We start from the raw sequence: 72,089 nt of genomic DNA on the forward strand, positions 1-72,089 counted from the left end.
TCCCTTGCCATTCACCTCGGAAGTGTTTAAGAGGCTAGCTACCTCGGGCAAATCGGGAGACACGAATTGTGGGTAAAGTGTACAACCTCTGCAGAGTGAAAACTGATATATCAGCCGTGCTCATGGTTATGAGCGGCTTGGACCCTCACATGATAATTGAACTTGAAGATGAATTAAATCATGGACCATGGCTATGGTTATGGTCATCGTGGACCATGGTTATGGTTGTGGTTATGGTTATGCTGTATCTCTTCTCTCTCTTTTAATGTGGGTTTTGGTATGAACTTATACCTTAGTAAACAGGTGCTAATAAAACTTGACCAACTAAAATTGCTTATCGCAGTAAGCCAGTCAGCCTTTCCTTGATTTTGGCCTTCATGTCATATATTCCCCAACACTTGCTGAGTACCAACCATAAGTGTACTCACGCTTGTTATAATTGCTGCTCAGAGGAGAAAGTGATGTGAAGTCTTTTGAAGATGATGCTGAGTTCTAGCCCTACGCAACCCCCGGTCGATTGCCTGTAAAGTTTGGACTCTTCGTTTCCAGGATAAGCTGTATAACTCTGATAATCTTTATAGTCCTTTAAATCTCTTTTCGTGATACTGTTGCTGATTATTCACCGATGAAGTCACTATATGTATGGAACTTGATCCTGGCATACATATAGTTATGCATTCGGTTTTGTCCTTAAAAACCGGGTGTGACAACCATCACACGGAAGAAGAAGCAACATGGGAAACTGAGTCTTATCTTCAGCATAATTTCCCAGACTTCTTCCAAGCCAATCTCCAACATTGATCATCCAACTTCTTCTATCCTAGAATCTCGGGACGAGATTCTTTTTAGGGGGGAAGGCTATGACATCCAGGTACTTAGAGAACAGGGACACTAGGTTTTGGTACTGTATACGTATGCTTATTTGTATGCTTGCTAAGGAGTATGTGGGTAGTACAAAAGGCTAGGGGTATATCTGTAATTTCTATAAAATATAGGCTCTTAAGTGTTACTTGAGTTAAATAGAAGGTAGCACTAGAACCTAGGAGAAAAATCATGCTAAGTGTTTAAGTTTTATCTTTGTAGTGGGAAAAGTGAAAAAGGGAGGTTAAATCCTAAGAACAATGGGTTTATGGTAGAAAGGTAGGGATCTATGTGTAATTAGAATAAAAACTATAGGGTTTTTATGTAAGGTAAATGCTGTATAAAAGTAACTTGTGTGTTTACTTGAGGACTAATGTGTAAGAATGCAAGTCATCATGACCTTCCATAAACTTTTGCAAATGTATTCAAAATTTGATCAAATTCACCTTGGTAAGGACCAAGGTAATTCAAATTTTACCTTTATGAAAAACCTATCTTATAAAGCTATAAACTTTGAGCTTTTGAACTTGAGCCCTAAAGCATTTTTGTAGAGTTTGAAAAACTCTACAACTTTGATTTTGGGCACTTTTTCACTTGAGCTTTAAATCAATGGGAATTTTTGCTTTATAGTGAGGCCCCTATATCTTTTTAGTTTTACATATGAACCCTTAGACGTTTCTTCCCTCTCTTCTCCTTCCCTGAGCCTCTCTACTCCTCTGCGCCGTTCTGCCACCGCTGCAGCTCCTCCCCCCCCCCCCGGCTACCGCCGTGCAGTGCGCCGCCTCCACCTCCTGCTCGTCCTCTCCACGCGTCGCCCGGTCCTCCTCCCGGTGCCTGCACTACCCTTGCTGGCCGTCCCGTGCCCCGCCACATCGGCAGACATCTCCCGCATGGCTGCCACGCACCTCCGACGAGCTCCCGTCACCGCCCTTTAGCCCCTCTTCAATTGCTTATGCCCAGAGCTGTGTGACACCATCTTCTATCCATCCCGTCACCTCCCAGGCCATCCTCGCTTCTACCCTCACCGGAATTTGGCGTTCTATTCCGGTTCCAAGCGTCGCCACCGACCGGCTCCAGTGGGCAGCCTCCTCTTGACCCTTTGGGTCTGTTCTGGGTGGGTTGGGGGGACAAGGGCGGGTGATAGATCATGGCAAGGGTAGAATTGCGCCTGCTCCAAGGCCTGGACGGCCGGAACGCGCCCTCCCACCATGGCCGAGCTGCGGCCATGGGGCGCCGCCGTCGAGCCGTGAACTCCAGCCATCTCGAGGCATGGCTAGGGTTGTGGCTTGCTCAGGGAGCGTTGGTGATGCTCCCTGGCCGCCCAATAGGATCCCCGTGGTCCTGGTGTCCCCGGCCACTGTGGCCGAGCCGGGTCTTGCCGCCGGCCATGGTGTTCCGTGTCTACAGGGGGATTAGGGAAGAAGGGGTGGAGCAGGGATGCTCTGTGGCAGAACCGCCTGAATTATTCCGGTTCAAGTGCACTAATCATTGCTACAAAGGCAAGATGATCTCAAATGCGCTTCAAATGGAACAACCCATGGGTCTGTCGGGTCATCACCCGATGCAACCACGGTTACACAGGATCAAAGTAGGTTATACTTTATACAAGATGAGCTCCAGGTACATAACAGCGCAAGCCTTTATCACAGAGTAAGCAGTATTATTACAAACCAGTTTTCTCCAGCCCTGTCTGGAGCAAAATAAACACAGGGTTGTTTAAAAGCAACGGGTAAACACCCGTTGACCAAAGTCACAGCGAAAGGACAACGCGACTAACAACGTCGCCATCAGCAGCACCATGCGTAGCCCCGTCGATGGTGTCACTCCAAGGGGTTAATGCTGGCTGGGGACGATTCCTATTCCACGGACCAACCAGGCGGAACAGCAAAGGGGCAGGACGCACTATCGACCTGGTTCTCAACCGGCATACCTGAAAGCAGTTCTAGCAAGGCTGAGTATAATGATACTCAGCAAGACTTACCCGGGTTTGGGTATACTTTAGCCCATAACTAGACTCATGAAGGTATGGTAAGGTTCTGGGTTTATTTTCAGCTGAAAAGCAACAGAGAGTATAATCTACTTCAAGTTTTAGCTTTCCGATTCTAGCTTGATTAACCATTCTATGTAAGCACCTATACTAAACAAACAAGATAGAGATTATCAATTATCAAGATTCCTCCATTATCAATTACACTTTTTACTCGATGTGGCAAAAGGGATAAGCAGTCTCAATCCTCGTGAGAGGCGGACGATCCGGACCGAATTTCAACCTTGCAAGGTAAACCTAACACACACGCTTGGAACATCCAACGATGATTCCGAAGCAACCGTTTGCCTTTCATTCCGGGTCGTGGATCAGGGCCACCACAAGCGACTACAGGACCATACGCACACCCAATGTGTGCAGGACGTACGGCTGTAGCGCGACTACAAACCCGTACTCCTGGTTGCCCTTGCAACATGTATTCCCACACGTCGAATCGAGTAACAAGAAAAACAAAAATACGATTGGTGGGAGGTATGTCCACTTGCCGGGCCGATCGGTTACTAGGCTTATCGCTTACCATATTTCATGGTATGTGGCAGGTACTTTCAAACGCTTAGCTACCACTACCACACATTTCGACCTTAAAGCTTTTATCAAAACAGACAGGGTAAACTTCCAGGTCATGATACAACACATGACCCTGTCCGTCATCCTTATAGTGATTGCAGAATTGTAAACAAGCAACTCCTATATCGCGCAAGTGACAGGAAATCACTCAACTTTTACCGGTCCTATTTAGCAGAGCATCTAAGCGATAAGGACTCGGGTACAACACATTGGTTTCCTATGATATCATGCAACTAGGGTTTCATCTCAACTCCTAGACGTAATGCAAAATATATAATATAATACTGAATTTGTAATAGCTTGAAAATATTGGGATGTGCACCGGGGCTTGCCTTCGGAAGCGAAGCTAGGGTCAGACGAGTTAGAAACTTTTGGGGCTTCAGTCACTTCCTCAGTAACTAGGACGGAGTCTTCAGATAGCCCAGGTTCGGGTTCCAAAATCAACTCGTAGTCTCCGTCTTCAAGCGTCGACGAGTCTACATGATATGCAAGGATTGATTTTTAGTAATAAACATGTTAAATCTTTCCTTCATGATAAAGTTGTAATTTAACAGATCAATACACACTCAGCATCAACAATAAAATTACAAAATCAACAAACAACTAATATCACAAAACTAAAGCAATTTATTCCTAATCATAGGTTCAAACACATTTGGTAGTAATTATACTTAAATCTTAGTTGTTTGAACTCATGTTAACAAATTTTGAAATTATTCAAATTACAAAATTGCACTGATCTTGAATATTTCACACAAAGCTAAACACTACTTAAGCTAACTAAAAGCCAAGAGTTGCAGAAAATAAACTTAAATCACACAAGTTATACACAAAAGATCCCTTTTTGAAAACATTTAAATAACTTCAAAACTAGTTGATTTCAAACTACACCTTAGTAACAAAAGTTGTAGATCTCATTTTTATGAACACAACAGAACTGGTTTTACCATTTTTGGATTTTTCTACGATTTCTTATGAATTTTCAAATTTGGCTGAAAAGGAAAAGAAAAAGGGTACTGATTCTTTACAAACAGGCCCCTGGAAGGGATAGATCGACGGCGAGCAATTCCGGCGAGATAGCTCGCCGGCGGCAAGGGGAAAAGGGAGGGGAAATGCTCAGGGGCTTACAACGGACTTAGGGATGATCGGGGTTGGGCCGGGGAGGAGCTGTAGCGGCGGCGCGACGGTGGACAGAGGCGGCGGCGGCGGCTGGAAGCTTGGCGGCAGCGTTCCAGTGGCTGGAGGGTCGGGGGGTGGACGACAAGTGCCTGGAGAGCTTCGTGAGGTTGACGTGGTGCTGTTGCTCTACTTGGCAGGGGCTAGGGGGCGGCGGAGCAGTGGGACGGCGATGAGGCCGAGCTGCGGCGGCGGAGGAGCGGCGGGGTGCTCGTGGGCAGGGCGCTGTGGTGGGGGAAATGGAAAACGGCCGGTGCTATGAGCTTCAGGAGGGTGATGTGGTGCTAATGGAGGTCGGGGTCGAGCGTGGGAGGCTCTGGAGGAGGCTGCCGACGGCGAGGCCGAACGGCGGCGTAATGGCGGACGGCGGCGATGCGCGGGAGGAGGAAGCCGGGGTGGAATTGAGCGCGGAGAAGTGGTAAAGGAGTTTGAGCAGGAGGCCACGGAGCTAATTATGCACTTGGGGAAACTTTGGAGGGCGGCGAGCAGGAGCTGGACGCCGGCGACGTCGTGGCGGCCGCGGTGCGCTCGGGGATGGCGTGGCGGCTCGGGAAAACGGCCACCAGGGCCTGGCAAGCGGCGGGGGTGATGCGCTGGAGGTGGAGGTGGCACTGGCGAGCGGTGCGGGGGCAGGTGGCGGCCGAGGCAGCTCGCCGGAGCTAAGCGGCGGTGACAGGAGCTCACGGGAGAAACAGAGAAGCTGGAGGTGGACAACGAGGACCTGGTTGCAATTGTTCAAAAATTCAGGGGCTCACTGTAAAGCTTGAGTAACTTTTAAACTAGAGCTCAAATGAAAATTCTCCAAAAACCAAAAGTGTAGAGAATAAAAAGTTCTACACTTTTGCTTTAGGGTTCACCTTCAGAAGAGTTGAGGTTTCAAAGTTAATTTAAAAACCATACAACTAGTCAAATTTCTTTTAAAACCTATTTAAATTTTACATTTCACACAACTCCTTGATTTGTTTTCACTCTTTACAGTGGGTTAAAAGTAAAAGCATCTTTTGTAGAACAGCCCTTCCTCTATTTCAAAATTATCCACTCCCACACACATTTTGCACATTAAACCCTATATTTTTCTAAAATTATAGAAAACACCCTAAAATCTTGTCCTTAAATAGCACACAAGAGCACATCCTACACTCAAAGCACTAAGTCTGGCTCCCATATACCTGAGGTGTCACATGCTCGGTGCCGATCTGCGCGTGAGGGACACCGTGCAACTGGGGTCGGTCGGGCACAGAATCGCCGGTGGGAGCAGGCCACCGCGGCTGTCTCAGCGTTCGGCCGGTAGCTATGAGCAGAAGAGGGGGGGGAAAGGGGAAGAAGCCGAAGGCCCCACCTGTAAGAGAAAGCAGAGAAGGAAGGATAGATGTGCAAGGAAAAGAGGGTTCCGAGGGGGTTTTCTGCAACAGGCTTTTATTAGATTGCTTTTCTTTAGCTGAAACATGTTTAATTCCGTATAAATTGTAGAAAAACGCAAAAATTGCAAAACTAGTTTCATTAGAAACTAGATTTTCAACCCTACAACTTTTGTTAGTAAAGTTTAGTGTAAAACTAAATGCTTTTATGTCTTTTTCAAGTCTAAAGTCAAAGGGTATTCTTGTGTGTAACTAATACACCTTAACTTTGTTACTTATGATTTTCGGGATGTAATTGCTTGAAGTCTTATGTGATCTTATGTTAAGGTTTTACACTTAAATTTGTTTAATAATATAAAGTTCTTTTAAGTTTGAACATTTCAAATTTTTAAAATGTTTTAAGGTTAGTTAAGTAAGCTCTTTAAACCTAATTGGTTAAGATCTTTTTACCATACTCTTGTGCGTTGACTTGTTTAGCTTGCAACTTTGTTGTAACATAAGATCTTAAGTATAAATTTTGTCTCATTTATTTTATTGCATATCATATAGAATCAACAACGCTTGACGATGGAGATTACGAATTGGTCTTAGGACAAGACCAAGGGTTTTCTGAAGATCCAACCCAAGCCGTCGAGGAACTAATTGAAGCCCCGAACCAAAGTTCGGAAGCCTCTGACACTCCTGCCCCTAATCCCGCTCAAGAAGGCAAGCCCCGATGCATATCCTAGTATTTCAAATTATTACCATTTCACTTATGTATTATATATCTTGCATTATGTCTAGGAGTTGCAATGACACCCTAGTTGCATAATACCTTAGGGAACCAATGTATTGTACCCGAGTCCTCATCGCTTAGATGCTCTGCTAAATAGGACCGGTAAAAGTCGAGTGATTTCCTATCACTCGAGCGATATAGGAGTTGCTTGTTTACAATTCTGCAACCACTATAAGGATAATGGACAGGGTCATGTGCTGTATCATGACCTGGAGATTTACCCTGTCTATTTTATCAAAAGTGGTTAAGGTCGAAATGTGTGGTAGTGGTGGCTAAGCGTTTGAAAGTACTAGCCACATGCCGTGAAATATGGTAAGCGGTAAGCCTAGTACCCGAATGGCCCGGCAAATGGACTTGTCTCCACCACTCGACTTTTATTTTATGTTTACACGCACCGACGTGTGGGAGTACGTTCTGCGTGGCAGACAGGAATACGGGTTTTGTAGTCGCGCTACAGACGTATGCCCTGCATAATTGGTGTGCGTACGGTCCTGCAGTCGCTTGTGGTGGCCCTAATCCATAACCCGGAATATGAGGGAAACGGTTGCTTCGGAACACCCTGTTGGTATTCCAAGCGTGTGTGTTAGGTTTACCTTGCAAGGTTGAATCTCGATTCAGGAATCGTCCGCCTCTCACGATGAATGAGACTGCTTATCCCTTTTACCACATAGAGTAAAAAGTGTAATTGTTAATGGAATAATCTTGATGGATGTTAATGTATATCTTGCTTGCTTAGTATAGGTGCTTACCTAGAATGGCTAATCAAGCTAGAACCTGAAAGCTAAAATTTGAAAGTAGATTATATTTCTAGTTGCTTTTCCACTAAAAATAACTCTGAACCTCTATAATACCTTCATGAGTCTAGTTACAGGCTAAAGTATACCCAAACTTAGGTAAGTCTTGCTGAGTATTAGAATACTCAGCCTTGCTAGTATCTGTTTCAGGTATGACCTTCGAGAATCCCACGGACAACCCTGTGTGGCCAACGTTCGTTCCTTTTGGCTGGTCCGTGGAGTGGGACCCATCCCCGGCTGGCACTGACCCTCCGGAGTGACACCAGGCCTTGGGCTAAGCACGGTGTCCACCTTTACGACGTGTGTAGTCGCGTAAACTTTTATTTCCGCTGTAAGTTTGGACAAGCTGTCCGCTTGTCAGTTTGAACACTGTTGGTATAAGTTTACTTTGTTTGAACCTGGTTTGTAATAATGTTTGAATGACTGTAAATTAAAAGTTTATGAGCTATTCTGTGATTGTAAACTCGCCTTCGTGCGAGGTAAACCTGCTTCGATCTTGTTGAACCGTGGTTGTATCGGGCGGAGACCCGACAGAGCAATGAATTGTTCCGTTTGAAGTGCGTTAAGATAATAGCAGTTGTAAGGTGATCATTAGTGCACTTGAGCCGGAATAATTCAGGCGGTTCTGCCACAAGGGTTTACGCTCCGGCGGCCCGAACCACTCTAAATCTTTGCGCCCTTCCTGTGTTCATCTGTCCACCGATCAAGCGCTCCTAAGTCTCCTCCAAACCCATCCTTAACTAGGATCAGGCGGCTGCTTTCCGCCACCTGGCTGGAGATATCCTCCGACAACTGTTATCGCCATAATTTGACTGGGCCAAGGGATGGGCCGAGAGCAACATGGGCTGAAGGAAATCATTGTAATGATCTGCGAATCGGCTTCTGTGCGAACATGTCAAGGGCCGGGATGGCCATGTATCTAGTAAGGATAGTTTAAATATAGTAAGTTAGAGATTGCATCGTAATCAGCTAGGGTTAGTTAGAAAAGATCAAGTCTCCGGACTATAAATATGTATCGTGAGATTCAATAAAACAATCAATCAAACATTCACAACAAACTCTCGGCGCATCGCCTCCCCTTTCCCAAGGGTTTCTCCAGGTAACTGACATGCTGCTCCGATCATGCTTCGCATGGTCGGGGCAGCATTGCATTTATCTGTTTATCTTTGTATTTCTCGTGCCGAAGCGTTGTTGATGACGAGTAACACTAGTTATCTTAAACGATTATGATGCTGCATTAGTTTTGAATAGTATATCCATGCTTTGCTTGCTGTTCGTAATCATTTAGCTGCCCTTGTATGCGATTCCAGGTACGAGGGCAGCACCTTGCTCTGTTCTTGCTTAGTAGATCTAATCTGTTATGGTAGTCCTTTGTTGTACAAGAAATCAGTTTAATATCTGTATGATTAGGCCCTTCAAACGGGTTAAATGTTCCGGCTGCATGATCGGCGCTTTATGGTAACCTAACGAGGGATTGTTCCAGAAATCAACTTGTTAGTTGGTTTTTAGGCCTCTTTTTGGGTTAGCGTATTGTTATCTTTCATGTTCGTTAGGCTTAACCACGCGTAGGATGCTCCGGTTGTACGGTGAAAACCTTTACTGTCGTAGATTGGATTAGCTTGGCGATTACAGAGCATGCTTTTATCTTTTCTATCGGATTCGTATAAGACGCTTGAATATTAATAGATTCGATCTGTTAAACGGGGCAATTGGCTTCTGAGAGGTAACCAAAGGTCCAACCTGATATAAAGACAGACCCGACCCAGTGCAGAGGCTCCATCGGCTCTTTTAGCTAATCTTGGGAGTTATGTTAAGAGTCGCTCACGGCTCGGACTAATGTTTGACATGGCTGTGCATGCAGGAAAATAACTAACAATGACTTCTACACCTTCCTGATCAGGTATAGGTCAGGTGGCACGCCTAGCACTTCACCAAACCAGGGCGTGGGCCGAACTTTTGGGCCGTTGACCGAGGGACCGGGACCCACCAGCAGTTCCGGAAGCCTCCCGGCTCCTCGTGTTGCCTGTCGCTGCTCGCCGGTGGGTTTTGACCGACGACACATTCTAGCACGCCCAGTGGGACCTCATCGACATCATCGACTACTTCTTCGACTACGTCGACTACTTCTTTCGACTACATTGACTACAATCGGCTGCATCATTTTCTTCGGCTACATTGACTTCCGTTGTCAAGATGCCGAACGAGAACCCAATTACTTACAAAGAGTTGTCTGAAGAGCACAAACAGAAGTATGACAAAATAAAGGCTGCTTTTGAAGCCAATCTCATCGGCTCGTTTGAAAGGACCCGTCACCATGGCATCAGGTGGAAGGGATTTTCATCTGAAGGTGCACTTGACGAAGTGGATCTGTCTACTCCTACGGAAGAACGCACGCGAGCTCTCCGCCAGGAAGTCAACTACATGGTGGCTCATTCGTTACATCGACATTCTGAGAGTTTGGTGAACACCTTTGAGCGCATCACGGTACATGTGGTGCAGGAGATTATGAAACACCAGTACTCTCCAAAGGACCTGCTTTAGAAAGTCACAAGGGCGAGTTGCCTTCTCAAGCCAGGCCACCAATGCCTTACATGTTTGCAGCTCCAGAGCAACATGGTCCTCCAGCATACGTCATGTACAAGATGGGAGGTGACCCTGCTGATCACTAATTCTTCAGTGAACCCCCAAAGGAGGTACCACATGGGTATGTTTGTGCATATATACTAGATGGCGGTAGCCCGGCGCAACCTACACAGAAGACAACTGGAGTAACATCTATAGTCGATGCCGACAAACAGGCATGGCTGGCTACTTATGCGACAGGGCCGAGTCACGAAGGTACACACTCGGCCCCAGGAGTTCATACAGTGGATCAGATTAGTGCCATTTTGAGAGATCAATTTGGCATTCTCCCAAGAAGGCGAGCGATCGGTTACACCAAGCCGTATCCAAGCGAGTACGACTTGATTCCTCTGCCGCCCAAGTATTGGCTGCCCGAGTTTACCAAGTTCAGCGGAGCGGATGGATCCAGCTCCATAGAGCATGTAAGCCGATATCTGGCACACCTAGGGATGATTTCAGTGTCGGATCCATTGCGGGTGAGGTTTTTCTCGCAGTCTCTCACAGGGCTGGCTTTTGGATGGTACACATCGTTGGGTCCTGATTCTATCCGCACCTGGAAACAGCTAGAGGAACAATTTCATATACAATATCATTCAGAAGCTGCAGAAGCTGGGATTGCTAATTTGGCACAGGTCCGCCAGAAGCGAGGAGAAACAGTGGCGGAGTACATCCAGCGTTTCAGAGAAGTTAAGAATCAGTGCTACTCAATTCGGATTTCAGAGAAAGAGGCAGTTGAATTGGCATCTTTGGGACTGGTAAAACCAGTCTGAGATCTGGTTTTCCAACTAGAGTTCAATTCTTTGGCTCGTCTGGTACAGAAAATGACAATATACGAGTAACGCCACCCAGAATTGTACCAAGACAAGTTCAAACATCAAGTAGTAATGGTTGACACTGAAGACTCCTAAGATTCTGGGGATGACCAAGAGATAGCAGTTGCAGAGTGGGCACGGGGGGCAAAACCCATGTCCTGCAAGTGGGTGAAACAACAAGGGCCTTTGAAAGGATTTGATTTTGACATGAGCAAAGTCGAACAAATATTTGATTTGCTCTTGAAGGAGAAGCAGTTGAAGTTCCCAGAAGGTTGCAAGATCCCAACGGCTCAGGAGCTCCAGGGGAGATCATACTGCAAGTGGCATAACTCTTTCACTCACGGTACCGGTGACTGCAAGGAATTCTGGTGACAGATACAATCGGCTATTGAGCAAGGCCGATTGATCTTGGGGCAGTACGCCATGAAGGTTGATACTCAATCGTTCCCGAACGTAAATATGGTGGAAGGGTACGACCGATCAACGCGTCGTCAGCTGGATTTTACGCTCGGTATTAACATGGCAGGACATACATCACATCAGCAGGCAAGGAAGCAAGAGGCCGATTCCCGCGATCGGCCCCAAAAAGAAGAAAGGGACTATATCACCGAAGAACAGGTCAGGCACATTAGGAATCAACGACCAGTTTTCTCTCATCTTCTGAGAAAATATCAGTATCAGTATCAACAGCGTCTCCAACACGAGACCGAAGAAGAAGAATATGAGCGGTGCACTGGGAAATGCCTCAGGAAGCGGGAGGATACGCGAGATCATTGGCATTGCCCATTCTTCAGATACTATTGGGATTCTAGTATGAAACGACTACCCACCCTTGAGGATTGCCTAGAGTGCAAGTCCCAGAAGTGAGATGCAAGAAATGCCTCAGTTTTTCAGCATTTGGGACCAGAGCAGCCCCGCCATGGACAAGTCGATTCATCGCGCACAGGAAGGGACTCAGAAGATGAGGATGATAAATATCACCGACCACGCTGGTGCCCTGATGGGCTTAACCGGTCCCAGAAGCGGAGGGTGCAACGGTTGCGTAGCCTGAAAGAAGCCAAGGCCCAATATTTGGAAACACTAAGGAAGGCGCGACCAGATTTGGCTGAGAAAGTTCACCGTCCCCAAAAAATAAAAATTGAATTGTTTTTGTTATCCATGTGACATTATAAAGAGGCCCGCTCGAGCAGCCGGCCATGTGTTGAATGTGAAATGGTACAAATTAATGAAAAGAACAAGTCAGGCGGTCCCTGCGATAGGCCGAATCCTTTTACTTCATATTCATTGTTTATTTGCAGTATCGACCTGATGGATGAAGGGAAGCTAGGATACGGGTTTACATCTGTTGATGAGCTGGAAGAAGTCGACATTGGTCCTGGGGATAAGCCACGACCAACATTTATCAGCAAGAAGTTGAGTCCGGAGTTGCGAGAGCCGATGATAGTGTTGCTGAAAGAATATGCGGATTGTTTTGCCTGGGATTACACAGAGATGCCCGAGTTGGACAGAAGTATTGTTGAGCATCGGCTCCCTCTCAAGCCAGGATTTCGGCCGTTCCAGCAACGTGCGTGGCAAATGAAGGCTGAAATCCTAGAAGAAGTCAAGAAAGAAGTCGAAAAGATGATAGAAGCAGGCTTCATTAGGATGTGCAGGTATGCTGAATGGATCTCCAGTGTTGTGCCTGTACAGAAGAAGGATGGCCGGTGGAGAGTCTGTGTAGACTTCAGAGATCTTAACAGAGCTACACCAAAAGATGAGTACCCGATACTGGTGGCGGAGACGTTGATTAATGCAGCTGCTGGTGTATCGGCCGGTCAGTTCCTGGGTTTCCTGGTTCATGAGTGAGGAATTGAGATCGGCCTAAAAAGTCAAGAAGTTGTAAGAACAATGGTGCCACCTACTACAAAGAAGGAACTACAACAACTCATTGGCAAGATCAATTTTGTCAGGAGATTCATTTCCAACCTGTCAGGAAGAATTGAGCCATTCATGGAGTTGGTGAAAATTAAAGCCAATGACGAGTTCCACTGGGGGGCAGAACAACAACAGGCGTTTGAAGATATCAAAGAATATTTATCCAAACCGCCTGTGTTAGTCCCACCCCAGCAGGGTAAGCCATTCTATGTTTATTTGTCAGTAGGTAACACTTCTATTGCTTCGGTCATCATACAAGTGCAGGACGGCAAGGAGAGAGTTGTTTTTTATCTCAGCAGAAGGATGCTAGATGTAGAGACAAGGTACCCCAAAATTGAGAAATTATGCCTTTGTCTATTCTTTACCTGTACAAAGCTCCGCCACATCCTGCTTTCTGCCGAGACGATTGTCATCTGCAAATCAGATGTTATCAAACACATGTTGTCGGCCCCGGTGTTGAAAGGCCGACTCGGTAAGTGGATGTTTGCTTTGTCAGAATTTGATATCCGGTACCAGCCTGCAAAGGCAGTCAAAGGGCAGGCGCTGGCCGACCTCATTGCAGAAAGGACTAGTTCAGACATAGCAGCACTTTCCATCCGCGCATGGGCTATGTATTTTGATGGGTCGGTCTGTGGAGATGGTTCTAGCATAGGCATTCTGCTGGTTTCACCTCGGGGGGCAACATATTCCTTTTCAATTAGATTGCCAACGCCTTGCACCAATAATCTAGCTGAGTATGAAGCGGTGCACAAAGGTATGGAATTACTTCTTGAGGCCGGAGCAGAAGCAGTAGAAGTTTTTGGGGATTCAAAACTGGTCATCTCTCAGCTCACGGAGATGTACCGATGTGAGAGTGCGCTGTTGTTTCCTTTGTGGAGACAATGCCAGGAGCTAATGGTCAGGTTCAAATATATAAATTTCTACTTGATACTAAGAGTACAAAATTCTGAGGCCAATGATCTTGCCCAGATGGCTTCAGGTTACAAGGATATGGCGGATGGAGCTGATTTTCCAATAAACCTGTTGGATCAGGGGGATTGGAGAGCCGATATCTTCAATTACTTGAAGGATCCGGCTCGGGGGGCACCTAAGAAGATACGTTACAAAGCTATGAAGTACGCCTTCATAGGGGATGACTTGTTCTACAGGACTCTAGAGTGGCTATTGCTCAAATGCTTGGGGCCGATTGAATCCAATCGGCTTCTACATGAAGTCCACGAAGGTACGTGTGGTACTCATCAATCAGCCCACAAGATGAAGTGGTTGATCAGACGATCGGGATATTATTGGCCTGATATGCTGGAAGATTGCTTCAAGTATTATAAAGGATTGCAGGCCTGTCAGAGGTTTGGGAAAATACAAATAGTTCCAGCATCAGCAATGAATCCTATCATCAAACCTTGGCCATTCAGAGGATGGGGCATGGACATGATCGATAAGATTAATCCTCCATCGAGTAAAGGCCATCAGTTTATTTTGGCTGTCACAGATTATTTCACCAAGTGGGTAGAGGCTGTTCCTATGAAGTCAGTAACGTCGAGGGATGTCATCAATTTCATCAAAGAACACGTTATTCATAGGTTTGGGATTCCTCAGACTATTACAACGGATGGAGGGTCGGTGTTTATATCTGATGAATTCAAAAAGTTCGCTGCCGACATAGGGATTAAATTGATCAGGTCATCTCCATACTACGCTCAAGCAAATGGACAAGCCGAAGCGTCTAACCAGAGCTTGATCAAGCTGATCAAAAGCAAGGTTGATGAACACCCACGGTGGTGGCATGAAGTATTATCAGAAGCATTATGGGCTTATCGTGTGTCATGCCACGGGGCAACAAGAACTTCACCATATCATTTGGTATATGGGCAGGAGGCCGTATTACCATGGGAGATTACGGCCGGTTCAAGACAGATAGAGTTTCAGAATGATTTGACTGCTGAAGAATATGCCGCACTAATGAGCGACAATGTGGAAGACATTACAGAACTCAAGCTTTGGTCGCTGGAAAAGATCAAGGAAAATAAGGCCAAGGTAGCCTGCGTGTACAATAAGAAGGTTAAACCGAAGGAATTCCAAGTTGGAGATTTAGTATGGGAAGCGGTGCTACCATTGGGGACTAAGGATGCGGAATATGGTAAATGGTCTCCGAATTGGCATGGGCCTTATAGAGTTGATCAAGCTCTACCTGGGAATGCATACATGCTTGAAGAATTGGATGGAGTTAAATTTCCGGTAGCCACCAATGGCCAACACCTCAACAAATATTTCCCGAGCATGTGGGAAGACGAGTGATGAAGCCGATGTAATGCATCAGGCTATGCCAACACAATCAGGGTATCTGTGAGGGAAGCCGATGTGATACATCGGGCTGCAGGTCGACATGATCAGGTACTTTGTGGTGCATTAGCTACAGGTCAGTGTCCATCGGGTACTTTAAAAGCCGGTGCAGTGCATCAGGCTGTAAAGTAGAATGAGATAAACAAGTCAGATATCTAAAGAAAGAGCAGTGCAGGTCCATGCACGGAGCTAAAGATGGAATAGCCGATGTTAAGCCATCAACTTTAGAAGCAATAATTAGAACCTGCAAGTCCCGGGGTTCGATAAAAAATAGAGAAGTCGATTGCGGGTGTCTCTTGATCTTAAAAGAACAGGTTCGACTTCTTTGCGGGTTTTTCTTGATGATCATATTCTTCCACTTGATTGGAGATCAGGGGAAAGCAGTAACAACAAAAGCAAGTTCGACTTGCTTTGGTACATGGCCAGATGGCAAAAGAAAAAGAGGGGTAGATCTTGACAGAGTACTCTTGTTATTAGCGAGATCATTTGAAGGGTACTCGAGTTCTTGGAGGTCTCTGAGATTTTCGATCTAGAATAAAGGAAAAGCAGGGGATTGGATCGGACAATTCAAGAAGGGCCGATGCGATGCCATCGGACTTTAAGATTAGATTTTCAGACATTAGCTTGCTGAAATAAAAGGGTTTATTTACAAGAGATTATTACAAAAGAAGCCGATCTACCGGCTCTGTGCACAACAGCAGACGACCCTACGAACTACCACCAGTAGGTCCCTAAGGACTTACGGCGCTTGCATGGGGGGGGGGACACACTGGTGTCATCATCGCCGCTATCGCCGCCGCCGTTGCTGCTGCTGTTGCCACCATCACTGCTGCTAGGATCGGCGTCGTCGCTGGCATCCCCGTCATCTTCTGAAGTCGACGATCCACCGCGCAGGAACCCTCCTGCTGCCGAGTCATCATTGGTGGAAGTTTCCTTGGCATCTTCTTCTGAGGAAGAGAAGAAGTCATCATCCTAGGAATCTTCGTCGCCTTCGTCCAGATCCCCATGAAGGAGAATCTGGAGGTCCTCATCATCGGTCAGGGACTCATCGTCCTCTGGCCAAGTGCTGAAGTCCCACTCCTTTGCGTCCCAATGCAGAGGAGCGAGAGCCTCGTCCGAAGCTACTGGATCGAACTCCGGCATGGTCTCCCTAGAGGTTTCGGAGCCAGGAGAAGTGATGGAGATTATGGAAGAAGAAGAGGAGGAATTGGAGGAGGCAGAGGAAGAGGAAGCCATCATCGGGGGATGCAGAATATGCTGGTGCGGTTAATGCGCGGAGGAAGAAGATGAATAGAAGTAAATCCGCTGATACCAGTTTATAAAGGCAGAGATGGAAGGCGAAGCGGCGCTATCGCAGTTCCCGAGGGAGAAGTCGAAGGGTCGGATCCGATAGCGTTGGGAGCGGCATGTGCATGTACAAATCTTAGAAGTCGAAGAGGTGATGGTTTCGGAATTATCATTGCCAAAACCAGGGGGGCATGTGTTATCGCCATAATTTGACTGGGCCAAGGGATGGGCCGAGAGCAACATGGGCTGAAGGAAATCATCATAATGATCTGCGAATCGGCTTTTGTGCGAACATGTCAAGGGCGGGGATGGCCATGTATCTAGTAAGGATAGTTTAAATATAGTAAGTTAGAGATTGCATCGTAATCAGCTAGGGTTAGTTAGAAAAGATCAAGTCTCCGAACTATAAATATGTATCGTGAGATTCAATAAAACAATCAATCAAACATTCACAACAAACTCTCGGCGCATCGCCTCCCCTTTCCCAATGGTTTCTCCAGGTAACTGACATGCTGCTCCAATCATTCTCCGCATGGTCAGGGCATCATTGCGTTTATCTGTTTATCTTTGTATTTCTCGTGCCGAAGCGTTGTTGATGACGAGTAACACTAGTTATATTAAACGATTATGATGCTGCATTAGTTTTGAATAGTATATCCATGCTTTGCTTGCTGTTCGTAATCGTTTAGCTGCCCTTGTACGCGATTCCAGGTGCGAGGGCAGCACCTTGCTCTGTTCTTACTTAGTAGATCTAATCTGTTATGGTAGTCCTTTGTTCTACAAGGAATCATTTTAATATCCGTATGATTAGGTCCTTCAAACGGGTTAAATGTTCCGGCTGCATGATTGGTGCTTTATGGTAACCTAATGAGGGATTGTTTCGGGAATTGACTTGTTAGTTGGTTTTTATGCCTCTTTTCGGGTTAGCGTATTGTTATCTTTCATGTTCGTTAGGCTTAACCACGCGTAGGATGCTCCGGTTGTACGGTGAAAACCTTTACTGTCGTAGATTGGATTAGCTTGGCGATTACAGAGCATACTTTTATCTTTTCTATCGGATTCGTACAAGACACTTGAATATTAATAGATCTGGTCTATTAAACGGGGCAATCGGCTTCTTTTAGCCGATTCTGAGAGGTACCCGAAGGTCCAACCTGATACAAAGACAGACCCAACCCAGTGCAGAGGCTCCATCGGCTCTTTTAGCCAATCTTGGGAGTCATGTTAACAGCCGCTCGCGGCTCGGACTAATGTTTGACATGGCTGTGAATGCAGGAAAATAACTGACAACGACTTCTACACCTTCCTGATCAGGTATAGGTCAGGTGGCATGCCTAGCACTTCACCAAGCCAGGGCGTGTGCCGGACTTCTGGGCCGTTGACCGAGGGACCGGGACCCACCAGCAGTTCCGGAAGCCTCCCGGCTCCTCGTGTTGCCTGTCGCTGCTCGCCGGTGGGTTTTGACTGACAACAAAGATCTAAGGCAATACAAACCACCATATAGAACATAGGGTATTACGCTCTCGGCGGTCCAAACCTGTCTAAAGTTTCATGGTCCTTGCATCTTCGAGTTCCTGATCTCGGTGACACCCCACCTACAATCTACCACCTCGGGGGGTATCCCTTGGTGGGCTTGGAGGTTAAACACCGACAAGGTGAACTTCATCAAGAATTTGTTTCCGGAGCTCCAAATCCTTTGGCACCACCAACCGTTTTCTAGACCAGAGGACACCAACATCATCTATATGAAAACACTCCACCCTCATGTCATTTTCAGCAAGCCTCTGGCGAATGTTTTCCATCCCAACATAGTGCTCTTGGGTGGAAGGACCAGATTAGCAAGAGTTCCATGTGTGATGATCCCCAAATTTATCGTTTCCAATTCTTAGTAGAGAGTTTTGTTGAGAGGCATAGCAGACATGCAATTGGAATGAGCCTTGCAGCTTAAAGCATCTGTGACAACATTGGCCTTTCCTGAATGATAATGAATCTCGAGATTATAGTCCTTGATCAACTCCAACCATCATCTCTGGCGCATGTTCAATTCAGTTTGTGAAAAGATGTACTTGAGGCTTTTGTGATCCGTGTAGATATGAATAATATTACCCAACAGATAATGACGCCAGATTTTTAGACCATGGATCACCGCTGCTAACTCCAAATCATGAGTAGCATAGTTTTCTTCGTGACGCTTAAGTGATCGAGAAGCATAAGCAATCACATGCCAGTCTTGCATTAAGACACAACCAAGGCCAGTGCTAGACGCATCACAATATACGTCAAAAGGGCAGGTAAAGTCGGGCTGACCCAAAACAGGTGCTGAAGTCAACAATTTCTACAGAGTTCGAAAGGATTGTTCACACTTATCACTTCAATTAAATTTGACACCCTTTTTGAGTAGCTTAGTCATGGGTTTAGCAATCTTTAAAAATTCTGGCACGAAACGCCAATAATATCCACCTAGCCCAAGAAAGCTTCTAACGTCAGAGACTGACTTGGGTGCCTTCCAATCCAATACAACCTGGACCTTGCTGGGTCAACGGAGATGCCCTCCACGGATACAATATGACCCAAGAATGGGACTTCCTTAAGCCAAAATTCATACTTGCTGAATTCCGCATACAGCTTATGCTCACGGAGGTGTTGGAGAACAATATGAAGGTGTTTGGCATGTTCTTCTTTATTTTTGGAATAAATAAGAATATAATCAATGAATACCACAACAAATTTTTCCAATTCAGGCATGAATACTGAATTCATGACATACATGAAGTGAGTTGGAGCATTGTTCAATCCGAAGGACATGACCAAGTATTCGTACAGGCCATAACGAGTAGAGAAAGCTGTTTTTGGAATATCCTCAGGTCTGATTTTTATTTGATGATAGCTTGAGCGAAGGTCTATCTTAGAAAATACTTTGGCCCCAGCTAGCTAATCAAATAAGATGTCAATACGGGGAAGTGGATACTTGTTCTTGATAGTGACAACATTTAACAGCTGATAGTCCACACACAACCTGAGGCTTTGATCTTTCTTTTTAACAAAGATAGCAGGATAGCCCCAAGGTGAAGCGCTCGGATAAATGAAACCCTTATCCAGCAACTCTGTAATTGCTTTTTCAATTCAGCTAGCTCATTGGGTGGCATACGGTATGGTCTTCTAGAGATTGGTGCAGTACCAGGTAAATTATATGTCATGATCCAGTGGCATGCCCGGTAAATCATTCGGAAAAACATCAGGATATTCGCACACCATGGGTATCTCGTGTACACTTTTTCCATCTGTGTGGTTTACAGTTTGGTCCAATGCTTGCTGACTAGCAAGATTCAGTGTCATAGAATCATAAATGGGAGAATTTATGCGAACTGAATAAGTAGGAGCATCCAACGAAACTCCATGTGACCTCATCCAATTCATACCAAGTATAATATCAATTCGCTGGGATGGAAGAATGATGAGCTGAGTTGGAAAAGAATTTCCTGCTAAGCTGAGAGGTACCCCTTTGCAATTTGATTTGTGATTATTTGCCCACCAGGTGAATGAATATTATATGAGCCTTTCATATGCAATCAATTTCCAATTTGTTTTTAATAGCACACGTCTTGCTGATAAATTTGTGCGATGCATCAGAATAAAATAGTATGACAACGGGATGACTGTCAAGTGAGAACTTACCCGCCATCACTTGTGCTCCATCTAGCACATCCTCCAATAGCTATAATTCACCCGGCCCGGCTTGAAATGAACCATCCTTTTTTCCTGATTTTGATTACTAGAACCTTGTCCTTGCTTTGGCGGCATGCGGCAGTCACGTATAAAGTGGCCAGTCTGACTACTGTTTCAACATAAAGGGGGCTTTGAATTATAGCCCTGCTGCTGCACTTGTGCGTTTTGTACGTTATGTTGAGGAACAGGAGGCCTAGTGAATCCAGACTGCTGATGCTGGTTCTGGTGCTGAGGTGCCCTGTACACGTACACATACTGTCCCTTTGGGGGCGACTGATAGGACACACGCTGTGGGCCAGTCTGAACCAATCTGAACCTCTAGGGAGTGCTACTAGAGGATCCTGCAGCCGGCGCCTTTCTCTTCTTGTCAGCCTTATTGAGCCATGTAAGCGTCTTCCCCGCTAACAAGCTCGCTGTAGCTATCAAACTTAAACATGGCCAGGCGATCCTTGAGCTTAGAATTGAGCCCCTGCCTGAAACATGCTTGCTTCTTTGCATCAGTATCCATATGATAATCAGCATACTCAGATAAGTTGTTAAAGGTCTGAGCATAGTGAATCACATTGTGATTCCCTTGTTTGAGAGCTAGAAATTCCTCTAATTTTCTTCTCATCACCCCAGCAGGAATGTGATGAGCACGGAATCTCTTCTATTAAAACTCCCTGCTGTTTCCTCGCACCAGCAGCGGCCACGTCGGCAGCGGCCGCGTCCCGTGCCGACGCGTGCCTGCCCGTGCCGACGTGTGCCTGCGCGCTGGCTTCCTGGCTCCCGTGGATGGCCGCCCCGGAGCCGGCGATTTTGCAAAAAAGCCCTAGCATTTAGTGGGAATTGGGCTTTCCTCCCGGACGCGCAAACCCTATCCGCATCTCTCTCTCCCGTGTTGCCCCTCGATCCCGCATGGCCGCCGGCGCCGCTGCCGCTTCGCGCGCCGCTCGCACGCCGGCGCCGTCGTCCCATCCGCGTCCCCGCCACGCCGCCGGTGTCCGCCTCCGCGCCCTCTCTCACGCAGGTGTTTTTCTGCTCCACCCCGCCTGCCGCTCCCCATTGCCCCTCGATTCCGCACGGCCGCCGGCGGCGCTGCCGCTCCGCGCGCCGCTCGCACGCCGGCGCCGTCTTCCCGTCCGCGCCCCCGCCACGTCGCCAGTGCCCGCCTCCGCGCCCTCTCTCCCGCGGATGTTTCTGCTCCACCCCCGCTTGCGGCTCCCCTTCGGTCGTATCTCCCAGATCTTGGTCCCGGCACAGCGGCTGCCGCTGCCGCTGCACGCGCTGCTCCCGCGCCGCCGCAGCCGTCCCATCCGCGCGTTCCCGTCCCGCCGCCGATGCCCACCTCCGCTGCCCCTCACGCCGATGTTGGTGGCCTCCGAGCCGTGTCGATCTCCGGCGGCGGGTAACACTGTGCAGCCTGCGCGCGGTCCCATCTGCAGCGGCCGTACGCAGTTGGTAGCCTAATCACTTCGGCTACTTCCTGTTGCGGGTTCTATTGGCGTAGTTGGTAGCCCGCCGCCCATTCCTCCCGTACGCGCGCCCTTGCTGTGCCCGCCGCCCATACCTCCCGTACGCGCGCCCTTGCTGTGCAGTGGCTTCAGTACGCGCCCTTGCTGTGCAGTGGCTTCAGTGATGCCTGCACAGTTCCCCTTTGGAGCTGTTCCCAACCCTCCTCCCTTTATCTACCTGTTCTGAGGGCTGTTTTCCTCCTCTCCCTCCCTCCATTGCTTGCCTCCTTAACCGTCCCGTGGCCTGTTTCTGTAGTTTCGAGGAAACTCCTTTTCGCCGTTGCCATTTTCTTGCTGTATCCAGGTTCGATGCCTCGGAACGTTGCAACCCCTTCTGTTTTGCAGTGTTCGTTCTGGTTCTTCTCGTGGTTTGCTGATATGTTGTTGCAATTTGTAGCCCTGGTGCCACTGAATCATGGCGTAGGTGACGTAGCCTGCCTGGACACTCTGGAGTCTTTGTCTCCTTGCTTTTATACCAGGTAGGTTCCTGCTCGCCCTTATCATGCTAGATAGGCGATTGTGGTCTGGGTTGTCTCTTATTCTTAGATGTGGTCCTCTTTTTCGGTATTTTTCCATGTGCGTAGAGAGCAGCAGCAGCATTAGCTTCTCGAAAGGCAATAATATACTTGGACCATTATGGATGTTTATTATGCAGGCAATAATATAGTTGGACTGTGCTGATTGTTTGCATGTAAAACAGTCATTATTTGATACTATGAATATACAATAGACAAATGATTATTGGTATGCTATCAGAAGTGTAGGATATATGATGTTGCTTATTTGCGGTATGCTATGTTTTTTCTGTGATGAGATAACAACAGCTTCCTAGGTTGAGGTCGCTTATATTTTGTAGCCAGTGTATGCTTATAATCTGCGTAACACTGGTGTTGGTCAGTGTGTGTTTGTAAGGGTTTCCTACTCTTTTATTCTTTAATATAATTATATGCAGCTCTTCCGCGTGTTTGCAAAAAAAAATTACAGCATAAAGCATCTTTCTGGAAAATTTGGCAGTCCAGGCACTGTCTTTGGTTCCCGACATACCATCCAACTGTTCTTGAGGTTTGAAGAACAATTGGATTCTGGGACTAAAAGATCTTAAGTTCAGATTGTATTTAAAATTGTAATGTCTTTCAGTGCTTCCCTTTTGGGGTGTATCTTGGGACTTGGTGGAACTAATGACATGCATTCAGCAGCACGTGTTTGCTTACATCTCTTACTGTAAGGGTCCTCAGGAAGATGTCAGAGAACTCCATCTATTATAAGATAACCATTTGATGCAAATTAATTGCTTACATAAGATAACCTTTTGATGCAAATTAATTGCTTACATTTTGTTTTACTTGCATTATCATCCTCTTGGCACATGTTGTATGCTCTTTAGTTGCCATCTAAAACTGTGTAATGACATCTAGCAATTAGCCTCATAGTTTACAGTATTCTTAATGGAACAAAGGTGACCTTTTTTTATATGTGCAGGTTAAATTTATGGTCGATGGTGATTTCATGCCCGTTCCTGAGAGTAACCTAAGAAGTGCTGTAAAGGAGAACTATTTCAAAGGAAAGTTTAGCCCGGAGCTTACCGCTACACAAGTAAGTTTGAATAAACAAAAAATTTGAATTTGCATGCTGTTGTTAATTGTTATGTTCACAAGGAGAAATGAATTGTGCCAAACATCATTTTAATGTTAACTAATGGAATGAGTTCTGAAGGACTCTGCTTCAGCTACCCCATTAGGGGTACTAATAATCATGTCAGTACTTGTAAACCTGCATGTGCTTGCAGTTTTCTACTTGAATTTGTGGCCCTGCTAATTCTATTTTTTCCTCTATTTGTGCATCTTTTTTAAATCATGTCTTCTGAAAGTTGAAATAGAAAATATGACTCTGGTTATGAAAAGCATGAAAAGAAAAAAAAGGAATAACAACTGATGACTTGATTTTAGAAATGTATTCAAGCAACATATGTAAGTATCTGAAGTGGCTATACAGTTATTTAGAATATAAAAATTACTATATATTAAACTTTTTTTGTTATATTGGGGGGCCTAAAGTATGAGGGGTCAAAATCAATTAGACAAACAGAAGAATTTAGGGGCTAAAAGTGGGCTTATTCCTTAAAATTTTAAACCTGAGAAATTCTGAGACGCATTCATGCGTCTCACTTCTGGAATCTTCAAGGGTGCCCTGAAAAGGCAAGGAGAAACAATTCAGTAATATTGGAATACAGCACTATTCTAATCCAGCTATTAACTTGCCAGTACAGACCTTCAAAAACTTTTTCCTGGGCAACGCTTGAAAAGTAGCAGGGTAATGATAATTCTGATAATTTCCCACAGACATTTGATGGAAGTATGCAGCCCAATGACTCAAGGAAAGAGATTCTTGAGAATACAAAGGCAAGTGGATGGAGGAACCTGTCGTCGATAGCAAAAATGTGCATGCAAGTAACTTGCAAATCTGCAACCAATTTGCATTTCAATACACAAGCCATAACCAGTAAAGCAGGCAATATAATTAATGATCAAAAGAAAATGATAGCCTCACTACACCAGCTGTTCAAAAAAAAGATACAATATCCACTAAGCATTATAAGTCATTACAAGAACACAAGAATGACACCACAAACCTCCTGACAAAGTGAGGGACTCTCACATCAGGCATTTGTACACTAGAGAGGCAGCAACAGACATCCCTGCAGAAAGTGATAAAACCAAGACAATTTAGCAAGCATCTTGAACTGCTACAACCAGATTGAGATATATGGCATAATAGGCACAAGAAACAAATACGAACTTAAGATTTACAGATTAGGTTTGTTATATAGGCAGACATTAAAAGGGAATATGCAAACACAAACCTTGTTTTGCTTTACAAAAAAGCTTATTACACAAATTAATAATAATCATTTAGACATTACCGCTTGGCCAAAACTAAATTAGAAAAACCTCAGACATCCCACTAATATAAGTTCACCAATTATGATCTGAACTAGCCCTAATGCCATAGGAGAACTAAACCAAAGTCTCAATGAAGAAAAAAGAACTCAAAATGGACTAAAAATTCGAACTGAGATACTCCTGATCATCTATTTCAGCCATGAATGACCAACAATTGGATGGCCTACAAGGCTACAACCCTGCATAGCTGTCATGGCTGTTAAATTACATAAAGGGGGGGGTGTGTGGATTTTCTATCCACATGTAACAATTGAAAATGGAGAGATTTCCTTTATTCAATGGAATAAAATCAGTTATTGTACCCAGACTAGAATTCTGTTACACTATATCCGTACCTTAACAAGAACATACTAAGATCCACTTTCATTAATCATAATTGTTAAGAGGTTAACTATATGTGGAATCAGTGATACATGCCACTTGCTGAATAATTGCCACAAAAATATCATCAGATGTTTTTTTTAGCAAATAGTGGTGAAGAGGAAACTTTTCATGTTGACAAATAAAGTGCAAATGGCAGCTTCGGGGTTAATGTAGTCATATTGCAGCAATAATGAAAAGTTACCTAGCTAACAAATTTTGGTATTGAGGCTACAAAATCTGGGCAGGTGTAACACTATACCAGGTGCACTACCTTCTCGACTCTCAACACCTAGAACAATATTTTCAGATAAGGAAGTGCTGCAAAGCCAGAGAAAAAACGGATGGCCCAGAACAAGAGGAAAACTACAAATTCTCATCCGAGATAAAAGTATAATACCATCATCTCGAAATCCTATAATTGATTATCTTACTTAGCTGTTCCATGAAGGTTTCTAGATAGTTTCAAAGTATTATTTCCATGTATAGAAAAACAATCAGGAGGTGAATCCAGCCATGTACTGCATATAGTATCTAATGATGAAAGAACTATGCTAAAATTAACATAAAGACTGAAAGAAAGTAACACGTACAGTTTCACATGGTAGTACGTTACAGGTGCCATGACTAGAAAGGGGAACCAATGTAGCGTCAAGAGGAAAGAAGCGCACAGGGCTGCTTGAAGTGAGTATTCTATAAGGACCACCGCGTTGATGCGAGATGATGAATCATACGGGTTGATATAGTCATACTCCAAATCAGACAAACAGATAAGCTGGTATAAAAGCAGAGAGCAAAATTAGTGGAATAAATCAACAAGATTGGACAAGCTACTAAGAAGGCAGGCTGATTGGTGCATAAATTACTACACTTAAGAGTCTAATTTGCGTATTAAAACAATCATAGAATAAGGAAATATTAAAACAATCATAGAATAAGGAAATTCGAAGAGTGTTGGATGCATCAACATATAAAGCCTAAAAGTCATACTGCATAATATTTCTGCATGCTCTAAAGGAAAAAAATCACCAGTACTTCCGTCTGTGATTAGTCCAACCAAATGAGGCTCGTAGGTTTTATAGCAACCTTGTGGAAAGGATCTGAAGTACAACATTGACATGCACTGCCAATAAACACTATGGACTCATGATTCCCATAATTTCCCCTGTGAGATCCCAGTGCTCTAGCTGAAAAAGAAAGACAAGGCAGTAGCTGAACCACCATATGGATGAATAAGGTAACTTTACTAATAGCCAACAAGTAGCTCAATTGCAGATATTTGGTCAAATTTCTTAAGCAGCATCACATACAGCACTATCATAATCACATGAACCATCGCATTTTGCACTATCACAAAGTCCTCACTTGATATTCATAGTAAGATTGAGGACTTTTTACAACATGTGTAGATTAAATTATATTTCCATTAGCTTTGAAAGTACAACATGATGGCCCGTTGATGCTTGTAAAGTAATATACTTAAGACTCCAACAAATTAAGTCAGGAAATCCTTAGAGAATATCTTAACAATCATGTATAGAATACCAGCAGCTTATCATATTAGGTATCTGAACTTCCTAACCAAGATTCTCCCGACAAATATTTTGCAATCTGTTACAGTTCTATAATTGTTAAATCAGCCAATACCCTACCAAATTGGTGTTAAACCAAGCCATAGTGGCACACAAAAAATTTGACACCTGTTGCAGCTGATTTTAACAGCTTCCAGGAAAAAAAATAGTTACAACTCAGGGGACAGTTTGTAAAGTCGTGTTGAAATTATTTTACTAAACTAAGATTTCGGTATAGAGAAGGTCAATATGAACCATAACCGGCTAATAAGCAGTATGTTTTATATATATTACATAGTGGAATTTAGGGGACACGCCGAGTCAAAATTGATTTATTTTGACTCTGTTGAACCATAACCTGCTATCAATTTTGACGCATTTTGATTCAAGGAACAACTGTTGCTCGACGAGAACAACGTGATCTGCACGTGAAAATTGATTTACATAGCCCATATTTTTTGCAGGACAGCTCTGTTATTAGCCGGTATGTGTAAAGAAGTATAAGACAAAGCAGGCTTTATGGCCATGCACCTACCACATCATCACTATTTTAGTCTAATGGTCACAGACCTTATCCTCGTTTTGTTTTCTTATTTGTCAGAAACTTAGCATATATGTAACTCCCGGTTGCTGATGAATTTTAACATGAAATTTTATCATTGAATAGAGAAGTTATAGAAGTACATTAACGAATATTCTTATCAGTATTTTTTATACTGGTTAATATACAAACTAAAAGTTTGTACGTATGAGCACCAAATGGGGTGTATTAGTTGTATTGGTTATCTTGAGTCTCTCAAGTGTTGCCTTCTTGATGGATTGTAACGCAGATGATACTCTATTTGTGTTCAAACATGTTATGTTGTATCTGCTTGCTGATCTATGTATATTAAAGGGACTCTTGAATGATTAGTAAAATATATTTGTGATGACTGAATGCATTGGTTCTATTTACAGGTTGTCTTTTGATCTGTGACTGCTTACAGTATACTAGGTGGGCTGTTATCCAAATGTGTGAGGTTAGTTATATTTCTTGATGAACTCACATGTGTAATTTGTTGTCTTCGAAAGATGCAATGAAATCTAATTTAAGTACAAATCTTTTCTTTTGAGCTTGTGACTTCTCTGTTGCGCGTTCTTATTTTTTTTGGTAGGCCTGGTACAATGGCAGTGGCATCAGTCACGTGAAGCTGTAGAGAACAACGTGATCTGCACGTACAAGTAGGTTAGACGAATCAGCTGTGTTGCTAAGATAACCAAATGCTTCCTCTTTGCAAATGCTTCCCCGTTTAATCCTTTCTTTAGAATTGTATGCCTAGCATTTGGATATGCAGAGTATTTACCTTGTGACATGTAATGTATGACTCGTTGTTTTTTTTATGTTCTTTCTAAAGGACTGGTCATTGTGTGATACACCTTGAAAAATAAAGTCCTGAGTCTCTAGAATGTGGTCAAGAGAGGGAGGGTCTATCTGGATCCATTTGTATCCATGAATATAATGTTTGAAACACCCTGTACATAAGCATGTAAGAGGATGTCTTGCGGAATAATAAACAGAATTCTGACCCTGTACTCCTGTTGCTAGCAAGCATTGGATTAGGTCTTGCTTGGATTTTTTTTTTTGGTGTGCTATTTGTTTGCTTGCATTATAGTGGATTCGTGTGGTGACAAGCTTAATCCATTGCTGTGAACACTTAATCTAGCTTGTCCTGTTAGTACTTAGTAGGTTGATTGCATTCTTGTTTTCTGTTTACATTAGTCGTAGGGCAGCACTTGGGGTCAACTAATTTTCCTTGCTTTGGTCCGGTGCATATGTGCTGAGCTCAATGGTGGTCAGCTCCAGCCTTTTATTGTTAGTGCCATTTTTTTGTTTGCTTAGATGTTAACATCTGATTTGTGAAGAATTTGACAGATTTAAGCAACAAAAATCTGTTGACAATTCTTAATCTGATTATTGCATTGTGCCTATTTATGCTTTGGAATTTAGGCTGTTCTTCTATATCTGGATCTTGGATAATCTGTCCTATGCCTAAGTAATGTGATGACCTCTTTTCCTATATTACTTGAAAGTTTTGTTGAAACTACTATGGAAAAGAATAAAAGGAGTACATTGAATAAATGGAAATGTTTTGTGATGTGCATAACCTTTTAGTGGTCCTATATTTTCTGAGAGATTCTCTTTGGGTTTAGCTAAGTCCTAGATGAAAGTTTCCATTTAATAATCTTCAAGTGACATGCATAACCTTTTAGCTGTTGCTTTATTGTCTCAGAGATTCTCACTGAGTTTAGCTAAGTCCTTGCTCTAATATTTTTTTTTTGATATCCCTATTTGTTAAGTGCTGATATGGAGATTGTTGTAAGACATGCTGCAAGTTTACATTTTCTGTCAAGGAAAGTCTTTTTTTTCCTCAAATAGTAGTATCAGGAGCTGTTGCTATATCTGTACTGCTAATATGGAGTGCTAATATTTTCTGTTAAGTGCTAATATGGAGTGAATGAAGTCCTACTGCAGCTTTTTAAAGAGTAATGTTAGCCATGGTTAGTCCTTATGAAATTCACGAATCATTTGACAACCTTATTCACTAAGAGGAAATAGTAGAAGCACATCTACCATAGCATTGTGCGCACATACACAGATCAGATTATAAACAATACAGGTGCTTCATTTGAGTCAGGAACCACAGTTGTTCAGTTGAGTAGGAAAAAAATATGTGTGTTTATTTATTGTGGCTTGTGCTTCTCTTTGGAATAATAACAAACATTTTAGCTAAGCATTGTTTAAATGCATGGGCTAGCTGAACATTTTGAAAATTGTCTACCGAATATTATTAAATTGCTAGCTCAGTACTACTTAAATAACATTTGAATATTGTTGAACTACTTTGTTACTACACACGAATGTGAGAATATGACCTCTAAAATATCCTTGAAAGGGCTGATATCAATGTGCAATATTAGCTGCAGTTTCTACTGGGCATCGTACGCTAGCTGTATGGTGGATATAGAAAAAGAAACTAAAGGTCCTGCTGCACCTCCACAGAGAGAAAAAAAAGGAGGAATGCTGCTATTTGTCTATAAAAATAGACCAGATCATTCTAAAAAGTAGTGCAGGGCCCAGCATGTGCCTAACGGCATTTCCTTTATACAATTAGAGATGATGAATCTGCCACTTGTGTTTCCCTATATACCGGTTTTTATATTTTCTTACATCCACTCGGTTGATCCCGTATGGATAAATGCTGTACCCAGTTAAAATTAGAATATAGATGCTTCAGAGATGCCGTTCTCTTCAAAGATGGCACATTATTATGCATAGACAAAACTAGTAAATTATGTGGATTCCTGAATGGCTGACGAATTGTATTTGCGATGTCTAAATACATGAGTTTTATTTACAGGGTTTGTGTCATCGTCTTCTGAACTGTCCCTGCTTACAAGCTACTAGGTGGTTAGTTATTAAAAAGGTGTGAGGTTAGTTACATTTCTTGATGAACTTATATATGTAGGTTGTTGTTTCCGAAATATACATTGGAATCTAATTTAAAAACAGCTCTTCTCTTCAGCCCTTGCGGTTTCTGTTTCGTTTGACGCTGCTCATGCAAGCAAGCTAGACAAGTTGCAACTGAAAAGGTATGTACTTAGTTTCGTAGCTTGCTTCTGCTATCAAACGCATTTGTCCCTTATCTTGCCAATGTTTATCTTGTTGCATAATGTGTTCTTTTCCCTTGCTATGTGCTTGTGATGATGCGATTGTCACCTTTGTTTTGCCTTCGTTTCTTTCTGGTATATGTGTTGCTTACTTGTGGTTGCGCTACGGTCTTCCTTAGCTTTATACGATCTGATTCTTGATGGCTGGAACTCCATCCGAGAGGGTTGCGCGTTGCCGTGAAAAGGCGAAGAAGAGAAAACTCTTGGGGCACGGTCGGTTTTATTCTTAGGAATTCCCTTTTTCTTGAAAAAAAACCTTTGAGGGATAATCAAATGTTCTATTTTTTCCTGCCATCAGCCTGTGGTAAGCCTTCTTATGAGGCTGGTCAGCCCAGCACATCTGCTCAAGTAGCAGTGCCTGATCAGCAGACGACGCTCAATTGGCCGTTTTTTAGTCCAAAGAAAGCAGGTTAGTTTGGGTTAGACCCTATGTCTCCTTCGTTTAGCCTTTGAGTATAAAAAAAGTACTGGAATACCGTACACCATAATTACACCTATTTGCTACTCCCTCGTGCTACACAGGACATAGGTCTCTGATGGACTTCCCTAGGGATGTTGCTAGCTCAAATAGACGTCATCGACTTCACATACGTAGGGTGCATCGTAGGATATGCATCAACCGTTCTTTGACCTCTCTCGGAGGTGGTTTCCTCTGTCCTGCTTTGGAATTTAAGCTTCTATCCTTTCCTACTTTGCGGCATAACATTGTCTATTCTTAACTATTTGGATCCGTGGCAGCCTCCAGTGCTACACCAGCTGCCCTGCTCCCTCTTAGTACAAAATATATTGAGACTCTTAAAGGTGCCTAAACACTTTCTCTATGTCATACGAGATTTAACATTTCTTTTGTGAGTTGCACACAAACATTTTCCAATTCTATGTTGTAGAGAACTACCCCGACCGGTCATATTATGGTGGCCCTACGCATGAGTGCGCGTACTGTGGAGCTGTTTTTTGGTTCCAAGAGCGTGTTAAGCGTACCTCCGCTGTGACACAGCGGAAAATTATTTACAACCTTTGCTGTAAAGGAGGGAAGATCAGGTTGGAAACTTACAAAAAACCGCCAGAACCTTTGTGTACCCTTTTGCAATTCGATGGTGATGCACAATCAAAGAGGTTCTTGCGCCAGATTCGATCATACAACTCCCTTTTTGCATTCACTTCACTAGGTGCGGCTGTCGATAGGACGATAAACAGTGGTAATGCACCTTATGTGTTCAAAATTAATGGAGTAGTTCATCATCGTATCGGTACACTATTGCCCCACCAAGGAACACGACCTAGATTTGCGCAGCTCTATATTTATGATACTGAAAACGAGATACAAAACAGACTTAATTTATTTGAAAGTGATGACAACACTCGTGTTCAGCCAGATCCTGATACAGCCCTTTTTTTGATGAATATGCTAAATGAAAATAACCAACTTGTCAAGGCGTTTCGATACGCTAGAGAACATATAGAAGAAGAACCTGGTAAAGAGGTTACACTTCGTTTGTTAGGGTGCAACACACGAGATGATGTTCGATACAATTTGCCGTCGAGTGGCGAGATTGCAGCTGTAATTATAGGCGATTATTCTGCTGCTGAATACACCTACGATGTTCTTGTGCATGATAAAAAATCTGGACTCAAACGTGTTTCATACCTACATCCATGTTATATGGCCTTGCAGTACCCATTATTATTTCCTTACGGTGAACATGGCTTTCATTTGGGCATTAAATATAATGAAGATGAGGGTGACGGGAAAAAACGTAGATATGTCACAATGCTTGAATTTGTTAGATACTATGTGCATTATAGGTTGAACGTCCCCAATCCATACACTTGCTATGGATGGCTAAGTGATCAGATAGATGTTGATGCGTACTCGACAATAGAAGGATCGAGATTGCAATTCATTGCAAACCACCAAAAGGAGCTACGGTGTGAGTCAGTGCAAGGAATAGCCGATGCTATTGATAAGGGTATGACTAGCGCTGATTCTGTTGGTAGTAGGATGATTGTGCCCCCTTCTTTTACTGGCGGTAGGAGGTACTATGTCATGAACTACCAAGATGCAATGGCCATCTGTAGAATATATGGTCCTCCCGACCTCTTTGTTACTTTCACTTGCAACCCCAAGTGGAAAGAAATATCAGATGCATTGCATTTTGAACCTGGACAACAACCATGTGACCGTTCTGAACTGGTTGTTCGGGTTTTCCATATGAAAGTTGAAGAATTCATAGTAGACATTCGAGAGGGGAAGACATTTGGTCCGGTCCGTGCTGGTATGATATTCTAATGTCATGCCTCATCCCTTTAGTCTACCTCCTATTCTATTTTGACTGATCCTTACTTTTGCCTACTTTATGTAGTTCTATATACCATTGAATTTCAAAAGCGTGGCCTCCCACATATACACTGCCTTGTGTGGCTAGCGACCAGCAATTCCGAGTTTAATGCCTCTGCTATTGACAATATAATTTGTGCTGAAATCCCCGATGTGAACGCAGATCCATTGGGATATGCTTTGGTCGATGAATTCATGATACATGGTCCCTGTGGTACTTACAATAAAAAATGCCCATGTATGAAAAATGACAAGTGCTCCAAAAATTTTCCTAAAACATTTCAAGACGAGACCATCATAGATAACTTTGGGTTTACGATATATAGAAGACGCGATGATGGGTCTGTTTTAAAAAACAGCATTAGATTGGATAACAGAAGCGTCGTTCCACACAACATGTCGCTACTGAAGAAATATAATGCGCATATTAATGTTGAATGGTGCAACAAAACGAACATGATTAAATACCTCTTCAAATATATTAACAAGGGGAGCGACCGAGCGAAGGTGTATTTTGAGATTACCGCGAAAACACCCAATGCATCTCCAGGGCCCCACCTGGCTCCTCCTAATGAAATCCAGGAATACATTGATGCGAGATACCTATCCACATGTGAGGCCGTATGGCGTATTCTTGAATTTGACATTCATTATAGGACCCCCTCCGTAGAGTGATTGACTGTGCATCTTCCTGGTATGAACTATGTACGATATGAGCCCAACGCTACCTTGACAGAAATACTCGAGAGCCCTGCAGCAAAAAGCACTATGTTAACGGCATGGTTTGATGCTAATTCAAAGCACAGCAGGGCAAGGCACCTGACCTATTGTGACTTTCCAAAAGAGTGGTCTTGGGACGCTTCACATAGGTGTTGGCGTCAGAAAACACCCGACACTAAAATTGGGCGGATATACTATGTGCATCCAACTGCTGGAGAGTTATATTACCTACGCATGTTGCTAATGATAGTGAAGGGAGCTACGAATTATGCTGATATAAGGACGTTTAACAACAAGGTGTACAATACATTTCGACAAGCATGTGAGGCACGTGGACTCCTTGAAGACGATAATGAATGGAACCTTTTATTTGACGAGTCAATAGTATATGCATCGTCACATCAGTTGAGACAATTGTTTGTCATGGTTGTGCTGCACTGCTCGGTTGGTAATGTGCGTGCCTTGTTTGACAAATATTGGCTCTATTTTTGTGATGATATACACCGTTCAGTTTGCCATGCCCTCGGAAACCCACATTACATTGTGCCTCATGAACAGCTTATGTCACTGCTCATAAACAAACTGACTGATATCTTTGCTTGTAGTGGCGGCAACATAAATGACTATGACTTGCCAAGGATAGTAACAACATGTACTGATGTGTATGATAATAGATTGATCAATGATGAACTAGATACAGGGCCTCTAATGTTATCTATGCAGGCTGTGTCGTTAGTATCCCAACTAAATCCTGATCAAAAACATGTGTTTGATACAATCATTGCACGAGTTTCGTGAAACTGTCCTGGGTTTTTCTTTGTTTGTGGTCATGGCGGTACTGGAAAACCTTTTTATGGAATGCTATCATCACACACCTTAGATCTGAAAAGAAAATTGTTCTTGCTGTTGCTTCATCAGGAGTTGCTTCTCTATTACTACCTAAAGGCCGCACCGCACATTCTAGATTCAAGATACCTTTTGACTTGAACGAGGCTGGAACATGTAGTATAAAACGAGGCACCATGTTAGCTGAGCTCATAAAAGTATCTGCACTAATAATATGGGATGAAGCACCCATGACACATCGACATTGCTTTGAGGCACTAGATAGAACCTTGCGAGATATACTTTCTGAAGAGAAACCCGCCAATGCTATTGTTCCATTTGGTGGCAAACCTGTTGTTCTTGGTGGTGATTTCCGCCAAATTTTACCTGTTGTTCGCAAAGGATCACGTTCTGCGATTGTTAATGCATCCATTACAAGCTCTAAGTTATGGCAGCACGTGTCTGTTCTAAAACTACATACAAACATGAGACTTCATAACCCCTCTCTAGATGCAACCCAACGTGCTGAAATTGGATCGTTTGGCAAGTGGATCTTATCTGTTGGTGATGGGACTATTGCTGCCGAGCAAAGGGGAGAGGAACGTGAGGCTTCATGGATTACAATTCCTGATGATCTGTTAGTGCACACCGACGGTGATAAGACTGCTGCCCTTGTGGCAGAGGTGTTTCCAGATTTTATTATGAATTACAAAAATCCTGAATATTTGGCCGCACGTGCTATTGTCTGTCCTAACAACCAAGACGCTGACGACATAAACGATTATATCGTCAGACTGGTCCCTGGAGACGATGTTCAGTATCTTAGCTGCGACACAATATCTAAATCAACTGAACATATACCTGATTTTGATGTCTTGTACCCAACCGAATTCCTAAATTCCATCAACACAAATAATTTCCCTATCCATAAACTTGTGCTGAAAAAAGGGGTCATTGTTATGTTACTCCGAAACCTTAATCAAACTATGGGCCTTTGCAATGGCACAAGACTACTTGTGACGCAACTTGGACAGCGTGTATTATGCTGCACAATACTCACTGGCTGCAGAGTTGGTGAAGAAGTTTTCATACCGAGGATCGCTCTAAACACTACAGATGTAAAGTGGCCATTTACACTGCAGCGAAGGCAGTTCCCTGTGCGAATATGCTATGCAATGACGATCAATAAAAGTCAGGGGCAGACCTTATCAACGGTTGGCCTTTGCCTGAAAAAACCAATTTTTACACATGGCCAACTTTATGTTGCTGTTTCAAGATCAACATCTAGAAGCGGCCTTAGGATCCTGATTGAAAATGACAATGGCTCATGTGGTTCGCAGACTCGAAATGTAGTTTACAGAGAAGTCCTGGATGCCGCTAATACGGCATCAGCTTAGACCTGTATACATAGAAAAAAAACAGAAAAAGCACTGTACGTATTTTAGCATGTAAATATGATTTTATCAGAGTTTGGTGATCTCTGTTGTTGGCTCCATTTCTTCCGTTTCTGCTGCTGAGCTTGGTGCTGCATGCAAAGTATTTTGATCCTAATATGTTAGTGTGTTTAACTAATCGCAATCCCACATTTGCTTCTTTCTGTCCTACTGTTTCTGCACCTAACAGCTCTGTTTCCATACCAACAGATGGGAGACATTTTGATTGGTGCCCTTATGGTTGGGGACTGCAGTGACTGCTTATGCGTACGTGCCTCTAGGATTTGGGAATTCAACGATCTTCAGGATGAAACAAAGCTGCTGCATACTGATCTGGTGTTGCTCGATGAAGAGGTACAGTTTATTTTTGTCTGCCTACTCTTGCCTACATGAAGAGATACTTGCGTATCTTTACTTGCATTATATATCCAGTAGCAACATCCATTGGACAGAGTAGTATAACAACACCAAAGTAAACTAGGGATATTTCCGAGGATAGAAGCTGTTGTGTTATCATCCGAAAAAAGTAAACTATGGATATACTGTGCATTGGTTTGTGATTGTCCAGCCAAATGAATATATTTGTTAGGCATCCCCGTAGAAAGTGATAAAACCAAGACAATTTAGCAAGCATCCTGAACTGCTACAACCAGATTATGATATATGGAAATGTCGCATAATAGCCACTTGGTGAAACAGCCTTAACTGTTCAGAAAGGGAGCCTTTTAGCAAAAAGAAGCTCATACTGCATAATATTTTTGCATGCTCTAAAGGAAAAAAAACCACCAGTACTTCCATCCGTGATTAGTCCAACCAAATGAGGCTCATAGGTTTTATAGCAACCCTGTGGAAAGGATCTGAAGTACAACATTGATATGCACTGCCAATAAACACTATGGACTTCATGATCCCCATAATTTCCCCTGTGAGATCCCAGTGCTCTAGCTAAAAAAGAAAGACAAGGCAGTAGCTGAACCACCATATGGATGAGTAAAGTAACTTTACTAATAGCCAACAAGTAGCTCAGTTGCAGACATTTGGTCAAATTTCTTAAGCAACATCACATACAGCACTATCATAATCACATGAACCATCGCATTTTGCACTATCACAAAGTCCTCACTTGATATTCATAGTAAGATTGAGGACCTTTTACAACACGTGTAGATTAAATTATATTTCCATTAGCTTTGAAAGTACAACATGATGGCCCATTGATGCTTGTAAAGTAATATACTTAAGACTCCAACAAATTAAGTCAGGAAATCCTTAGAGAATATCTTAACAATCATGTATAGAATACCAGCAGCTTATCATATTAGGTATCTGAACTTCCTAACCAAGATTCTCCCGACAAATATTTTGCAATCTGTTACAGTTCTATAATTGTTAAATCCTGATTGTTAAATCAGCCAATACCCTACCAAATTGGTGTTAAACCAAGCCATAGTGGCACACAAAAATTTTGACACCTGTTGCAGCTGATTTTAACAGCTTCCAGGAAAAAAATAGTTACAACTCAGGGGACAGTTTGTAAAGTCGTATTGAAATTATTTTACTAAACTAAGATTTCGGTATAGAGAAGGTCAATATGAACCATAACCGGCTAATAAGCAGTATGTTTTATATATATTACATGGTGCAATTTAGGGGACACGCCGAGTCAAAATTGATTTATTTTGACTCTGTTGAACCATAACCTGCTATCAATTTTGACGCATTTTGATTCAAGGAACACCTGTTGCTCGATGAGAACAACGTGATCTGCACGTGAAAATTGATTTACATAGCCCATATTTTTTGCAGGATAGCTCTGTTGTTAGCAGGTATGTGTAAAGAAGTATAAGACAAAGCAGGCTTTATGGCCATGCATCTACCACATCATCACTATTTTAGCCTAATGGTCACAAACCTTATCCTCGTTTTGTTTTCTTATTTGTCAGAAACTTAGCATATATGAACATATTCTTGTACTAACTGATCTTACTGACTCGTTCTACAACATATGCTAACTCTGATTAATCTATACAGGGAAATAGCATTCATGCACAAATCTACCCGCCTCTCCCTGAAAAATTCAAACCTTTATTAAAGGAAGGAAGAGTTTACAATCATTCCTTTTTCCAAGTTAAAAAGGCGAACCGACTTTATAAACCAGTTCAAAACAATATTATGATCAGCTTCACAAGATGGACTACAGTGGATGAGGTTGTTGAGATTCCACCAGCTTTCCTAGAATTCACCTACTCCCTTACTCCCATAGAGAAGCTCCCATCAGTTTTGGATAACAAAGAGTACTTTACAGGTAAGATTCCATAGGCCAATACATTCTACATGTGTGCAGCTCAAAAACAAATAAAAAGCTTCTCATGCATTGCTGTTCTCCATATTAGATGTACTTGGCGCAGTCACAAAGATCTCGGATGCTTTGCCATTACGGCCAAGATCCCAGCAAGTTGATACCATGAAAAGAACTGTGACAGTATGTGATGAAAGGTTAGTTTTACATGCTTTATTCTATTTTGCATGGCAGTAAATTCTGCACCTATGTTTGTATAATATTGTGTGACTGCAATTTCACATGAGCAGTGGTGCTTCTCTGGACGTCACGCTTTGGGGTGAGCGAGCCACTTCATTCCCAGCTGAACAACTTCATAAGGATGGACAGCATTCACCACAAATTGTAATATTTGTTGGCACTCTTGTGAGGGGCTATGCTGGTGCTGGTATGTATATCTAACAACTGTATAGTGGCAAGTGTTGTACCACTATGCTTAAAACCGTTCCTTGCTGTTTCAGGAACCATCTCATTGTCTGGCGGCTCATCATGCAAGTGGTATATAAATCCTGATGTCCCTGAAGCAAAAAACCTTATTGCCAGGTCATGTACCCATCTAAGGCATTATTGATACTCACTAGCAGCATTTGTCTATATACTAACTAACAATTAACCTCTTTTCTTACCAGCATGAAAAGCGTGCACCAACCAGTTGCACTCGCTCCACAGGTAAAATACAGTGAGCCCAGAACTTCTATTGCAGAACACAAGAAAGTATCTGATATCAAGTATCTTCACCCCTTCAAGAACAAGGTCATTCCTCTGACACCACATTCGAAACGATAGACCTAGCTGGCTACATAAGGCTGCTTACTTTCCTTGTATATTTTACAGAAAGTAGAGTGGTTGGTTACAGTAAAGATAATGAAGATTGATAAGTCATGGTGGTATGAGTCGTGCAAGAAATGTTTCAGAACAACTAGGCCTCATGGCAACACCTACAAATGCTCTAATCCAACATGTAGCACCATTGGTGCGCCTACCCCAAGGTACAGATCATACTTGCTACACTACCATCCATTTTTTTCGTCTAGAGCTTATCTTCTTCACAAGCAAATTAGACGTATACAACTTTTGCTAATTGATTCTCTCACTGCAGGTACAAACTGGTCATCATTGCTGGGGACGAGACTGGTGACACTGAGTTTGTCATGTTTGGACGCATAGCGCAACGTATCATAAAAAAGACAGTCGATGCTCTCATTGCCAATAATCCGCCTGGATTTATCCCTGACGAGATCACTAGGCTATTGGAAAAGGTTTTCACGTTCAATGTTTGCTTCACAGATAATACAATTTCTTCTGGCAATGTCTCTTTCCAGGTCAATACCATTGTTGCGGAGATTGACGATAGTAATCCTGTTCCACTAACGCCGGTTGGGTCACAGTCATCGTCAGCTATGCTCTCACACCATGCAGGCAGCAGTGTAGAGTGCACACCAGAAAAGGGCTCTGACTTCACTTTACCTTCACCATCAGCCAGATCACAGGCTACTCATGCATCAAGCACCACACCTTCTAAGACCGTGATGCCTGACACTGAGCTACCAACTACACCACGGAGCAGCACAAAATCTGATAAGAATAAGGTAGAATAGTTCTCGCAGCCTGATGTGCAAACACATGTTTTACTTCAAGACTTACTCTTGTCAAAATCTCATGTACAAAATTACAGGCAGTGCAGGACAAGGACAACCGCCTTCCAAGTGAGGGCCCTGTTACGCAGTCACTGATTGTACCAACTTATTCAACGCCTGAAGCGCAGCAAAGCACAACTAAGAAAAGGTCAGCGCAACATTGTTTGATTCCTTTAGTTATTTCAGTTCATACCACATAATTTTGTGCATCACTAAGGGATAGAATAATGGTTCTAGAAACCGTGCATCACTCGAGAGAAAAACTGCAAGGAAGATTGTTTTGGATGATGGTGGCAAGAATGACAGTGGGGATGATTCTGCTGCTCCCCCTACTGGGCCTAGGTATCTCCCACTCTCTGCTTAATTGATATTGCATTGTGAATATGGCTAAAAAATGTACAATGTATGCAATCTGGCCTGGTATCCAATACATTAACAAGTTAATCACTAGAATGTGGATGCAGTTCCGACTTGGCCTAGTATTTGTTTGCCAGCTTACAGCCACGTACCTCTAATTTTGTGTGGCTCTCTCAGGATATAGGTATCTTTAAAATGTATGGCTCTTGCTTGCAATCAGGATTAACTTATAATTGTGTACCGTGAGGAATTTGTTTTGATGTGTGTGGTGTCGATCACAATGCAAAGGAACCAGCTTGGATTGCACAAGATTTATTTCATTGAATGCAGAATGTGCTGCCATGCCCACGCCATGGTAATAAATCCTCTTTAGGCTTAAAAACAATGGAAAAATAGCTTTCCTGACATCGCTAAAACTGCCTGTCTGAATGTGTGGCTACCTGCACACAACCTTTAAATTCAGAGTTTTTTGTTCTGTAGATTAGAATTACATCAGAACTGATACGATACAGTTTCAGGGAAGCAAGCAGTCTGAATCATGCTTGCCTGATCCACAGTCCACCCAACACACAATTCCAGGCATCATTTAGACTTAAAAACAATGGAAAAATAAATGACAGGCTGGTGCGTTACTCTGTTTACTTAAAGGACCATGAAGATGAGGTGGTATGTCGCCTGCCACTACAAGTTATAGGCCTGTTTGTTTCTGTGCCTGGTGGCAGTGCTTCCTGCAGAAATACGTTGCAGAAAAGTGGGGATTCTTGTGCCTTGCATTTTTGTCGGTTTGCGTTCAAAGTTTGATTATTTCTGGCGGTGCAGTGTGGAAACATGCAGCGCTCGGTAGCATTTTAGCTGTTCTGTTGCTGATGCTGCCAGTTGTGAATACAAATGGGGACTATATGGTCATCCTTGTCTAAATGTGTTTACATTTCAGTCATTTTACCTATTCATTTACTATACCACGTTTAACCCTTATAATATAACTAGCTGATTATTGCATTGTGCCTATTTATGCTTTGGAATTTAGGCTGTTCTTCTATATCTGGATCTTGGATAGTCTGTCCTATGCCTAAGTAATGTGATGACCTCTTTTCCTATATTACTTGAAAGTTTTGTTGAAACTACTATGGAAAAGAATAAAAGGAGTACATTAAATAAATGGAAATGTTTTGTGATGTGCATAACCTTTTAGTGGTCCTATATTTTCTAAGAGATTCTCTTTGGGTTTAGCTAAGTCCTAGATGAAAGTTTCCAGTTAATAATCTTCAAGTGACATGCATAACCTTTTAGCTGTTGCTTTATTGTCTCAGAGATTCTCACTGAGTTTAGCTAAGTCCTTGCTCTAATATTTTTTTTTGATATCCCTATTTGAAAGGCGTTTCTACATACTCATCAAGAATAGGCTTTTGAAAATGCTAGAAGTAAATCAACGTAATGAAAAATTAGTTTCAGTATGTTATTATGCTTTGCCCTTACTATCCTCTATTATTGATTGAATTATCCCTGATGGCCTCTTTTTTCTGTACAGCCCAGCCAAAGGTGACGCCTAACCGGAACAGGGATCGTCCTACTTTTGTGTCATGCTTTTATGTTCATATGGATAGACTGCAATGGATATTCATCTGGACTAGGAGTGGGATTAAGCGAAAGGCCGCCATCCTTTTGTGTTTGATCTGAAAGCAAGTAACACGTGTTCATCTGCTGCTACGAACACGCTGTCCAGCGCACTTGCTACTGTAACAATGCTTGTATTTTGAGAACATAACGTCTTATATGCGCCCATATAGGCCCTCTTTTGTTGGTAGTATCAAAAAACTAATTTACTGTGTTGGTGCTTGCTTTTCAGTCACTACTCTGAACAGCCTTACAGGTTGCAATGTAGTCTAAATATTGTTGTTGCCGCTTATGCACATGTAAATAGAAACTTATGATCGCCTTCTGATATTTCTTTAATCCATTTTCTTCATGCCTATTGGACTTGGTAGTCACTGTAAGGCATACGACTTCCATTAATACTGCTGTAATATTCTGCTGCCTGACTGATATGCTCTCTGAACTAATAATGTGCTGTTATTTGCTTTTTCTGGTCTTTTGGTGACCACCTTGAATTCTAATCATATCAACTCATGAAATGAAAACGGTCCTAAAGGATGCCATTTAGACAGAAATCATTCCCTGAGGCAATGGTGAAGCTAGACTTCTTTTTTATATACATTTATTTCTGTGCTCATATTATGTTGCGTTTGAGCAATTTAGTTGTCTCAAGTGTTATTGAAACACGTAGTGACGTAAATATTTAAACTAACAGTTTATATTTGATTTACAGGTACTACAAATTATCTTCAATGATAGGACAGAGAATCTTCAGCATTGGCATGGAGTCTGCTACCGCAGAGACTGAGGCCAAGGCTGTCGTTTCCTTCATGGTTGGCTAATGGTAATTCCATCAAACATTGGAGTGCTTTTGAATTTGTAACGACAACGAAATTGGTGATGCTAAATCTACGACATTGGCTCTTATAGCTTCAATTGGCACCCATGCCATAATCTTGTAATTTATGCTGTATTCTTTTCTCATGTCTTTGGCTCCGTACCCCTCTCATGAAACTTCAGGACTGCTTTGCTCCTATGTGCATATGTGGCTGTATTATTTTCCACATCTTCTGTTAGATTAGGTTTTGTAATGAAGTTTTCCTCTGGAAACACTTTACTTAGAAAGTCTGTAGAAATATCAAGCATTGCTTTTGGGGGTTTCAGTACTGATACTCTAGCTTTTTAGTGTACATCTTAAATGGCTGAATCAAGACCCTTGTTTGCACACAATGCCCTTTGATTGACTGTACCTTCCTTTGGTAGTAACCTGGGAAATCGTTTAGTCTTTCAAATAAGCTCCAGCTATTAGTGAGGTGATTCATCTGGTCTTCTCTCTTTCAATCATCTTTTCCATTGTTTTCTTAGTAGATAATAATTTTACCCAAATTTCCTATTGATACTTGATGTAATTGATTGTTGTTGATTGAAAATATTAAAATCTGTCCTTTTTTGACTTAGTTGAATTCGAATCTTCTATGCTATGTTTTAACAATTGGAAGACATTTTTTTAAGAATATTTAGCAATATCAGTCCAAACTTTGCTTTGTGGACTGATGCCACCTCCCAGGGAACATGGATTTTTCACATGCACTTATGGCCGCATGGCCTATCATAGCCATCCATTTTGAAATCAACAGTTCGAGATGGTTGAAAGAATCATAGATAGCTGAGAGAATCTGGGGTAAGTGAGAAAATCAACGGTTGGAAGGCATCTCATGTAGACGAGATGAACGATCCAGATAGATCATGTGGTCACAAGTACATGTGGGGAGACATTTCCCACCTTTCAGGAATGAAAAGGCAATATGTTTGAGAAGTAAGAAAACACTTCCTTGACAGCTTATGAAAAGACTCTATTCTGACTGGCTATTTATATGTCAAAATAACTAATTAGAAGTTGAACTTCTCAAATATTGACTTCTTTTTTTGTATGTTTGCTGTTGATGCAAACATAAACTCCTCTGTTCCAAAACATATTGCCGTCTGTTTTTCTTTATCTCTTTACATTGACTTCTTTTCTTGTATCCATTATCTGAATGTTTTTTTTTCTATCTTTCTAATTTCTCATTCGGATGAAGGCTATTCTGAACGTAGTTTACATTGCTGATTACCTGCTGACCTTATAGCAAAATGTTATATAGTGCAAGGTGAGTCATAAGTACTCCTTTCTTGCTATGTTCTGATCGTTCAGTTGCTGCGTACCTTATCAGTTTCCTTCAAAATTTAAAGTCTATTGCTGCTTGCCTAGGAACTGCTTGGGGATTCATCCTATCGTCTCACTGACAACCCAAGGTCCGTCTTCTCCCATCTCTTCCCTCCATTGCACACAGTGACTTGGTTCAGTTATCATTTGATAAGTTAATTAGTTGGTCATGAGATTGTGACCTGAATGATTGACCTTGTACTTGAAAAATTGATGACAGATTTTATCATTTTAATTGCTACAAGAGTATCTAATCTGGGCATATGTTTAGTTAGATCTCAGTATGATTGCATGGCTGCTATTTGCTCAGCCTTTTATGAAATAGGTGCTGCACGCAATCAATAGTAACTGGTAACAAGACTTGAGATTTAGCTATCCTGGAATAAGTTCAAAAATTCAGGAAGTTAACAACTTGCTTTTCTTTGGTCAAGATGTAGAAATTCTGTATACCTAAGCTTCCTTCGAACGGTTGTGCCCACAAATGAGTTGTATTCTGACTTGTGGGAGATCTGAATGAATATGTGTTGGCCTGATGTAAGTTTGAGATGCCCAGCATAATGCTACTGCTATCGAAATGGTGATGATTCTCATGAGTGTGTGTTTGATTGCCAACTAGCCATGAAATTGTTGATCGATGAGAGTGGGAATCCTTCTCAGATTGGCAAGGATTGGAAGGACTTGGAATTGATTCAATTTGTTGGTAAGAAGCCTAACATTCTCGGATGGATTCTTTTCCCCTTGGGAACCTTTGGAATTGTTAGCTGTACAATGATACATTAGAGCTGGATTAACCCAACTGATTTATATTTTTGCAGATATTAAAACATGCATTGAGAGACAAGATAATGGCGTACAACTGTGATAGATTGCTTACCTTTCAAGCGTTTATGCTCTTGCTCTCTACTGACAGTATTTAAGCATGTTTCATGTATATATTCTTTTTTCTTGGGTAAGTATGTGTTTTAAATTATTTGTAGTGTTTTGCAAGCAGTGAAATATTCTATGAGCATTCTAACTGTAACATAAAGTTATATTGAACTTAGCAAAACAGAATGCAGTCAAAATTGTCAGTCTTCTAAAGTTCTGCAATGTGTTTCATGCGGAGCCTCAAATATCGCTTTGATGTCAGGGCGAATCGCTTGCAAGTCCCACCATCGAAGGTGTGTGGTGTCATCACATCTTGTTTTGTTTTTCTACTAATTTTTCCTGAGTCAATCTGTTGGTTGTGCCTTGATTTGCTAATTTCAGCATGATTGATTTTTATTAGGGACAATGGATGTATATTCTTCAGTTGCAAATAATGAAAGAAAACAACAATAACCTCACTGAACTCAATTCCCTTCTCTATTCTGAAGAATGTTTGAGCTACAGTTTGCCAAAAAGATTTAACACCACTTACAACAAAATTGAACTGTATGCGGATTCAAAGATGTTTGTCTCACTGAGCTCAATTGCCGCCTCTGTTCTTTTTTGGGTATTTGTGTGGTGTTCAGTGCACTGAAGATCGAAAAAAGGTGGATTACCAATATATCTCTAGAGATCTCATATGTTTTCGCTTCACTTTTCAGGGTACATTTAGGAAAGCAACATAGAGAGGCATTCTGCTTGTTGCTGTTAAGAAGCTTGATGATGAAGAATCATCGTCAATGGCTGATGTGCTAGACTTACCATAACCAAAGGACGAGGCAAATTATTACAATCATTTGATGGGTATTGCCGGCAGTCTCCTGCTTTAGCTTGGGTTGCATTCTTAGGAAAAGATTGTAATTAAAAGTTAATATGTTTTTGCACTGGTTGAGTGTGTAATTTAAGTTAACAAGTAATGGAGTGCATAAGCCCATTTTATGTAGAAAAATTATGACTGCTATATAGATATGGTGTGCCTAATCTTTGCTTTATATTCTGACCATAACCAGACATATTGCAATATCTAGAAGAACATTTTCAAAATAATAGCCATAAAGAGATTGTTTATATTTTGAGAAAATAAGAAAAGTGTTTCTGCTTTGAAAATGTTAACTGCATTAGAACATCTCACATTCCAGTATCACAACTTTGGCTTATCTATGTATAAGTTCAAACTAAAAAGTATTGCATCAAAATGAAATATTTCAGTTCCAATTTTATAATTTTCTATTATTGCCATGATAGGGCGCGCAACGCCCGCCAAATGTTCTAGTGCTTCTTTAAACTCGGCCCAAGTGGCATGGTGGCCAGCAGGCATCATGGCGTTATGATTGTCCCACCATGTGCGTGCAGGACCCCCTAAGTTGCTGAGCTGCGAACGAAGCCTTGTATACAACGTGAACTTGGTAGCCTCTAGTGGCTCATCTGCCTTGCTGAAAAGCGGAGGTTGTGTACCCAAGAATTCCTGATACCCAGCTACAGGTGGCCGATGGTGATTGCAATTTCCTTGCCCCTGCGGAGCGCCCTGCTGAACGAGCTGACGGAGGAGTGCCGTCTCCTCGTCGCACCCCGACAACATAGCCGCAATTGCCTCAACCAAACAGGGAGGCGGCGGCGGATCCCCAGAACCATTGGGATCAGAGGGGCTGCTGCGAGTACCCACCATTCTGCAATTTAACCATGATCTGTTCCATTATCTTGATCAAAATAAGTAATCATGATAGAAACTAATACTAGATACATGAGTAAATGCTGAATTTCAAGCATTATGCTGAACTGTCTACTGTTTGCACCAGTAGCAGCCAATAAATAAACTGTGAGCATCTACTCAAAATTTGCAACAACTTTCGTAGTTAACTCCAGGGCCAAAACAGATTCTAACCGAGCCTAAACTTAATAAACAAATTCCTGCGCGTTCCTGAACTTTTCAGTCTGCGAGCATTAAAAAATTGTATCTCCCAATACATATGTCCAAAAATGCTCAATTTTTGCCAGCACGTAGTTCTGAGAATACTCTAGATCCGGTCACTATCCTGGCGCAAATTATCAGAATAGCAGCAACACACAAACTTAGGCAACAACCACTAGATAACATTCATAGTTCGGGTTATAGGATAATTTTTACAACGATTGTTCAAACCGGTACAGACCACATACAAGCCACAAGGATATTTTTCACACCAAACGCTCACCATCACATACTACTTAACTTTGTACATCGATGACTAACAAGCTTACTACGATAACTGGAGAGACTACTAATACACGTTCCAAGCTACTCAACGTGGGGGCTGGTACTTGAAGATACTCTCGATCTTAATCCCACGCACAAAACTCCTGCAAACATGCAAAGTCCTGCTCGTTCGCTAGTATAGCCATGCGTCCCGATTGAGGTGGAACGACCGACTGAGAACTCTCAGCATCAGACAACTCCGACATATAATGATGTTCTGCGTAAGTAACATTTGCTTGCTAGAAAAAACATACGCCGTCCTTTGATACGATGAATTTTTGCTTTGAGAGTTCTCCCATCACTATGGCTACTATTTAGAATAATACATGATTTGACATGGTGCGATTCTATACATATTTTTATCTTAGCTTATTAGGAACCACAATCTGTAAATAGTACTTGAAGCTAATAACAAGTTGAAATATTTTTAAGGGAAAGCAAATCAATTAAGACCTAGGTGTTTTGGCCTGCTTCGACATCCAACTTTTGTTATGCCATGGTAATATTCTTCGAGCCTAACGAGTCGGCGGCAGGAGGCAGCGATGCATGCTAATACGAAAAATTATTATTTATATAATTGCGTGTGGATATTAATAAAGATCAAAATATTATGTATTTCTAACAAAATATTTATTACTGTAAAATCATTTTGCTGCCTGTAGCAACGCACGAGCATGCACAGCATGCGCGAGCACGGCAAACACTTGAACAAGTAGGTGATAAAAGCTGAGAGGCCCCGCGATACGGCGTCGATACGCCTTCGAGACGTGGGCCGGACATGTATCTGGACGTTCTTTTGGATACGGCCCAGCCCACTAAGCAGCCATCGGGCTCCTATCTATCCACCCGACGCGGCGACGCCCTAGCACGCACACAGCCGCCGCCAGCGCTCGCCCTTCCGCAGGAGCGCCGCCGCCCAGCGCTCGCCCTTCCGCAGGAGCGCTGCCGCTCGCCGGCAACGAGGCACTGGCAAGAGGGAGCGCCGACACCCGACACGCTGCAGCACGAGCGCCGCCAGCTGCCGTCCGTCCACCCGCGATGAACCTCCGGACTGATTTCTTCCGTGACGAATCTCCAGTGAGTTTCCCGTTCTCGATCAGTGTTCATCTGGAAAGATTTCTTTCTTCCCATTATTTTCCCTCCATTATTCATCAATCATCATTTATTTATTCTTAAAAAATGATGAAACGTATCGGCGTATCCGTGTCCGTGTAACATACGTGCAAGGTAGCAAGAGGAAAGAGAGCTGTCACATGTACGATGATTGATGAATCATGGAACTATCACCTGTGATAGATTTAATTTAATTATGATTCTGAAAGTATGAAACCATATGTCATGCCAATATTTTTTTTGTTTGATTATGAGTGTGACTTGAATCACCTGTAGGCTGTATGGCTGTATATATTACCTCGGAGGTCATATCTTAGCGTTTGGCTCGTGAGCTGGACCGAGATGAGCCAAGCAGACTTTTCTGCTCCTTAAGATATCGAGCCGAGCCGAGCTGGCTTGTTATCCAACCCTTGTTCATGTGTTGGATAATCCCTTGTCAATGTTCATGAAATGATGGCACATTTTGTTAGCTATGGCACGACTCATCTTTAGGCATGGCCCATCCATACGAAGGCACACAGTTTCTGATGTCTTTTATACTATGAATTACAATATGATCGTACACATTTCATTGTTCCTTAACATTGTCTGTCCTATTTGCAGAACACCTGTGAGACAGCTTTCGCCCACAGGGAGGCCGCAGAGAAGGGTGAGTCCGCGCTGCAGCTACTACAGGATGCAGACCCAGCTCTCTTCCTCGCCCCGTCCACGGACCTCGCCGCCGCCGCCCGCGCGGCCTCACAGCGCATCTACTCCTCGCTGGCACCGCTCTCCCCTGCGCAGCCGCCCCCGCTCCCCACCCTCCTTGTGGACGCGGCCTTTGATGCCGAGCAGATTTGGTCCCAGATCGAGCTGCTTGCTCGTCCAATCCTCCCCCACTTGCGCCGCCAACTCCGTCACCTCGAGCAGCAGCCCCCATCGCAACCAAAGGCAGCTCTTCCTGTGGAGACGCCTGCTGATGCTGAGGAGGAGCAGCCAGAGGACAGACAGGATAGTGAAATGGATGGGTTGAAGGAGCTGGAGGAGATAGATGACAATGATGATTTGGGAGACGATGACGATTTGGATGACGGTGAGGAGGAGGAGGAGGAGGAGGAGAGGATAAGAGGGAATTTGAAAGGTTTGGAAGACCAGTTCCTGAAGATAGATGAGATGGCGGAGTTTCTGGTTAAGGGGGATGAAGAGGAGTATGGCGGCGGTGCCAACCAAGGAGAGAAGAAGGCAACAAAAAACTGGATGGAGGAGAGTGATGATGAGGGTGAGGACAGAGATGAGGATGACGATGAGGATGAAGATGATGATGAAGGCCAATTGGATGTAAGGATTTCCTTGTCACTCTCACAATTGTAGCAAGATAATGATAAACTTATGTTCTTGTAGAGAAAATAATGAAATAGAACTAGAGTAGGCAATATCTCAGGAGTTGAAGCCATATTTTCTGTTAGATGTGAAAGGGGAAGTAACTCAGCATCTAGAGCTCAGAACAGTCAGCAATAATACAATTTTTCAGAGATTTTCCTGCATGAATTACTGTCTTCTTTTGGCATTTACAATGTTCAGTACTTTAATTTTTATGTAACTGTATTAATCCAGATATTTTTCTTCTGTTCTACTGATGTTGTTTAACTGTAGTTGGAAGATTTTGAGGATGACGATGAAGAGGGCGAAGGAGAAGACAGTGGAGGTATAATGTAAGTCTTTTATGCTAATTATCAAGTATGCTACTGCGATAAGTGCAAATCATTTTTTATTACACAATTGAAAAACATTGAACATTTATATACTGGGCTATACTAATTTTAGTTGCACTGTCGTGACATCACTTTTGAGAAACTTTGTAAAAAACTTATATAAATGGGAGTGACTTTGATTTGGATTGAATGATGCTTCATATTTCTTTGCTACCTTATCGTTTCTTATGCTCTATATGCCTGACCGGACTTGCGTGATAGATTTTTATTTCATGCAATGAAACATACTAGATATCTGGCTCCTCTTGATTTTAATAGCTTACGAAGGTGCAGAACAGAAGCAGAAGTATCTAATTTTCGTTCTTAGTGTACATATATTTTAGCAAACCTTTGTAAATTTCCTTAGATTGCACAAATTTAACAAAGTGTAGCTACTGTAGTAACAGGTACGCATTTGCGGATACAATAGCATTTGGCATTGTAATCTGAACATCAAAGGGTCTTTTCAGGTACAAGGATTTTTTTATGAAAGGCCATAACCAGCAAGTCAATCAGAGAGTTGGTTCCACAAAGAAAGTTCAATTCAAGGATGAAGCACACGAAACTGAACTTGGTGGCAGTGAGATCGATGATGGAAATGTTGGTCCCACACCAGATATACCTGTCTTGTTTTAGTTGAACTATATACACATATACTAGATTGCCAATGTTTTCCCTTTCTACAGGAAGAACAGGGTCTCTCAACCCATGAAAAGGAGCGTCTGAAGATGCATGCTAAAATAGAGCAAATGGAGAAAGCTAATCTTGAACCTGGTACTTGGACCATGCATGGAGAGGTAATAAACAGAATGCGTTTTGTTCTATTTTTAACTATGCATATTTCTAACTTATGACATCCTGTTGATAATAATTTATTATCATTTCAATTTTAAATTAACTAAATAGCTATTTGTAGGTTACTGCTTCAAGCAGGCCCAAAAACAGCGCCCTAGAAGTGGACCTTGATTTTGAGCACAATGTAAGACCTGCCCCAGTAATCACTGAGGAAATCACAACTTATCTTGAAGAGATGATAAAGAAAAGAATTGCAGAGGTACTTGCTGTGTTTTGCCTTTTGGTCCTGTCCATCATTTTCAGCTTCAGCTATGGTAGTGTAGTCTTACTAGTTGCACTAGTAAACTCTTGAGGACTACTTTGAGATCACTTGTTATGTTTCCGTTATTAGTATTTAGATTTGGTTTCCTGGTTTCTTACAGGGTCATTTTGATGATGTTGAGAAGCCTTCTCTCATTCCATCTAAAGCTCCCAAGGAGCATAAGGAACTGGTATGGTAACTAGAATTCTTACAAGGTAGCCATTAGATAACTGTGCTATTGATATCTTACTATGGTCAATATTGTTCGAACAGGATGAAAGTAAGAGCAAAAAGGGTCTTGCTGAACTGTATGAGGTTCGCATTGTCAATTTTTTTGTTTAATATCCAAACAGATTTAAGATAAGCATTAAATCAATTAATTCTTTTTTTCATTCTTCCAGGATGATTATGCACAAAAAGCAGGCATTACACCTGCCCCTCTATCTATTTCAGATGAACTAAAGAAAGAGGTGAGTAAATATTCAGTCCTCACAAGAATACAAGGGGAGTTAGGTTTATCTGTTTTGAAAATAATGTTAGTCTTGTTATTTGCAACCTAATACTACATTTATATTGTTCTGAAAGCAAATGTCTCTGAAAGAACAGTCTTTCAGTGTCTTGTCTGTCTGTGAATCATGGCAGATGTTACTATTCTCATCTTCCTTAATAAGTTCTTATACTCTTTTGTGTATTTTGATATCACTATCTATATTTGTAGTTTGGCTTTGTGGTAGTATGCAAGATGATTTTCTTAATATAAAGAAATTAGCTGCTGGGCTGTTGGCAAGAGTGATTGGCCATGAACTTGCCAATCAATTATAGTTGAGCTATTGGACCGTTTTGAGGAGATTTCAGAATTACTTGTTTTGATAAATGAGAAGAATTGGATTATTTTACTACATTGTGTTTCTACAAGCACATATAGTTATATACATATAAACTTGGTGCTTTACATTGAACATTATTTAGGGGTGGAATTTGTACATTAGCCAACTTGATCTCATGTTTACATTTTTGTTCAATCAATTTGTTGATGCTGTGTGTATTTTTCTGTTGTGATTATATTCTTGATTGCCACATGATTCAATGTTAGCTAAGTGATGTGTACTGATAATGACTAACTTTGTGTCCACCAAGGCAAATACTTTATTTAAGAGGATATGCTTGAAGTTGGATGCGCTATCACATTTCCACTTTGCTCCAAAGCCGGTAAGGATATCTTCAAAATTCATGTTTGCACTCTTTTTTGCTCAAGTGTTTTCGCCGTATGATGTGAAGTACGGTCTATTCAGGTCATCGAAGATATGTCTGTACAAGCTAATGTGCCAGCCTTAGCAATGGAAGAGGTACAAAAACCCTTCACTTTTTCCTGTGATGTCTCTCTATCATAACATTTCGTGCAGTGACACGATCTCTATCTTGCAGATTGCCCCTGTAGCTGTTTCTGATGCTGCGATGCTAGCTCCTGAAGAAATATTTGAAGGAAAAGGCGATATTAAGGAAGAGGGGGAACTTACACAGGCTGAGCGCAAAAGAAGAAGAGCCAACAAGAAAAGAAGATATGCTGGTATTTTTTCCTAGGCCTTTCAGTGAAAGGATTTTTGGCTCTCTTTCACTATATGGCTTTTGTTAAGAACCTCCAAATATAGAGAAATGTGTTTAGCTTGCTCAGTCATCTGTTCAAATTGAGCATAAAAATGGTTTTTGTTTCCTGTTTCTTTCAAAATGCAGGATCACACTAGGAGGGGCCAGCCAAGTTGCAGAAAGATTAGACTCAATGTTTGTGAAGCAAGGACTGCCTGCATGCCACTGTCTGTCCTAAGTTACCATATATTGAGTTGGAAAGGGGTCCAAGAGCGGTAACTACAGATTTCCAATGCTGATTGTACTCCTTACTATAGTCTGTGCTTGCTTCTCACATGGTTACGAAAGTGCAAGCGTTTTGACTTGCTGAGGTGTAATTGTGAGGTTGCTGGTGGGAGTGTGTTTTGGAGCTCTTTAGGAAGCTGGTAGTGAAATTTTGGAAAGTATGCTGATAGTGAGTGAACTTTCAGAAAGTAAGATGATACTGGAATTTCAGAAAGTTCACATTACGGTGACTTCGTAGTTTGTACTAAGGGCGTGTTTGCTTGTCTACTAATTTTGCCACACATTCTTGAGTATGGTGGCTAAACGTACTACCTTAGTCTTGCCAAACTTTTGCGGCAAGAAAAATGACAAACTAACCCTAGGCAAAGTTAGGCAATCTGTGCTGTAACAATGAATTCCCTGTGAAGAAAATTGATGCCTGAATTCGAAATGTATATCCTGTAGCTAAACTTGAATAATGAAGCATAATAGTGTCTGAAATGTTAATTTTGCTGGTCGAGTTAGAATTATCGTAGTTCTATTTTTTTTTTTTGACATTGATACATGCATTGTGGCATTAAAAATATTTGAAAACATTTGAACATGATCGTTTCCTCAGCAAAAAGCAATTGGACAAAGTGAAGTGTAGCTTCTCAAAAGCATCTATCCGCCACCAAGAACAGCATTTTCTTTACTGAGAAGATAGAGGGAGGGGTCTACTCTTCTATTTGCTGCTTCATTTCGTGCAAGTTAATCTATATCGTCGAGAAACAAGGCGTGCTGATCGATATTATTGCCAAGATAGTTATTTCTGACTGCTCGTCAGAATTTGCAATGGCTCCTTAGTTGCTGTTGCTAATTGAAATTTGTTGCAGACCTACATTTCACCTGACAGCTTGGTCTCTGTCTGTCCCTGTTATTCTGAAGTTGAGGCAGTTGTGTTGCACAAACTAGCATCGTGTGTAATCGAGGACTGGAAATCTGGCTCTGCAAGGGACGGCCCATGAGCATTTCTGTACCCTAGGTGTTTACTAGTGTAAGCAAGAAATCTAAATAAAGCATTATGCATAATAACCCAGCATCATTAAAACAATACATTTAATTATGCGTGTGCATATGCATGTGTATGAATGTGTATGTGCATGTGTATGTATGTGTGTATGTGAGATTTGTTCTTTTGTGTTTATAACCATACATGCTCAACTTGTCATAAAAAAAGTGCAGCATAAAAATTCACTCATATTTTAGTACCTTACAAAGTGTACTGCAAACACCATTTGCAAATTCAAATGTTTAACATAAGAGACGACTAGTAATTCAAATCCTAATAGTTTTAAATTTCAAATAACTTTTAAACGGTGGCTCAAATGAAGTTTTAGATAAAACAAAAGTTGTAGATTTTTAAATTCCTTATAACTTTTGTGCTCAAAGATTTTCAAATTTCTGTTTAAAATTTGGAGAAAATTAAATTTGAATTCCGGCCCTGTTCCCTCTCCCTCCCTCTCTCTTCTCTCTCCCTCCCCTGCTCTGCTCCGGCCGGCAGAGAAGCACCACCACGCAGCAGGGCATCCCTGCGCCGGCGAGCTGCGCGAAAGGACAGCGCCCCGATAGGCCCCAACCAGCCCGAGATAAAATCGCCCTCCCCTGCCCCGAATCCACCCATGCTCGACGCGCGCGCGCCACGCGGCCATCGATTCCCGACGGCCGAGCCACGCCGCGCCGGTGACGCCGCGCCATTGCCGCGGCCTTGTCCCGGCCACGCCTCCCGCAGTCCGCTCGTGCCTAGCCCCTCCTCCCCCTGCAAGCCTATAAAAGTACTGCACCGAACCCCTGCTCACATGCACCCGAGTACCACCACCACCGCGCCATTACTACCGCCACTCGACCTCGCCGTCGAGCCCCACTGTCCGCTCCTCCTGCGCCCAAACCGAGCCTCTAAACAGGTCGCCCTCACCCTGCTAGTACTCCCCGACTTCCCCACGCCACCCTCCCTCACCGAACCACCGCCACGCAATGCCCGCATCACGCTGGAGCTCCTGCTCACCGTCGGCAGCCCAAATCTGGCCACCCTAGCCCCAACCGAGCATATCAACAGGTTTCTTTCGACCTCCTCATGCTCCCCCACCCCTTCCTCACTGGGATTTGACCGCCAACCATGGCATCCCTGTCCAGGGGCTACATTGCAATCGCTAAGTTCTTTTTAGGGTCCTTTCTGCTAGATCTAGGGACCTATCTGCGAGAACTTGAGTACTTTTACTTTCAAGAGGCTGTGACTTATAAAATCAATATAAAATCATAGAAAATCAGAAAAATGCAAACTAAAATTTTTTTGTGACCCTCTTGATGAATCCGACTACTTTTGCACAGATGAATGACCAATTAGAAACTAAACTTGATCTAAAATTAATCTTATTTTAAATAGCCTATAAATGTATCCCTTCATCTAGGATAGTACTATGAATGATTTTTTTAATTATAAGCTAGTCTCTACTTGCTAAGACATGTGTAAAAATTTCAAGGCCAGAACATGTCTCTACGAGTAGTTTTTGTTGGATCTTGTTTGATGTGCTATTTTGCTAGAGTTATTTGTTCATGCTGTTCTACTAATATTTTAGGGTTGAAACTTTTATAGTAGAGTAACCTTGATGCATAAATGCTGTGGATAAAGTTTGGAACTTTTTACTTCCGTCTAACTTACTCATATATTTTTAGTTAAGAAAAACTACATTAAATCGAAGTAACTAGTTTGGTACTTAGAAAAATAAAAAATTTCAACCAGAGACTATCTTTGAGTAGATTATCATGTTGGAAAAGTTTGAAACATAGAAACTTTGTAGAACTATCTGTAGAAATAAATCTTGATTAATATAGATGTATCTTGACTTATTTTCTATACCCTGTATCTTGCACACTAAAATCTAAAAAATTTACAGTAGACTTATCATAAGTTTAGAAGTACTCAGTAAAATATTGAGCATCAGTTCTTGCATGGTTTGTTCTGTATAAATAGATCTTTATCGTAGCAGTAGCTGTTTAATGTATTTTTCAAGATCAATCTGCTAAATGAAAATGGCTAAAAATTTGACAGTGAGTTTATACTTAAGTAATATGATCTGCATAAAAATCTCAACACTAGAAACTATCTCTATGAGTAGTTTTGTTTTAATCCATGCTTACTTTTGAAAAATAACCGTTTATGAAATGACAAAACCACTCACTTACTTAATGAAGTTAGTTAATCCAGATACTACTTGATAAATGACTGGCCAAGGAAAAGAAAATGAAGTACTTTACAACTTAACTTGAGTTTTACAGTAAAATTGTTATTTTTCTTGTACCATTAAAACCACTCATACATATGCATTCATATAGAATCGACGACTCTCGCAGAGGGAACCTACGAGCTGGTGCCATAATTCGAGAGTGAGTAGCGCGAAGCTCAAGTTAATTTAACTAAAGTTGCTGAAAAGATCCGAACCAAAGTTCGGAAGAACCCATGACTAGTTTTGCTCAAGAAGGTAAGCCCGGAGCATAACCTCTATTATTTTTTAAACTTACGCAACTTTTATTTATATATGGTTGTTGGAGGAAATCTCCAGCCGGGTGGCAGAAAGCACCCGCCTAATCCTAGTTAAGGATGGGTTTGGAGGAGACTTAGGAGCGCTTGATCGGTTGCGGATGAACGCATGAAAGACACATGGATTTAGAGTGGTTCGGGCCGCGGAGCGTAACATCCTACATCCACTTTGATGTTGTATTGATTGTGTGAGCTTGGATGCCCCTTAGCTAGTGTTCGTGTGAACCTGACCTTGTCTTCTAACGAGTGCACTCTCCCTTTTATAGTCCAAGGGGAGTGCTTACACTGTGCGGGCCCCCGACAGGTGGGCCCGGCCAACAGGAGCCTGTTCTATGAGAGATATGGAGATCTTCATCTCCAGCTCCTCTCCGTAGTCCTCTCTATCGAGAAGTTGATGTGTGTATCTGCAGCCAGGATATGGCCGTGTGCAGCCTTGCCTGCACAGTGACCGCTGTCAGTGTTACCCAACAGTGAAGCCGTGCTACCACTATTGGGTGGGAACCTGTGAGGCAAAGGAGCAGCGCTGACCCGCTGCGCCGTTGCCTCCACGTGCGCTGTGGCAGCGCGCGGCGCCGTGACGGGACTGTACGCCGCTTGCGTACAGTATACGGTGATACGACGCGCCTCCTTGGAAACAGGCGGGCTTACCGTGGTGTCAGCCTACCTGCCCCGTGTGTTAGTGGAAGGTCATACTATTTGACTTGGGCGCGCCTGGCCCAACTACCGCATTAAATGCTGGTAGGTGGGTTGGAGACCCGCGAAGGGCCTCCTGCCACGGGCACGAGCTCCTACAGGAGCAGTTGTAGCAGGCTCTCAACCGAGAGGCAGCAGCTGCCTAATGGGAGAGAGCGGCTGCACGGCGGGAGAAGCATGCCCTCGAGCGGGAGCTCCTGGCGGAGACAAGGGTGCAGGCGGCGGCGGACAGGGAGAAGATCGCCCTGGAGCTGGCCAACCAGGCCAAGGCGATGGTGGAGGTGACCAAGGCGCAGGAGGCTACCCTTGCAGAACTGGAGGCAGCCGCGGTGGAGAGAGAACGCAGGCTTGCCGCTCGCGAAGCAGAGGAGGTGGCCCGGCTCGAGGAGCTCCAGAAGCGGGAGGCGGCCGTGGAGGAGGAACTGGTAGCCGGGACCCGGAGGCTCCAGGAGCACGAGGCGGCCCTCCAAAAGAAGGAGGCCAAGGTGGAGGAGTTCCTGGCGGAGCGGAGCGCTAGCCTTGACTGAATAGTGAGGTGGGTCGGCGAAGTGAACCCCACCCTGGATGCACTTGGGCTAAGGCCCATCCAGGTCATGGGGACCCCATCCTCACTAGGGGCTGTCCTCCCGGCGCTGGATTCCACCGCCGAGCAGCTTCGACACATGGAGGCCGCCATCTTTGACCTCCTGGAGATAGAGGGGCGGGCGATCGCCCGAGGGATGGCGGAGTACATCCTCACCTGCCTTCGGAGCCACGACCTCTCTTGCCCGCTGACCCCAATTTTGGTTGGTCTGATCCCGGCGACTGCGGCTGCTGCACAGGAGAGCGTGCAGGAAGCCGCAGACATGGTGGCGACCCGTGTTCAGCGCCGTCCCGGACCTACAAAGGGAGAAGCCTCCTCCGGACCACCAGCAGAATAGGAGTAGTATTTTTTCTTCTGTATGTTGTTTTTGTAATAGAACTTTATTATGTAATATAACTTTGTGATGTTGTGTACATTATAAGTTATATATTTGCTTTGCCAGAAGCAAAACTTAATCGTTTTATGTGTCTGTTTGTGCGAAAAACTTAGCTGCTTCTCCAGTCGCTAGATCACGTGCTCTCAAGCATACCGAGGTCCCTTGGCCCCCTGGGAGGTAGTCGCGATAGGTCGGGACTAGCTGCCATAGAACCGAGGACCTGCATCCGACTTAGGATCGATACTTAGTAGACGTCCCCACGAGGTCCCGGTCTAGCCAGCGAGGGCCCCCTGAGTTGCGTAGCGGGTCAGAGCACTAGGGCCTAGGTTCGGGGATTAAAGGGGTCCCGGCCCCTAGGTCCATGGTTTGAGGTACAACGGTACTTGCCCTAGGGGGGCAGGGCGTGTAGGCTTAGGGTACGGAACCAGGCTAAGCGGCTACACAACCCTGGGCCCCAGCAAAGAACGAGCACGTCTCCCTAAAGCCAGTCCCCAGGTGTCCGGTCCCTTTTCTCCTGCGAAACAGAGGTCCTAGGGTAGAGACGTAGCATAGCAACTTAAGAAAGGCTTCGGGCACGGCACAGACGTAAAGAACCACGTGGGGGGTTAGCGTAACGAGAAGCAAAGAAAAAATAGAATCGCATAAACCTTAAGGACACAGTGAGAACAAATCTTTCCTTAATGATTTGGTACAGAAGAATTGTGCGATGTACGCCAGGGGCCGGGTTTACGAGGGCGGACCCCCACCGCCCTGGTCCGCACAGTGATGCTACCAATTACAAAGGAAAAATTTCCTCTCAACTAGGTCCTAAGGGTAGAACTTACGGAGGTGCTCAATGTTCCATGGATTGGGTAGTTGCATGCCTTCCTCCGTAGCGAAACAAACAGATCCGGGTCGGCACACCTTTGTCACCTTGAAGGGCCCTTCCCAGCTGGGGGAGAGTTTGTGCAGGCCCTCTCGGTTCAGGATTCATCTTAGGACTAGGTCCCCGACCCATAGCTCCCTACTACGCACGAACCACTGATGATAGCGCTGGAGCGCTTGGTTGTACCTTGCGTTTCGGACTGCTGCTCGCCATCTTCGCTCATCGACGAGGTCCACGTCTTGGCGATGCTGCTGTTCCTGCAAGTCCTCATCAAAAGCCTGGACTCGTAGAGAGCCCATGGTGATCTCCGGGGGAAGGCACGCTTTGGCCCCGTAGACCAAGAAGAAAGGGGTTTCCCCTGTCGCCCGGCTGGGTGTGGTCCGATTTCCCCATAGCACGCTCGGAAGCTGGTCAATCCATCTTGCGCCATGTTTCTCAAGATCGCAGTAGGTCCGGATCTTGAGCCCTTTAAGGATCTCAGCATTAGCCCGCTCGACTTGGCCATTGCTCCTGGGATGTGCCACTGAGGTGAAACAGAGCTGGATGCCAATGTCCTCGCAGTACTCCTGAAAGTATTGGCTCGTGAACTGAGTCCCGTTGTCGGTGATGACCCGGTTCGGGACCCCGAACTGGCACACAATTGACCTGAGGAAGGCAGTTGCTAACACCTTGGTGATGTTCACCACTGGGGTTGCTTCCGGCCACTTGGTGAATTTGTCAATGGCGACATAGAGGTACCGGTACCCGCCAACGGCCCTAGGGAAAGGTCCCAAGATATCCAACCCCCATGCAGCAAAGGGCCAAGAGGGAGGAATCATCTGCAGTGCCTGAGCTGGAGTGTGTATCTGCTTTGCATGGAACTAACACGCTTTGCAGGACCTTACCAACTCAGCTGCATCCTGGGGCGCTGTCAGCCAGTAAAAACCATGCCGGAAGGCTTTACCGACCAGCGTGCGGGATGAAGAATGACTTCCGCACTCGCCTCCATGGATCTCCGTGAGCAGGTCGTGGCCCTCTTCCTGGGTGATGCACCACATGAGGATGCTGTTGGCGCCACGGCGGTAGAGATCCCCTTCTACCACTATGTACCGCTTAGCCATCCGGACTATATGCTCAGCAGATGCTTGTCTTCAGGAAGGAAATTATCTTTCAGCTAGTCCTGGACCTTAGAGATCCATGCATCGGGACCTTCCTGAGAAACTGGGCATGGCTCCCTGAGGTCTTCGAGACCCTCGAGGGAGCACACGACCCTTGGCGGGCTCCACGGATGGAGCGCCACCAGGACTGCTAGCTTCGAGATGCTAGTCCAGCCCCCTTCACCCAGTTGGGCAGGCTGGGCGGAAGGCTTCAGCAGATGTCTTTGGAAAATACCCTCTGGCATGGGTGCCTGAGTCGATGCGCTCGCGGAGAGTGCATCAGCTGCTGAGTTGCCTTCACGTGGAACATGCTGCAGTTCCAGCATATCGAAGTCCTTCTTGAGCTTCCTCACATGGATGAGATAAGCTGCGAGCTGGGGATTGTTACAGCAACACTCCCCCCGGACCTGCCTGATGATGAGTTGGGAGTCTCCTTTGACCAGGAGCTCCCGGACCCCTAGGGACAGAGCCGCCGTGAGTCCAAAGATTAAGGCCTCATATTCCACCATGTTGTTGGTGGCCTCAAAGTCGAGGTGCACCATGTACTTCAACTGCTCGCCATGTGGGTCAATGAGGACTACGCCAGCCCCTACCCTCTTGCTGCGGGCAGACCCATCGAAGTATAACATCCAATGGGGTCCAACAAACACCGGAGCACTGACTTCCGGACGTGGGGGGTCCGACCCATTGTCCGGACCCCCTGGGGCACTTGGTGCTGGTGTCCATTCCGCGATGAAGTCAGCAAGGACCTGGCTCTTGATAGCATGGCGTGGCTGGAAGTCGAGTTGGAATCCAGCGAGCTCAGCTGCCCACTTGGCAATGTTGCCCGTGGCGTTGGAATTGTGGAGGATGGCCCTCAATGGGTAGGAGGTCACCACCACAATATTGTGGGCCTGAAAATAGTGATGGAGTTTCCTGGACGCAACGAGTATAGCATAAAGAAGCTTATGCGTCTCAGGATACCTGGCCTTTGCCTCGTGAAGGACCTCGCTGACATAGTAGACCGGTTTCTGGACGGTCCTGACTCTGCCAGCCGGACTGGATCCTTCTGCTTGAGCTGGGGACTCACCGGACCCCAGGTCGCTTGGTGTTTCTTCAGGCCGGGACCTGGCTGGACCCTCTGAAGTAGGGCCGGTTGTGAGGCTGGAAGAGGCCGGACCTCCTTCTCCTACAGGGGGATCCACAGGGGCCCCCTGCGGGAGATGCTCGGACCTCTCAGTGACCAGCACCATGCTAATCACTTCGGCCGTTGCTGCAAGATAAAGAAACAGTGTCTCACCTGGGTCTGGTGCGACCAAGACCGGCAAGGAGGTGAGGTACTGCTTCATCTCCTGGAAGGCCCGTTCTACCTCTTCAGTCCATGTGAATGGACCGGACCCCCTTATTAGCTTGAAGAAGGGAAGTGCCCTCTCCGCCAGCCTTGAAATGAAGCGGCTAAGGGCTGCAAGGGACCCCATTAATCTCTGTATATCCTTGAGGCGCGCAGGGGGTCTCATTGCCTCGATCACCCGGACCTTATCCGGGTTGGCCTCGATCCCCCGGTGGGAGACCAGGAAACCAAGGAGCTTTCCCATCGACATGCCAAAGACGCATTTCTTGGGATTAAGCTTGGTGGAGGTCGCTCGTAGCTTGTCGAAGACTTGAGCTAAATTTTCTAGGAGGGAATTTGACTCTCTAGTCTTGACAACGATGTCATCAACATACACCTCAACTATATCTCTAACCAAATCACCTAAAGTGATGTTCATTGCACGGGCAAAGGTGGGTAGAGCATTAAGCAATCCATAAGGCATCACTATATAACAATAAAGACCATCCACTGTTACAAAAGTAGTATGCTTCATATCATCCCTAGCCATCTTGATTTGGTGAAAACCAGAATAGGCATCTATGAAGGACAACAAATCACACCTGGAGGTGAAGTCTACAATCTGATCTATACGCGGAAGTGGATAAGGGTCTTTTGGACATGCCTTATTAAGATTGGTGTAGTCGATGCACATCCGAAGCTTCCCGTTAGCCTTCGGGACCATGACTGGATTGGCCAACCACACCGGGTGATAGATCTCCTCGATGAAGCCAGCCTGTAGCAGCTTGCGGACCTCTTCACGGATGAAGTTTTGCCGCTCGATGGACTACTTGCGTGGCTTATGCCGGACCGGCTTGGCGTCGGGGTGGATCTTCAGATGATGCTCAATCACCTCCCTAGGGATCCTGGGCATCTGTGACGGTTCCCAGGAGAACACGTCAACATTTGCCCAGAGGAAGGCGATGAGCGCGCTTTCCTATTTCTCCCCCAGATTCCCACCAATGCGGGTGGTCTGGAGGCCTCCGCTCCGACCTGGACGGTCTTCACGGGTACGTCATCCGTATCGAACGGACGGACCTTGGGTGCCTTGGCCAGAGCCTTGGCACGCGAGGTTGAGGGGTCTGACCCTGGGCGCCAGCTGGCGGGGCAAGTCCTGTTGCCAGCGCATGGAGTTTTTCGACCGCCACGACGGCAGTGGCCCGATCGCTCTGGACGGTGAGGATGCCTGCCGGAGTAGGCATCTTCAGGACCAGGTACCCGTAATGGGCCACGGTCATGAACCGGTACAGGGCCGGTCTGCCGATGATGGCGTTGAAGGGGAGGTTAACCTCCGCAACCTCGAACTGCACGTTCTCGGTATGGAAGTTGTCCTCCGTCCCGAATGTAACCGGTAGGGAGATGGTCCCCACCGGGTACACTGGGTCCGGGCCCACTCTGGAGAATGGGCGTGAAGGAGTTAGCTTGGACTCCAGGATCTGCAGGTGTTTGAACGCTGCATAGCTGATGACGCTGAGGCCTGCACCTCCGTCGATCAGCACGTGGTGGAGGCGGACGTTGGAGATGGTGGGTGCTGTGACGAGCGGCAGCACACCAGCTCCCGCCATGTTCTCCGGGCAGTCGGACGGCCCGAAGGAGATGGTGATGTTCTTCCACCGCTGGTGGGGCGCCACCTTCGGCGTCGCCGGCTTCACCGAGAGGACCTCTCGGCGGAGGGTCTTGACGTCCCGCCGAGAGACGAGCTCCGAATTGCCGCCGTACATGACGTACAGCTTCTTGCGGCACTCGTCACCACCGAACTCGGAGTCGGACTGGTGGAAGAGACCCTTCAGGTCTTTGTTGGGGGTTTGGTACCCCAACTCCCTCTCCGTCGCGGCTACGTCAGCATCGGAGGCCTTCTCCTTGCCGGACCGCCGCGGAGGGGAGGAGCCTTCCCTTGAGGCTTGGTCACGCCTCTTGCTGAGGCGCTTCACGAGCTTCTGGATTTCACGGCAGTCGGAGGCGCTGTGGTGAGCCCCAGGATGGACAGGGCACGACCCTGGGTCGGTGCGCTGTTGCCGTGGGCGCTTGCCTCGGGGGTTCTAGCCCCCGGTCGTCACTGCAGCAACGGCTGGACCCCCGATCCATGACTTGTCGAAGCCACAGTTCTTTTTGTTCTTTTTCTTGCCACTGCCAGGGGCAGCGACACTGGGCCCGCTTGTCTGAGCGGGTCCTGCGTGGGTCGTAGAGTGCCATGCACGGCCTTCTGCAGCCCTGGCGCATTTGTCCGCCAAGGTGAACTAGGTGGTGACGGTTTCCACTTGATAAGTCACCAGCTTCTCCAGCATCTTCTCATCACGGACCCCCTGGCGGAAAGCCGTGATAATAGACGCATCGGAGATACGCGGAATTGTTCCACGTACCTTGGTGAAGCAGGAGATGAAGGTCCGGAGGGTTTCTCCGGGTTGTTGCCTCACGGCATGGAGGTGGGCCTCCACACCATGCTGCTGGAACGCACTGGCGAAGTTCGCCGTAAACTATGCGCAGAGCTCACCCCAGGATCGGATGGATCCTGGAGTGAGGTTCATAAGCCAAGTCCGAGCTGGCCCGGTCAAGGCTACATGAAAGTAACTTGCCATGATGGCGTCGTTACCTCTGGCCGCCGTGATGGTTGGTGGACCCGTCATATTTTTCCGACAGGTGCGGTCGAAACTTGGATGGCCAGGAGACCGTGTGAAGGTGGTCTGCGGGTGCTGCGCAGCCCACCCTGGACACCGGTGCCTGGACAGGTCCCTGCGGCGCCGGAGCTACCGCAGCGAGTTCGGCATCGAGGTCACGACCCCCGATGTTGAGCCGGCGACCACGCGCTCGCTCAATGGAGACACGGGCGTCCTCTCTCGTACGTCTGTGGTTGAGTTCCGCCCGGAGGTCCTCGGTCCGTGCACTCCTCACTGATGGTGAGTGCACAGAACCGGACGCGCCGCCCTGATGACGGCGTTGCCTGGAGGCAGACCCCCCCGCTGAGCATGGGGAAGCCTGCGCCAGGTTGAGGAGGCGGTCGACATCGTCATGCCATTGCCTCTGGGCGTCGGGCGAGGCTACCTCACCAGGAGGGTTGCGAAGCAACTCCCTGGCTGCCATGAGCGGCCCATTCGGTGCTGGCACCGATTGGGCCACGGAAGCCCGCTCCGCCAGACGCATCGGGGCAGCACGCATGGCCCCCTAGGTGGGGGACGGTGTGAGGTGTGTGGCATCGAGGACGCCACTTCCTCACCCAGCAGGAGGTCGTGATGACCATTTTCCTGCGCCATTGTGGTCTTGTGTACCGACCAAGTGCAAAACCAAACCTAATGTCCCCTACCTGGCGCGCCAAATGTCAGAGGAAATCTCCAGCCGGGTGGCAGAAAGCACCCGCCTAATCCTAGTTAAGGATGGGTTTGGAGGGGACTCAGGAGTGCTTGATCGGTTGCGGATGAACGTAGGAAAGACACAAGAATTTAGAGTGGTTTGGGCCGCCGGAGCGTAACACCCTACGTCCACTTTGATGTTGTATTGATTGTGTGAGCTTGGATGCCCCTTAGCTAGTGTTCGTGTGAACCTGACCTTATCTTCTAACGAGTGCACTCTCCCTTTTATAGTCCAAGGGGAGTGCTTACACTGTGCGGGGCCCCGACAGGTGGGCCCGGCCAACAGGAGCCTGTTCTATGAGAGATATGGAGATCTTCATCTCCAGCTCCTCTCCGTAGTCCTCTCTATCGAGAAGTTGATGTGCGTATCTGCAGCCAGGATATGGCCGTGTGCAGCCTTGCCTTCACAGTGACCGCTGTCAGTGTTACCCAACACTGAAGCCGTGCTACCACTGTTGGGTGGGAACCTGTCAGGCGAAGGAGCAGCGCTGCCCCACTGCGCCGTTGCCTCCGCGTGCGCTGTGGCAGCGCACACCTCGGCTCTCCTGTTACAGGCCATCATTACGCCCGCGCGCGGCGCCGTGACGGGACTGTACGCCACTTGTGCACAGTATACGGTGACACGACGCGCCTCCTTGGAAACAGGTGGGCTTACCGTGGTGTCAGCCTACCTGCCTCGTGTGTCAGTGGCAGGCCATACTTTTTGACTTGGGCGCGCCCGGCCCAACTACCGCATTAAATGCTGGTAGGTGGGTTGGAGACCCATGAAGGGCCTCCTGCCACGGGCACGTGGCAGGGCCAGCCACGCTCCCACCACGGGGGCGGCACGTGGTGACACCGGACCCTTTCCCGGGGGGAGGGGGGTCCGGACCCCTGAGGCCGGTTGGAGCGGTCAGGCCTGTGATGGTCTGGCCTCCACACGTGGCGGCCCCGGACCTCCCTGGGGAGTCCGGGTCCGCGGGGGCTACCCGAGAGCCTCCCTGCCTTCATGGGCACGTGGAGGCCCTGGACCTCTAAGAGCACGGGGAAGGTCCGGAGACCATGATCCCAGCTGTCAGGCCCGGGCTGCATGCCACATCACCCAGAAGATGAGAGGGAGATTACAGATGGTGAGACGCTAAGGTTCTGGACACCCTAGCAGGAGGTACCCCTATCCGTATGTACCGACAATGGTATTGTGCATTAAGTTTGTAGGAGTTGATTGAAACCGTAGTTGCATGATCCTAGTACCTATGATATGAACACTAGTGCGTGTCGATCACTAGATTGCATGCTAATAGGACTCCGGTAAAAGTTGAGTGATTTCCTATCACTCGTGAGATATAGGAGTTGCTTGTTTTACCTATGTTGGAATCATAAGGTTGATGGACGGGGCTATGTTACGATATTTCTATTGATGATTGAGGCTCTGTCTGTTTAGCGAAAATGCTAAGGTCACGATGTGTGGTAGTGGTGGTTAAGTTTTTGAACGTACTAACCACATGCCAAGAATATGGTAATTGGTAAGCTTATGTAGCTGATTGAACTGGTGCGTGGACATACCTCCCACCGTCTTGACATCAGTCCCATGGGCACATGGTAAGTGCAAGAGCAGCCACGGCCCGGCGTTGTCCGTGGTTCATGGACCTCTGTACTCGAGAACGGTGGCTCTGATCCATGAAACGGGAATAAAGGTGAAAAGTTGCACGTGTGACTCTGTGAGTAACCACGTGACGTGTGCTTAAGTTTTCCTTGCAAGGTTAATAAATTCGATTCGAATCATTTGTTTCTCGCGGCTATTGAGACTGCTTAATCCTTTTACCACATAGAGTAAGAAAAGGAACAATGATGATGATTAATCTAGTTGGATGCTCAGTTAATTATTTTCCATCATGTGTGATTTGGATAGTTACTTACCGACAATGGTTAATCAACTAGAACTTGATGCTAAAACTTGAAAGTAAGGACTCACTCTTAGATGCTTTTTGGTGAAAACTACCCTCAGCCAAAAGTCTTGCATGTCTAGGAGTCAGCTAAGCATATACCACTAGTCGGGTAAGTCTTGCTGAGTATTAGTATACTCAGCCTTACTTAGTGCTTTATTTTCAGGTGAGATCTTTGAGGATATGGTTGCTAGTTTGACTTGGTCGTGTACTCTTCTTTCTGGTTGATCGGTGGAATGGGATACGTCCTCGGCCAACGATAATAACGCTGAATGATGTCATGTACGGGCTTCATCATGATATCTTGTATCGTCGTGAGAGCTATCGTTTATTTTCTGCTGCACAATTAAACTTTGAAAGTATTGTTATGCATGAATTGGAACTTAGTTTGTAATAATAATTCATGTTGAACTCTATGATGTATAATTTGTGGATTGTTGTAATCTTTAGGCTCACTTTCGTGTGGTTGTATGTATGCATTGTTTCGATCGAAATTCTAGTGGTTGCATCGGGATATTACCCGACAGACTATCGTTTTACTCCGTTTTAAGTGCGTGTTAGACTGAATTGCCTCTATGGTGATGGTTAGTGCATTTAAGCCGGAATAATCCATTTACATAATCCATTCAATTTGGTACTTACCCGCTGTAATGGAACACGACATAGGTTTGCTTCTTTTGTAATTTGACCCAACACCTGTCCAAAAAGCCATTGGCCTTGCTCAAAAGAAGACGTATAGATACCCTAAAAAAAACTTAGCAGCACCCAACTAATCGCTAGGGTAAGGATGTGTGAGCGTGTCTCTTCCACTTCCACGACACGCCACTGCAACCCCGCAGCTCCGCGCGCGAGGCCCGCGCTAGCGCGCTGGGATCTATCCATACTATGTTCGACTAGCCGCCGTATCATCTAGGTCGGAGCTCATCGACTGGGAAGACGACGTCACCGCATCCCAGAGGTCCGCAGTGGAGGTGGCGCTCGGGGTCGTCTATGAACTCGTGTGCCTCATCGCGCTCTCCAATGGCACTCAGTTCATCGTCCGCAAGCTCGTCGGTCTCCTCGCTGCTTGCATCGCTGCGGCTCGTCCCTGCCATCTGCTGATCGCCCGTGGGGCTTGGTTTGCTTCCTCGTCCTCCCTCCCGCTAGCCTGCCTGCATGGAAACCGCTTTGTATATATGTATGTGTTTGGGCCTGTGATTTTAAGAGGTTGGGACCTTGGGGGTGGGGGGGGGGGGGGGGGTGGGGGTGTGGGCGGTCAGGATCTCTGCCTATTCCCTGGTGCGTGCTTCGAGCAATGATGCCGGGAAAGGCAACAAAATTCATCGAATTCAAACGGAAGAACAAATAAATAAGAACTTCTTTTTTCCCTTTGTTATTGGACTCAAGATTGATTGCTTTATTGCAAATTATGGTAGGATGCAGCGTGATATAATCTGCTGCTTGTGTACATAAGTCTGGTGTAATCTATTTTCTTGGCTACTGATGCTATTCAAGTTGTGCTACCAATAGTGCATTTGGGGAAATTTTAGAAATCAAAGAATTACTTGGTACATTTGCAGTTCTGAGTTTTGACATTTGACTGTTTCAGTTTCAGTGCAATTTCGACTTAGATGCTGAACCTAGATGCCTATAGTTTCAGTGCAATTTCGACTTAGATGCCTATGTCTCTTCAATTGCGAATTGTAGCAGAATTTGGTTTCTCTAAGATGCAAATGTTCTGCATAGGTTTGTTATGTAAAGTGGCATTACTATGGCCCTTTTTGGTAGAGCTCCAGCTCTAAGAAATCTCTTGATTTCTTTGAGCTGGTTTTCTGTAGCTCTAAGAAATCTTGGATCTGCAGTTGGAGGTACTCCTAGAGCATTTAGATGAATCATTTTTCTCTTGATTTCTTTGAGTTGGGTTTCTGTAGCTCTAAGAAATCTTGGATCTGTAGTTGGAGGTACTACTAGAGCATTTAGATGAATCATTTTGTTTATAGTTTTAGACTTAATATAATTATTTAAACCATTTTAATTTAGTCTATAAATTGCAGATCTAACTAAGATCTCGAAGTTGGAGCTGAGCCAAACAGATCTATGTGGCATTTAGGTTGTATTGACATTACTGTGTGACAATTAGGTTGTAGTAAAATGCTCTATACTAGTCACTCTCAATATGATCCATTTTGGGAGGAATGATTCAAAATCTCTAATAATTGTTTGGTTAGCTCCTCGGTGGATTCACATCATTCCACAGTTTATTCACCTGAGCTGCATAGAGAATTTTCTACCATATTAAACTAGTACTTTCGACCATGATGACCTATTAAATGTAGTAGACTGCTTCAGGTACACAGTTTATTTACATTTCGAGGTGAAAGCATATTTCTTTAATAGTGTGTGTGGCAATTGATAGGAAAGGGCATGGAAATTAAAGGTGGGGGTTCATGAAGATTATTAATATGCTAGTTGGATTTTAGTTTCTGCATTTCTTTCTTCCTTTCTTTTTTAGGGTGTCTTGATAGTGCGTTTATTTGGTATTATAGATATTATATTTTCTATAAACTTATCAAAATTGCAGAAATTTTTTGCAGGAGTAGGACAAAATTAAGATACCATATATTTTGAAATAGAGGGAGTAGTTGCAATTGGTTGTTGGGGTTGCATATTGTGGCAGAACTGGCCAAATTAAACCGGCTTAAGTGCACTAACCATTATCTTAATATTTAATCAAGTCACCACGCACTTAAAACGGTGTAATCTAGCAGTCTGTCGGGTAAATCCCCATAAACCACGAATAATCTCAATCGAAACGTACACCAGAAGCCTCGCACGACGACAAGCGCAGATAGTACAAGCATGGCACAGTTTTACAAAATAGAGAACAACATTAAGATATTTACAAACCAGCCTTCAACTTAGAAGTAATATAAAAAAATAATCGATGCGGAAGGGAATCTAACCTGAGGAAAAATTTAAATAGAGAACAAATAAAAAATGATAACTATAAAGATGTGAGGATGTCACATCGAGCCCACCGATGTGAATCCTGGTTAGCTTCAACTAGCAATAGCTATACCTAAAACAGGGTCAACAACAAACCTAAACCTTGAGTATTCTAATACTTAGCAAGATTTACCCGGCTAGTAGTATATACATACCCCACTCCTAGTATGCAAGGCTTTTGGCTCCGGAGTTTATTTTGCTGGAAAGCTATTAATGGTGGATCCTTACTTTCAAATTTTAGCTCAAGTTTAATATAACAAGTACCAACTAGGTTTGCATAAATATCTAGAGCAAGCACATATACCAGATTAATCTTTCATATCATCACCATTCCATTCTCATTCCAATTCATTACTACGATGCGACTAAGAGATCAAGGCTCTCATATCCACGAGTCACGGCGAATCGATCTGATTTTAACCTTGCAAGGTGGACCTAACCACACGGCACATATATACCCAGTTGGACTATACGTGGCAACAGTTTCCTATATGCACACCGAATAGCTGAACTACCCAGCGACCCGGGACCGTAGCCCCACCGATACCAACAAAGGGTCAGCCATGAGTTTTCCTACTAGCAATACTGGTGAAGATAGTATCAAGTTCACCTACCAGTGTGCATATGGTACTAAGTTTACCGGTTTCGACTACCTCCTACTCCCGGCATGTGGTTAGTACTGTTCAATCCCCGATCAGCATAGCTGTAGGATCAAGGATACCGACTAGAGGGAGGTGAATAGGCGGTTTTAACTAAAAACACAACCACTAGGGAAATTTAATTAGTAACACAAGTGAGCCCCTATTTCTACTAACACCTACCACTAGTGGGGTTTCGCAACCTAAGGTGACAAGTAGCAAACCAATCTCTAGTAAAGTAAAGAGCTCAAAGTAAATTGCAAGAATAAAATGAGCAAAGAAGTAGCCAGGCATGAGACAAGAACTTTTCTCGTGGTGTCGATGACTTGCCGGTCACCCCTAATCAACGTTGAGGTGGATTCAAAGGTTCAACCGCTCCTCATCAAAAACTCCTCTTGATCTCAAGCCAGCTTGAAATCAATAAACCCCTCCAAACCTCGATTCCACTAGAGTTGCTCTTCACCACTCCGGTAAGGTGCACACAAGAACCTCTCACAAATCAAATTGGAGCTCCTCCACAATCTTCTTGAAGGGCTCAACTGTTTCACCTTCTCCTAGACAGTTAGGAGGCGACAACCTTCAAGAGTAACAAGTTGATGATGCTTGCTTGAAGACTTCCTAGTGCCACAAAGCTCAAACTCTTGATGCAATGCACTAGGATGCTCTCACACCATCAAGAATGCAATCTCTAAGAAAGGTGAGTGAGTGAGAGAAGGGAGCTGGCTTAAGATTGTCAAGGAAGCTTTTCAAAGTGCCAAGAGACCTCACCCATGGCCGAGCATGAGGTATATTAGCCACCCCCTCGGAATCTAGCCGTTACAAACAAAACCCGTCGAAATAGAGTTCTCAAGGAATGTCTGCCTCACAGAAATCGGACTATTCGCCATTCAAACCCAATGGCAAGAAATGCAATAAATGTGTGTCAGAGTCGACCGTTAGAGCCCTAGCGGACCGTCCGCCTCACAAGGCGCAGACTGTCCGCAGTACAAAGACCCCGAGCACACGGAACTCCCCAAGTTCTGTCTAGTTTCAAAATTTAGCTGGCAGACCGTCTGCACCCAACCGGTGGACCGTCCGCCGTTCAAGTTGAAAAACCCAAGTAGAATAGAGGATCATCTCTGTGTAGTTGGCGGACGGTCCGCCCATCTGGGCCGGACGGTCCGCCTTTCAACAATTTCAGACACTAGGGACTGACAGATTAATTCGGTCCAACCACGAAGACTACCACCGAATCAATCGGTGGGCCTGGGACAAATTTTGTTAGGTGGCGGACCGTCCGCTCCCCCTGGGCAGACCATCCGCCGTTCAACTTTTGACGCCCACCAGAAACTCCAAGTTTCTGTCCAAAACCTTTTGAGAAGATGGTGGACCATCCGCCCATCTAGACTGGACCCTCCGCCTTAGCAAGTCAGTGCACATTTTGAACTTCACACTTTGCCATTTTTCAAATGAAGTTAACCCTCATGCATGCAATGCAATTGTTTGAGAAAAATGGCACTATAGAACCGTCAAGCAAAGGCACAATGACCCTTTTTGATAGTACGGCTATCTATCCTATTAATCCGGTCATTTCTCATCCACTAGTCACCTTATGACCAGCAAAAATAGAAAAGCCCTGTCATATACCTTGCCTTGAGCATATCCCTTCAACATCATCTCCAATTCTTTATGATATCAACGTATGCTCATATTCTCATAGACCAACCTATACTCATTTCTTCTCAAGAGATTGTTAGTCCAAAAATGTTGTTATTAATTACCAAAACTCAAATTAGGGACTTAGATGCTTTCAACAGCTAACAATAGTTCGGTTCTTGAGTGACATAGACGGGGCTAAGACATCCAGGAATCCTATCCTATTGCCATATCCTACCTCTGAAT

The 72,089-nt window shown here is 44.4% G+C and overlaps 2 protein-coding genes across 2 annotated transcripts; both read left to right on the top strand.

Annotated features, from left to right (window-relative positions):
- Positions 1–37,859: 37,859 nt before the first annotated feature.
- On the top strand, positions 37,860–42,454 carry LOC112900544 (replication protein A 70 kDa DNA-binding subunit B-like). Its single transcript, XM_025969398.1, has 11 exons — positions 37,860–37,992; positions 38,081–38,183; positions 38,277–38,407; positions 38,487–38,568; positions 38,655–38,778; positions 38,860–39,014; positions 39,125–39,198; positions 39,313–39,614; positions 39,701–39,810; positions 39,900–40,004; positions 42,346–42,454. The coding sequence occupies exons 1-11, from the start codon at positions 37,860–37,862 to the stop codon at positions 42,452–42,454; spliced, it is 1,428 nt and encodes a 475-aa protein (XP_025825183.1).
- A 5,349-nt stretch (positions 42,455–47,803) lies between these two features.
- Positions 47,804–53,073, top strand: LOC112900361 (U3 small nucleolar ribonucleoprotein protein MPP10). Its single transcript, XM_025969191.1, has 13 exons — positions 47,804–48,031; positions 48,671–49,384; positions 49,700–49,758; positions 50,268–50,397; positions 50,484–50,594; positions 50,714–50,851; positions 51,015–51,083; positions 51,167–51,208; positions 51,295–51,363; positions 52,031–52,102; positions 52,186–52,239; positions 52,319–52,460; positions 52,625–53,073. Exons 1-13 carry the CDS (start codon positions 47,993–47,995, stop codon positions 52,633–52,635), a joined length of 1,650 nt encoding a protein of 549 aa, XP_025824976.1. The 5' UTR covers positions 47,804–47,992; the 3' UTR covers positions 52,636–53,073.
- The last annotated feature ends 19,016 nt before the right edge of the window (positions 53,074–72,089 follow it).

The sequence above is a fragment of the Panicum hallii genome, chromosome 7, assembly GCF_002211085.1.
Source record: "Panicum hallii strain FIL2 chromosome 7, PHallii_v3.1, whole genome shotgun sequence".
In the NCBI taxonomy this organism is placed as follows: Eukaryota; Viridiplantae; Streptophyta; class Magnoliopsida; order Poales; family Poaceae; genus Panicum; species Panicum hallii.

Excerpts from the sequence above, each read along its gene's own strand:
- LOC112900544 (XM_025969398.1), top strand. The coding sequence starts at position 37,860 with ATGATCAGCTTCACAAGATGGACTACAGTGGATGAGGTTGTTGAGATT. Across the intron at positions 38,779-38,859 it reads TTCACCCCTTCAAGAACAAG|AAAGTAGAGTGGTTGGTTAC; the intron begins GTCATTCCTCTG and ends TATATTTTACAG. Across the intron at positions 39,811-39,899 it reads CAAAGCACAACTAAGAAAAG|AAACCGTGCATCACTCGAGA; the intron begins GTCAGCGCAACA and ends TAATGGTTCTAG.
- LOC112900361 (XM_025969191.1), top strand. The coding sequence starts at position 47,993 with ATGAACCTCCGGACTGATTTCTTCCGTGACGAATCTCCA. Across the intron at positions 49,759-50,267 it reads GAAGACAGTGGAGGTATAAT|GTACAAGGATTTTTTTATGA; the intron begins GTAAGTCTTTTA and ends GGGTCTTTTCAG. Across the intron at positions 50,398-50,483 it reads GTGAGATCGATGATGGAAAT|GAAGAACAGGGTCTCTCAAC; the intron begins GTTGGTCCCACA and ends CCCTTTCTACAG.